This window comes from Megalops cyprinoides, chromosome 8, assembly GCF_013368585.1.
Source record: "Megalops cyprinoides isolate fMegCyp1 chromosome 8, fMegCyp1.pri, whole genome shotgun sequence".
NCBI lineage: Eukaryota > Metazoa > Chordata > Actinopteri > Elopiformes > Megalopidae > Megalops > Megalops cyprinoides.
This window is the reverse complement of record NC_050590.1, coordinates 3,599,244-3,671,332: the sequence shown is the minus strand read 5'-3', so window position 1 is coordinate 3,671,332 and position 72,089 is coordinate 3,599,244. Positions and strand designations below refer to the sequence as shown.

Here is a 72,089-nt window from a genome sequence, read left to right as displayed (position 1 = left end):
CTACAGCCCAAATGATATTTCTTTTTTCTCCTCTGTTGTTGGAACATATTCTTCCTAATGTTATAACTCATAACTGGGGTATTGTGTTGGGCTCAATATGCCTGCCTGTCTGTCTGTCTGTCTGTCTGTCCACATTGAAGGGACTCACTAATGACATTTTACCAGTAGGTTTAATCAGGGCCAAATGAAAATAGTGAGGGTCTACAATCTGTGATAACATTTATTATTAGGGTCATCTCATCAATCAAAAAAATGTGTTGCTTTCAAATCTTGATCAATCAGGTTTTTGACATTAAAAGCAAATGAAAGGAGTCTTAGCGAGAGGAGACTTAGGGGTGATCTAATAGAGCTTTTTAAATTTATAAAAGGACTCAATAAGGTTAACTATAATAGATTTTTTAGGGTTCAGTCTGTAGAACAAGAGGACATAAATGGAAACTAGTTAAGAGTAAGTTCCGCACTGATATAAGGAGGTACTATTTTACACAAAGAGTTATCAATACATGGAATAGGTTGCCAGGTCAGGTAGTTGAGGCAGAGACCCTCGCCGTGTTCAAGTCCAGACTTGATGCAGTATTGGATACTCTCTAATTGTAGTGGCGAGCTTAATTGGACCGCATGGCCTCTTATGTTCTTATGAAAGACTGATGTTTGTGGGATGTAAAAATGACTTGAGCAGCAATGTGTGGATGGAGGCTGAAAATACAGGTGGGAAAAGCATAGTGCACATCTGTAGACAAGGCCTCTATAGATGATACCACTTTAGTTAGGCTGAAAGGGAGGAATCAAGTGCTGTGAAAAGGTTCTGCACACAAACACAGAAGTGAGAGAGAGTTAATTTATGCTCTTTAACTTTTTCCTACCTACAGTTTTGCACTTTTGTGGCAGCTGGCAATCTGAGTTAGTAACTCAGAACATTTTAATGCCTGCTTCATATTGGTAAAGTAATTGAGTGATTGAATGATTGACTTAGTTGAGCCGTTAAAGTAACAGCATCCAGTCCCTTTTAAATACTGGAAGTGACGGGATTTCTGTACATACCACCAAGGCCCTCTCCCCACAAGTTACTCATGCTAACACTCTCTCCTGGCTGGGGTTGATTCTAAGTGCCCAGATTTCAGTCACGAATAAAGACCGAGGCCTATAGATTCTCAAAGAGCTCAGTGGAGTATGGATAGTCCTTTCAACATGAATACAGAGCCACTGTAGGAAATATACAGGAAACAGTGTTGTGCTTTTGCCTATGAACTTGTGTTCGTTTACCTCAGCAGAGCATGTTATCGAGGATGATTCCAAACTCTTTTGCCTCTGTTTTTAACCAAATATTGATCCTGACGTGAAAAAAAAATTCTTATTTTAAGGTATTCAGGCTTTAGGGCCTACTCCTCCACACCCGCAAGCTCCGTCCACATAAAGCCCCGGTCATGTGACCATCCTGCTCTGTCTTGAAATCCTTTTAACTGAATAAAAGCTCTGCCTTTATCTCTCTCTCTCCCGTCTCCTCCCCCCGGGGCAGGTCTGGAGTCCCTGCGGGATAGTGCCCACTCCACGCCGGTGCGCTCCGTCTCCCATGGCGACTCCTTCCTGCCGCGTTCCCGCAGCATGATGCCGGACGGCGCTGAGGGGTCGTCGGTCATCGCAGACGAGGCCTACAGCCCCGCTGACAGCGTGCTGCCCACCCCGGTGGCCGAGCGCAGCCTGGAGCTGGCCGTCTCTCGCCAGAGCAACGGCGCCCCCTGCAGCATCGAGGAGGAGAAGGAGTCGGAGGCGGGGACTCCCTCGGCCGGAGACGGGGCGGAGGTGGGGGCGGACGGCAGGGAGGGCGGGGCCTCGGCGTCCGGCGGAGCGGAACAGGTGAATAAGTTTGTTTTAAGTGTCCTCCGCCTGCTCCTTGTGACCATTGGACTCCTCTTTGTCTTGCTCCTCCTCCTCATCATTCTTACCGAGTCTGAGCTTGACGTTGCTTTTTTACGTGACATCCGTCAGACCCCCGAGTTTGAGCAGTTCCATTACGAATACTTTTGTCCCCTCAGGCGATGGTTTGCCTGCAAGTTCTGCTGGCTGGGCGGTCCGCTCGTTAACAAGTGAAACTGAGGGAGGGGGCCGCACGCGTGGGCCACGCCCGCCCCTCCCTCCCTCTTCCCCCACCCCGTGTTGGGGATACGAGAAGACGATAACGCAAGCGAGCGATGGAGGGCAGCCCCATCCCAACATGAACCCAGCTTCTCTCATGACCCCCCCACCCCCCCCACCCCGCTGCCTCATGCCATGGACTGCTCCAGGACACCCCTCCCTCTAGTTTCCCCTCTTCCTGTCTTTTCAGTTTTCCCCCCTTTTTTATTATTATTTTTTAATACAACCCGAAGACTTTTTCCCCTATTTTTTGTTGTTGTTGTCTGGAATTTTGTATCATTTCAAGTTTTTTTTTCTACAAAAAGTAAACCACACAGAAAAAAAACAACATAAAACAGACATCAAGGAGAAGAAAAGGAGTACACAGCTCCTCTTGAGGGGGGTTCATCCAGGGGATGGCTTACTACCAGAGAGGAAAAAAAAAGATGCCTTTATTTTCTACCAACTCATTTTTACATACATTGTATTTTAAGTAGAATTAAGAATGTGATGTAATCAGATCAGACAGATGCGAAGGCTTTGAGGTGGAGTAGACAAGAGGGGAAGCTGTTTACCGACAGGTGGGCAGTTAGTGGCCATGCTTATGACAGAACAGACAGAGTGGCAGTGCATCAGTGTTACGTCATTGCATCGGCATTGTGATGTCACCAGTCTGACTGCGCTGTGAGTTGGGCATTGTGACATCACCAGTCTGACTGCACTGTGAGTTGTGATGTCACTAGTCAGACTTTACTGTGACTTAGTAGCTTAATCTGCGCTGTGTCCCTTTTTTCGGGCTGCCCTTAGTATTACTGCACTCACTGAGCTGACATTCGGTAAAGACTCACGCGTGTGCGGCGTGTGAACAGTGCAAGGTGTTGCCAGGAAGCTGAAAGTCGGCCATTTTGGCAAGAGTTGCCTTCTGTAATGCAGGTGTTCCACAGCCCAGGGAGAGGAGTGGGTTTCGCTGTGTCGGCTTGAAATGTTTCACCTATAATTTAACTGAAATTCCGTTATGTGCTTATGTGGTAGTAAGGTGTGCTGTAGAATTGTTTTAAATTTTAAAAAAGAGTTTCATGAAAAATCTAACTAGATCCAATGGTGTTCTGTTATGTGACCTAGCAATGTTAGTAACTGGTAGAGATGCTCATAGACAACCTCCTGAAAACATTTGCTAGCACCCATAGGTCCTGTCTAGTTAGATGTGCAATATGATAAAGGCACATTTTTAAACAATAGATATCACAAGCCATTTTTTAATGTGAACATTTTTGTTTGTTTTATTGTATGCAAGTAACATGTCCTGATTTATTTTTATTTTAAGTACAACACAAGATGAAGGAAGAAATTGACTTATGTACTCGTATGTACTCATTGTACATACAAATAATAATATGGGGTTTTGATTCCATATCAGCAAAGCTTTTAAGTTTGTAATTGTGGAGATAATCCTATTACTAATCATTAGTATGACAGTAGTAATGCTATACTTTTGTACAAAGTAGTTTATTTCCTAATATATTGAGTTTTTTCATGTATATTTTAACAGAATTGAAATGTTATTTTGTTATCAGAGAATTAAATTATAATTTTTTTTTTTAGCTCTGTGGATACGGTGAGGCCTAGCGAGAAGGGAAAGACTCTGAAACAGGGTTTCCCATAATCCCGTTTCCCATAATCCCCCTCTGTCACTGAGGCTGTGTCAGCAGCTGGCCTTCCTCTCATTTTCGCATTCTGAGATTGACAGGTCTACCAAAGATTCCGCTGTAATCGGGGGGGGGGGGGGGGGGGGGGGGGGGGGGGGGGGACAACTGGTTACAGAACTTTAATGACGCCCAGGCAGTGAAAGAATGCTGCAGTAACTACAGTGTAACATGCACTGTCCTGTTTTCCTGTGTTTGGCCACTAGCGTGCGGGTTGAAGCTGCAGAGTGGCTTTCAGCATAGGGGTGAGAGAGGTGTCCCACACAGTCGTGTCTGTCTAGCTGTTTGCAGCAATAATTTTGCTGTTACCGCTAGCAGACTGCATAAAACCCTGTTTTAGGGTTTTTTTTTATTTATTTTTTTGCTCACCCTGAGATACGAGGTATGTGATTTTCGCAGGTATGCATGTACAGCGGAAGAATTGCCCTCAGAGTGTGAAAATTTATTTTTGAAAAGGTGGAAGATGATGTTGAATGGAGTTATCATGGCACAAGGAGTGTAACGAGAGATCGCCCTGTCGTGGGTGAGAGAGCAGGGGACTTGTAGGAGGGTGGTAGGGTCCACATGTTTTGTGATTTGAGAGTGAGGCTTCATGAATCCCAAAACTGTGGAGAAGGAATTGTATGTAATGAGTGACTTGCTGACTTGAACCAGTCATACGATTTTGCAACGGAGAGGAAAATAATTTGATTGGTTCTTCACAGTCTGTGATTGACAGTGTTGATTAGGTCCTCATATCAAGGGGTTCCATCAGCTCTCACTGTCCCGTCACTCATGCAGACCTGCCACAGGTAATTCTTCTCACCAGATGGTATAGCCTGTTTTAAGGAATAAATACCCTTACAGACATCAGATGCAGAGCGCAGAATAAAGGGGATTTTAATATGGGAGCCTAAATGACCATGTAACACTTGCAAAAACAGCATGTGATCTTCTGCTGTGAAAACCCCACGCTCCCAGTGAGTCTGTCTGATTGTGGGAGCCAGTCTGTCCTGACTAAAGGTGCTCATCAATCAGAACATCTTCCCAACAAGCCTTGATTATGCTTAAACTCAGCTTAATGTGGTTAAAGCCCCATGGTTAATCCCAACCCAAATTTGTCCAGCTGCCCTTCTGGTCCTGTGTCCTTGTTTTCTGATTGGACAGTGCCCTACTTCCCAATATCCATATCATTTAGAGGTGTTTGCTGTTGCTTTGTGGACAGTAGTGGGTCGGGGACATCGGCATTGTGATGTCACCAGTCTGACTGCGCTGCGAGTTGTGCATTGTGACATCACCGGTCTGACTGCGCTGTGAGTTGTGATGTCACTAGTCAGACTTTACTGTGACTTAGTAGCTTAATCTGCGCTGTGTCTGTGTAAATCACTGTTTGGGATGATTCAGAGAAAAACAGGCTGACTTTAAGAGTAGGACGCACACACTATATGGAGGGAATGGGATCTTTCAGACCATTGTGCATGCTAATGTTCCTGCAGATGGTTCTGCATGCCTTTGTTTTTTTTTTAGTATATGCTGAGAATTCACATGAACAAGATTGATTATTGGCAGTCTGAATGTCATTATGCTCTCTTAATGAAAACTAAATCCTATGAATATATATTTCAAGATGGCGATGTTGCAAATTGAGGGTGTTTTTTTTATTCATATTTATTTATTTTTATAAAATTACGATATAACTGTGATCTCTACAGAAAACAACTTAAGACAAGCTGCTTCTAATCGGATGGTGAGGAAAATGATTGGATCTAAATTAGAGGAAAAAAAATAAAATGAACAAATGAACAAAAAGAAACCATGACAGCATTATAGTGACAGTGGTGAACATTTCTACAAATTTTAACAGCACCATGTAGCTCCAGTGGTTTTTCCACAGATATAGCAACAAGGCAGCATATTCAAAGAGCAATAAGCAATAAAAATTGTAACAAAAATGTTGGGTAGCCATAAAGGATTGGCTCGTTACTGTGTTGGTGTGTCGATTATGAAGTGTCAAGAGTACTAAGAACTTTATACAGTGTTCTTATTCTGTCAGTCATGTATTCTCTTATCTCTTTGTAACAAAAGGACTGAGTTCAATGGAGCTGGTCAATTGTTCTTGTTAATTTTTAATTACATTTGCTGTTTTATTGTTTGTTTGTTGTTATTATTTATATTTATTTATTAGCACTTTGACATTACTGTTCCTGAGGACTGGCATTTTGCAGAAATTGCATGCAAGTCATGCCGTTTTCTGCAGGGCGGCAGGTGGAAGCTGTTGGTGTCGAAGGGCCTTGTCCTGGTTAGGGACCGGGGCAGCTCTATGCTGTAGTTACCTTGGCACAGGGTCAAAGGCAAGCTTAAAAAAAAAGAGCTCAGCTTGTAGGTGATTAGACTACCCTTTAAAATGCAAACCCTAAACACTGTTGTTCCTCGCCTAGCTGTGTGCTTTCTGTGTAAACACAGAGTGTAAGGTGACTGCAGACACGCCGCAGGCTCCAGGGGGGGCGTTGTCCACTCTCGTTTTTGTCGTCTCCCCTGAAACAGCAGACGGACTCATAGACGCTGCTGTTTCAGGCTGATCCTGGGTAAAACAGCAGCGGTGGTTGAGAGGTTTTATTCGGACGTCACTGCCCACCGGTGACTGTATGTCAGTCTGTGTATCTACTGGTGTGGTATTTTTGAAACGATTCCACAGAGATGAGTAGCTAGTTTGCATACAGTGAAAACAAGGCTGTCTCTCAGTCGGATCAATTCCATGCAATTTTTAATAACGCCATTTTACCGCATCAACCTGAAACAGATATGACCGAGACCGCTAAAACTGCTTAACGGGTGATTCAGTGAGAGCCCACAGTTCAGCATGTATTCAAAAATGTCTGGCCCTGCATGCTGTTACCTTTGGGTGAAAAAGGCCAAGAACATCAAAGAATGATAGCTACAGGAACTGGGGTTCAAGGAAAACCTCAGATATCTGGAGAGGGAAGGGGAAACAGTCTGGGTCCTGTGTAGAACCCACAGGGAGTCCAGATGTTAAGTTACTCCAGTTTATGGTATACAGTATATTATTTGACACTGTTACTAACCGGATTGTTGGATCTGTATTGAAATGTTTGTTAATTAACAAAAAATTAAGACAAATCCATGTTTATATTTTTGAAGAAGAGCCTTAAGAATCCTGCTTAAAATAAGGTATTTCACTGATCCTGTATTATTAATTACCCTTGCTTTAAACGTGTGAGTGAATGCAACGCTATATATAGAGTCATTATTTACACAGAACTCACACAGTATCTTCAGACAAAAAAAAATGATCACAGGAGACACAGAAAGTGTCAAATATCCTGTTAATGAAAATACACATCCCTTCCCCATAAAGCTGATTGGGCAGAGCTGCCTACCCACAGCAAAAACCTACAGGCCCTCCATGCACATGTGTGTGTGCATCTGTGTGTGTGTGCGTGCGCGTGTTTGTGCGAATGTGTGTGTGTGTGTGTGTGTGTGTGTGTATAACAGTCTCTCCCTCAGTCTCCAGGTTCCAGTCACAGGGTAGTGCTCGTTATCCCAGCAGGCCTGAGCAGCAAACAAAAGGAGAATATGGGTGAAAAGCAGGCACTGTCGTATACCACACAAAATCCCACAGCCAGCCTGTGGCTGTTGCTCGTCTTTATCCACAAGGTGGCGCCCTGTTAAATGACTTCAGCTGTAGCAAGGTGATGAAAACTTTTTTTTTTTTTTTTACCTTTAAAAAGCATTAATTACACAGATAATTCTGAATTAACAGGCGGGTTGCCAGCGTTAGTTCTTTCCATCTGTTCTGAAGGAGTTGAAATGAAGTAGTTTCTATTTTGGGCTCTTCTTTAAAATACTGTGCTTCTAACTTTTATAGCTCTTTCCTCTCTCTCTCTCTCACACGCACACACACGCTCTCCCACACCGCCATCATCATGCATACGGACATGTGTGTGTCCATGCAAGTGAGTGACCGTAGGCGTGTCTCTGTATTCCTGTTAGTCTGACTCATGGGACTGCATCTTTTTAAACCTGGGATTGGAGATTGCCCTTAATTTATTTAATATATAAATAAATATCTATATACAAATGTGTGTGCCAAATGCTGTTCCTGCTCTGTCTAACACGTCCTGAAACCATCTTTGTACTGTAGGAATCCTACCCTGTGAAACAGTATAAGATATTGTTTCCTTCTGATAGTCCCTTGTATCTGGTGCCATGAAAATATTAAAACTTGAAATAAACATTGAAAAAAATGTTTGAAAGGAGGCTTGGTTGTATGTTTTTGATGTGGTTGTGGTTCTACCTTTCACTCTGACTTGCAAATAGAAGGGATCTGAAACTGAGGTATCCGTATGCTTCACTATGATGCCACCTGGAGGCCATTTACCCATTCATTGCAAGTTACACCAAAGAATTTACATCCCATGGTGTTAACAGGTATAAAAATAAACACACAGACCACTTGCACTGGCTCCAACAGAGAGATCACACAGATGCACAAACGCAAAAACATCATGCACACAATTACACTGGGCAACTATTCATACTGAGGTAAACTCAAAATAATAATGCTGAGTTAAAAAAATGACCATATAAATGGGCACTAAGTAAAAAAAAATGCATGCAACGCTAGCTACCCTGAGTAAGGCCGTCTCACAGGAAAATGTAATGTCACGGCTGCTTTGAGTTGGTGCTCAGATTGTCAGGAGGGAAGACTTCATCTAAATGAATCAAGCTTTTATTTTCAAAAACAAACAATATTCCAATCCGATTTAATGCAATAAAATTATACTGCACTCAAGTTAAGATGCAGCAGTCTGTTGGTTAAAATCAGAGCAACATGTTGCACAGATCTGAAAGACCCTTTCCTGTATTACACACGAAACATCCCTGCTGTTAACACCTTGATTCCAGGCGAATGGAAATTTTGCAACGTTGCAACCAACGAAGAAACACTCCTATTGATCAATCTCCCTTTTTCCTAGTAAAGTCAAAATCTGTAATTTGATATGATTTATGACATACATATACACAGTTACCCCCTTGCAGACCAGAAACCACCATAAACTTCTGTGACATTTCTGACTCCAAGCCTCAATGACGTCATTGGACCGATACCACCCTTAAACTCCCTGAGAGTGTAACAAAAGTGATGGATCTCTGAACGTACGTATGATCAGAGGCCTTTGACAAGAGAAAGAAGGACCACCGGTCCTGTACCAGAGAGCACGGGTGACTGGCTTCCCCCAATGCAGAGACAGCACACGTGACTCAGTCACAACAAGGAAGCTCGTGCTCGGTACTGCATTACCACACGGAATGACTTCACAAGTCACAAATTTAAATCACAAATCACATCAAATTATAGACTCTGCCCAGAGTTCCCTTTTAAAATTCACTGTCCCGGCTGGGGTCTCTCAGCTCACATCGGCGGGAGAGGATAGGAAGAACAGGCCGCCAGTCCACACATGTTCTTCCCTCGCTCGATGAGGAAGTACCTGAGGTAAAGAAGAAAGGGCCAATGCTGATGATATTCTTTCACTGTCACAGGCTGCAAAATTCTGTCAAAATGTTCTGCAATAGTGGAAAAACTGGTGAAGGTGCCTCACAGGAAAACTAAAATTAAACAGGAAGTGGGTCTGTCTACTTCCTGCGCATCTGCTTCTCTTTTCTAAACAGCAAACAGGAGAATGGGAAAAATTGCTAAAATCATATTTCTGATTTTTGTCTTTGTAAAATGCAAAGCCATGCTTATCAGCTTTTTCTGAAGCTTTTTGAAGATTAAAATAAAATAGTTTTTTTTTTTTTTTTACTGATTTTGCCTTGTTTCCATATTTTTTACCGTCAGCGACAAAAATTCAGTTATATACAAATATGAGCTGTTTTCTCATTTTGCTGTTTTCTGCTGAAAGAAGAGAAACGGATAGGCAGAATGCACACATGCCGAAATGGCACAGCTGCATGCAGTTAACCAGGATGTGACACATAACAGCTCACCCTTCTTTTCCCCATTTTGCTCCCCATGAGTTCTTCACTATCCAGTAGGGGGTGCCGTTCTCTTCCCCGTACCCCACGGCAAGGACTGCATGGTTCACTTTGTCTGTAGTGTTGTGGCACTTGGTGCTGAAGGGAAAGCAAAGCCAGCCAATGAGAAGAGCACACCGCCTCATCGAAGGCAAAGCCAGCCAATGAGAAGAGCACACTGCCTCATCGAAGGCAAAGCCAGCCAATGAGAAGAGCACACTGCCTCATCGAAGGCAAAGCCAGCCAATGAGAAGAGCACACTGCCTCATCGAAGGCAAAGCCAGCCAATGAGAAAAGTGCTAATGCATTGCAATCAGATGCAGTCAAATAGCTAAAGCCGTGTGCGCTAATGTACATGAACCAGGGTTCCCAGTCAGATCAGATTTATAATTCGCTCTCTTTTTAATGACGTCTTAAGAATGCAAGATTCTCAAGCCATATTTTTATTGCAATATTCCCATGACACTGGGCTATAATGGACTGCATTAATGTTTTAAGCTTTACTTCTGAAGTATTGTGAGTCTGCATAGACTCTTGGTCTCTTTAGTCTCTTTTGTTAGTCACGGTGGACTTAAGTACAAGACATTAAACTAGCCAATCTGTCTGCAATATCAGCCCAGTGACATAACTAATAAATGGCAAATGAAATTAAGTTAGTGAGACAGTACGAACGACAATGAACATTGTTCTTGATTTGTGCTTTTTTAACATTTTCTTTCAGCACAGTAGGAAATTAGACAACTTTCTGGGACTACAATACATTTAAGGAACTTGAAGGACTGCGGCTACCCTGACTGCTTGTTTTGCTTGGTACTGTATGTATGTAAACTCTTTAACTCAAAGTGAGTAACAGGCCAGTAAATCGAACAGGGAAAATGGTGAATGGTGGCTATCAGGGAGTTCATTTTTTATGCTTTTCCCCCTTTATGCAGCCCTGTTTTGGAAGTGGCAGTTGTACATTAAGGTTGTCTCAGCACTGCAACCTCCCCGGTTGCGCAGCAGAGCTGGGACTAGATAAATGCCATCCTCCATGAATCACTTGCAAGCATCCCATTGCATTTTGTCGGAGTGGTCCTCTGATGTCGTCTAAACAGCCTGCAGGCACCCGGTGAGTTGCAGGATGGCTTATGGTGGTGAGATGAGCACTTTGGCTGAGCTACTCTCCCCTATCCCTGGTGGAACAAAGCCAATTTGTTCCACCACTGTGTGTTCTCGGTCATCTTTGCCTGATGACAATTGAGACTGAAACCAGGCTGTAGAGCTCAGCTTGTACTCAGGGGAGGGCCTTAACCATTGAGCTACTTGAGAACCCCTACACAGGGAGTTCTGGTCCCTGTTTAAATAGCTGAAACTACAGGCTTCCGTTTTACGGAACATTCAGCGCAACAATGCAGGAATGGAACACAGAATACAGTTCTGCCGTGTTGGCTTCTTTGTCCCTGGGCCTGTCTCTAGGGGCAACAAAGCTGTCCGTCACATTTTTTGTGATGTCACAGTAAGGACCACCCTGCCCCTCCCCTACCCACCCACCGCTTATTCATACCTGCTGTACACTCCGTCCTTGTAGTGCATGAAGTCAGATGTCACCTGGTATGCAAAGCTGACAGGGTTGAGTCTGGCCACTGCATCCACCATGCCCATTTCATCATACTGTCCATGTGGAAGGAGAGAGTGCCCTACGTCAGCGCTTGGCATACACTGCCCACTGGAAAACACTCTGTCCCTCTGTGCTGCTCAGCATCGAGGACGGGTTTACACCCACTCACCATTGTTATGTTGACGACATCCTTCACGAATGCAGCAGCCAGGTCTGGCTGGAATTTGCAGGTTCCATCCTGTAAGCAGGTACGAAAGAAAGACCAATTGAATCACCAGCATCACCACCTTCATAATCCCCCCTGACATTATCATTACCAACCTGACCATCATAATCATAAACATCATAATCATCTCTACCATCACAATCAAAATTATCATCATCGGCATAATCCCAATCAATATTATCATATCATGATATTGGTAGTAGCTGCTCTTCCTTATTTAGTATTTGTACAAATTGCCTGGATATACCCGGACAGACACATATAATAGCATTATTGCTATTGTTCTTATTATTATGAACACAGTGTTCTTACTCGGCCAGTGTACGGGTACCCATCCTCTGTTGCAAGTCCGTTGCTGTACTTTATGTACTCAAAGGCCTGACTGGGAAGTCCTCTGCCAACAAAAAAAAAAAAAAAGGGAAAGCGGGTTGACTAACTTCAGTTAGACCACGTACAGTCACATGACCGCGTGCATCACTCACCCTTGGCAGCCGTGGTTATTGAAGGCCTCGGCACAGTCCACCAGCTGCTGCTCTGACTTAAAAATAGAGAGATATGCAGGATGGATGCAGTGAGCTGGGCAGAAGCAGCTCTGACCTGCACTGACTGCTTTACCAGCTCAACCATTTTGTCACTACTGTTAGTGCAAAGACCGAGGGAGATTTCTGTATACAATACAAGTTCAACAAAAAAAACTACCACAAATATAAGTATTTACATAACCAGATGCCCAGAACATGCCCAGAAAGACCAGAAATTGAATTTGTATTTCTTTCTGTATATTAGTTATTTTTGAAAAGTAATCTGTTAACACCATGCTTGGTAAAATTAGCACTGTGTAGTAAGCATGTTGACAGAAAATGAGAGGTGAATCATGAGAACTAAGAATTATAAGAATTTCACACTGCACGTACACTGAGCATAGCAATATTACTGTAGAGCAGTTTGCTAAAAGATACTAGTAATTTGCAAATGAGAAATACATAAGCGATTTGATATAATAACCAGCCGTAGAAAATTGACTCACCAGGAGGATGAGTTTCCCTGTAGCTATGGCAGTGACGGACTCCAAACAGCCTGTGGTGGAGAAGGTCCAGCAGCTTCCACAGTGACCCTGACACCAACAGATCATCATCCACACCTCATACAGTGCCATGCATGTTCACTTGCATCATTTCACAGACAATCCTACCCAGAGAGACTTATGAATTAGACAACATGCGGTGTGCATCGTAATGAACACAAAAATCAATAGTGGTAAATGAATATTCAAGCAACACACTCAAAGAATTACAAATACATTTACATTTTTACCACATTGGTTTAAAGTGCTAAGAGACTCATTCACTGGAACATTATGGTAAATTATCAAAGAATACCCTAAGCATTATGGTATATTATCATAGAATACCCTAAGCATTATGGTATATTATCATAGAATACCCTAAGCATTATGGTAAATTATCAAAGAATACCCTAAGCATTATGGTAAATTATCATAGAATACCCTAAGCATTATGGTAAATTATCATAGAATACCCTAAGCATTATGGTAAATTGTCATAGAATACCCTAAGCATTATGGTAAATTATCATAGAATACCCTAAGCATTATGGTATATTATCATAGAATACCCTAAGCATTATGGTAAATTATCATAGAATACCCTAAGCATTATGGCCAATTATCATAGAATACCCTAAGCATTATGGTATATTATCATAGAATACCCTAAGCATTATGGTATATTATCATAGAATACCCTAAGCATTATGGCCAATTATCATAGAATACCCTAAGCATTATGGTAAATTATCAAAGAATACCCTAAGCATTATGGTAAATTATCATAGAATACCCTAAGCATTATGGTATATTATCATAGAATACCCTAAGCATTATGGTAAATTATCATAGAATACCCTAAGCATTATGGTATATTATCATAGAATACCCTAAGCATTATGGTAAATTATCAAAGAATACCCTAAGCATTATGGTAAATTATCATAGAATATCCTAAGCATTATGGTATATTATCATAGAATACCCTAAGCATTATGGTAAATTATCATAGAATACCCTAAGCATTATGGTATTTTATCAGAGAATACCCTAACTGTAACCCAAACTCTAAATCGAACTCGAATCCAAACCACACATGCTCTGACTCCCATCTTCTTTGCGTTTTCGATCTGCAGTAACTCACACAGTTACTGTGCAGGTGGACAAAACTGTCGCATCTGCTAAAGCTGCACGAGACGTCACCTGCGTACCCCTGCTGATGCTGTTGGACTTGCGTACCTGGTACTTTACCGGCGTGACATAGTCTCCCTTCTGTCTCCAGTCCACAGAATCAGGGTACAGCCCGCTGGCACTCACATGACTCCCCTTTGTAGCAGAACAGTTCTAACAGAGACAGCCAGTCACCTTACTTGACTTTTATTGATCATACAGATAATGCCAAACTACTTCTGCATACAGAATTAATCACATACTGTACACAAACTTGCGTTCTCAACATTTTATTGCCTACAAGCAAAGTCTCTATGGTGACTCTAGTTTTAGGCTGTCAGGGAAAAATCACCTTAGTAATAAGTTCCTATATATGGGGCGACAGTGTAGCACAGTGGTAAGGATCAGGGCTTGTAACTGAAAGGTTGCTGGTTCGATTCCTCACTGTACCCTTGGGCAACTTACAACTGCCTCAGTGAATGTCAAGCTGTATAAGTGGATAACATGTAAAAATTACCTTTGTAAGTTGCTCTAGATAAGGGTGTCTGCTAAATGCTGATAATGTAATATATAATGACATATAGTCTTGAATGTGAATGCTCAATGCACGTTTCATTTTAGAGGAAGCATTATACAGAGGTCAGAACTCAGACTGCTGTAACCTTAATACTAAACAGTCAAATCACAACTAAGTAATAGGGACTGAAAAGGCACATGAACAAATGGAGCAAAAACCACATCAAATCATCGCTGCAGTACCTGAGGCTCGGTCATAAGGAAAGACTTCTTGAATTCAGCAAAGGTCATGTCAGAGAACTGGTTCAGACCCACTGGAGGGCAGGAAGAGAGACATATCACACATCTACAGCCATTCTATTAACAGTGTGAATGACACTCCCTTAAAATAACATACAGCTAAGTTACTATCCTAATGTACTGTACTTGTAAATGTGTGTTTCCCTGCATTGTGACAGTCGATCCTCTTCTTATTCTCCGTGAATATCTGCAGTCTGTGGTAGTACTCCTCAAGGTCGTAGACCCTGTTATACTGTTATAAAGAATAAATAAAATAATTATTGAATGAATTAATAAAGTAATAAAATCTTTTTATTAGACCTAGCAGTGTACAGTAAATTTGTTTTATGTTCAAATGAAACCGAAGACATACATAAGCATCCATAGCAAATGCTTGGAGTTACTGCACCAGCCATCATATACTGCTCATTTCGGATATCAGACACACACTGAAAAATGCCTGAAAACTGCCAATATAAAGCAATCCAGGCCGTACTTATAATATGTAATTTAAATTGATTAAATGTGTAATATCTATCCATATTCAAAGATTCAAAGGTTATTCGTGAATTTGTAGAAGTTAAGACTTAAGACTTGATATATAATATACACTCGCATTTTTCAACAGGACTCATTTAAACCCAACCCAAATTAACCCATGCAAACTACAAAAGGATTTAGCAATCAGTCGCAAACCTTATTAGCGTTTCAGAAAGTGCAGAATAAAAACTTTGCAGAGAAAATAACGTCAACTCATCCAATTAAAACATGACACGTATGTTTAGATATTTTATGCATTACATATATGCATGTCAAGCCGAACTTGTTTTTAACTGAACCAACAGCAAAGCAAGTTGTTCAGCATAACAAGGAGAATGTGCAAATTCCTGCGATGTTTAAAAAGCACTTAACTTAACCATAACTATGGACACCTAAAATAAAGCCTAAGGTTCTTTACCTGAGACATCCATGACTTGAATTCATATTCCTCTGAAACAAAACAAACAATGCATGGTAAGAGCTTTTACGTTCAGACTAGTTTCTTCTGGTGTGGCTGAACCCACCACAGTAGTCCGAATGGCAAACAGCACACTGGCATGATCTTTGAGTGTAACTTCAAGATCTCAAGACGGACAACGCCAAGACATACACGCGTACGTTTCAGCAAAAGTTTCCTATATACCTAGCTACCTCAAACATCCTTCTAAAAGACACGCATGGTAAAATGGTTGGAAGGGACATGTAGCTAGCTCAAGACAGTTAGTCATTGCGAACTGCATGGTCATGATGTGCAAGAATCATACAATAACCAAAACAAAGTGTAGACATCTTGCAAATTTCCTCAAGGCGCGGTTATATAAATGTTCGTAAATGTAAACTGAAGGCGACCAGCCAACAACAGCACAGATCTGAACACAACCAAGTTACCTTCAGACGAAAATACAGGAGAGCAATGAGCAGAGTACAGAGCAGCCAACAGAAACAGCATTGCAGCCGTGACCGCCATACTGTTCGCCCGGTCTGCGCTGAGAACAAGGCGACGAATGCGCACACGTCACGTGACGCAAAGTATCTGCACGGCTCTACCGGGTGCTAGGTCAGTTATCTAAGCAATTTGTTTTCCCGAAGTGTTGCTCTAAATGACTAATTCTTATGACCCACAAAGATAATTCAGTGTTTACAAGTTACTAAAATGTGAATATAATACATATATTCAAAATGTGAATATAATACTGTTGGTTTCACATATTTATATAAATCTAATGCTAACGCTAATATCACCAAGGAGGATACCTTGATACTGACTCTAGCTACAGTATTATTGTCTGTTTCAAAATTAGCTGGTAGTAACTTCTTTCTTTGGCGTTAGAACATTCAGATGAATTGGCTCTTTCATGTGGTTAAAATGAACAGATGTAGCTATAAGCTAAATATGTTGATATCTAGGCAATCCAAGCAGGACAGACCAATGGTGAGAATTTTTTGTGTCCTCAGTTGAGGTTAGAAGGTACAAAAGTCAGTGTGTGCAATGAGTCAGACCTTGGTGCCATTGTGGTTATTTCTGTGGGACCCACCAAGAAGAGCTTACTTTTGGGTTGGTGTAGGGATGGGGTACAGTCTCACACCTATGATAGGTGATACATTCATTGCTTTACGCATCATACTGCATAATACTTTTCCTGTTGTTCCACTGGAATGGCATTGAAGCTGTACAAGCTGAACATCAGTGACTAGTGTTCTTCTCTTAGAAGGACGTCGGAAAATCTGGGGGATTTCCTGGACTTTTACTTGGTCCTCCTGGTCCTTCACTCTTGACTCTATGGCCCCACATAAGGATGGCTATGTTGGCAAACTAGCTCTCTCAGGTCTGGCCATCTAATCAGCATCCCTACAGCTGATTGGCTGTGCTGGCCCTTGCATTCCCTATACTCCATGTTTCCCCAGGCCATTAGTGTAAGAGAAAGTAGTTCTCAGTTACCCTCACTGGTTAAACAAACATAAAAACACAAACAGTAACCACTGAACACAAAATGGTCATTTTATGTTTCATACTATCTTTGTATTGTTTAAAAATATCACCTCTCATCTAATGAACCTTTATCTTTTCTCTGTATTTTTACTGAATAATCCAAATGGATGTAGTCATTTCAATAAAGAAAATTGAAAGGTTTTTGACTGAATTATTCATGTACTGTATGTAACAGTGTACCGGGAGTGGAAACAGGGACCCTCAATCAGATTATATAAAACTACTCTTGTTAGAGTGCCATAGTACACTAGATTATATGTGGATGCAATGAAAGCAGAGTTCTTGTCATTTAACTTTCTTATATTTTATATATCCTTAAACATCAGTAGTGCTCAAACTGCACTGCATTATTCTTTTTTTTGGGAGAAACCCTTTTCTACTACCGTCTGGTTATGTGTCAAATTTGGTGCCAAGCAGAAAGTCTCTGCTATCTATATCTATAACGGCTATGTGTAATTCTGATGGAATCCGTCACACAAAAAAACTCAAAGACAACATTCCCCCTGAGATAGAATAGATTTATTAGCAAGAGGTAATCAGGAAACATTACATTTTTATACAAAACTGGAAATATATCTCAAGCTGTGGAAATAAACTTAAGGATTGAAAGATAATTCTCATACCACTGGGTATTGCTCACAGCAAAATGTTTGTATGTCAACATATGAATTATTTATAGTGTCTGTGCATGTATTAAGTGTGTGCAGTATGTATGTATAACTGTATATAGAGAGATATTTGTTCTGTAAAGATTCTTGTTGTTATAGTGGCGCATGCTTGCCAAGGGGGGGCGGTGACTGTGTTTTTCTATACTGTACATAGTAAAAATACCTATAAATATTCACAGAATAAGCACTACATTACTATATTCCTGCTAAAAGAGTGATTATAGACAGGATTACAGTATATGCAAAACACTTTCAGGTTGTTTTCTACTTCTAAATTATGGTTCTAAATATCACAAATTATTTAGCATTTTAGGTTTGTAAGCATATCCGGATATGATGCTGTAAAGACAGTGTCCTTTACACAGTTCCACATTAAGAAATATTTATACACACACACACACACACACACACACACACACACACACACACACACACACATATATATATATATATATATATATATATATATATATATATGTATATATATGTGTATATGTGTAAGGGCTGCATTTACAAAATGTACAGCAAACACTTCTAACAAGTGAGCTGGCAAAAGTGTATTAAATATGTCATATTTGCTAGAAGTTGCAGTATTCCCTTTTTTCTCTAAGACTTTTAAGCCACGTTACAAAAATACCTTTGCAGCGCTGAAATACTCATTCACATTTTGCAGTAATATTCTTTTAATAACAATCCATTTCACAATGTGCCACAGTCACTGTAGCAAGAAGAGGAAAAACAGGCCACCTTCCCCCCTGTGAAGAGGCCAAACTCCCACTGATGGAGTAATAAATTAAGGCCTTTCATACTTAAATTCATAAACTTCAGCCCCTTTGTACTTCCTGTGCCTTTTCTCCCTTCGTATCAAAGTTGAGACAAAGCAAAGCACATGAGGTTTCCAACAATGCAGACAAAGTTACAAGAGCCAGTGCATTACTGTCTGAACATCTCTCGAAGGTATAGATTCACTCTAGAAATATTTAGCACGTTATTGCAAATACAAGAAATTGTCACCCGGTAATCAACTTTTTTTTAATTAAAATAATTCTCTTGTTTTGAATCAATGCAGAGGTGTCAAACTGAACTCCTGAAGTGCAGTGCTTGTGTGCTGTTTGTCCCTCAGCCCTTTCAATGACTTCTTAGATTATCCTTTTCTCTTTTAATATTGTTGTGTACGGCAACATATCTTAGGATTTATCTTGATCTATACTCAAGGAATATTATTAGTTTGTCTTTGATGTATTTTAGGAAATGTACTGGCATAAATGTATTCCACCAAGTTAACTAATAGGACCACTAGGCAGAGTGATTGCCTGGAATAAAACAAACACGCACCCAGACTTTGACACCCTGGCATTTAGGGTTGGCACACTTGACAGCCAATAAGGAGGAGAAAACTCTTTCTCACATAGAGGACCAAACAGCTGTTTGATGACTAAACTGATTCATAATTACCATTCATTATCATGACATCAGCTGTGCAAAACTCAAACTATGGAACACAAAATGGGAATGTCCAACACTGATCAGCATTTTGTGTATTATAACACTCCTCTAAAGTTCTTCCAAATACAAAACCAACAAAGGAGAGATGGCAGAACAATCAAAATAATCCCACAATGCATCTGTCTGATCTGTGTCTTGTCCTTCTTTAACCCTTAATATATTGCATCATAGTATTTCTGCAAATGCAAACCTGTTAGTTGCATTCTGTTTAAAATTTATATAGATTGCTTGTGCAGGTAATAAGAGACACACATAGAGAGTTTATTCACTTACAGTATGTGCAAGATTTACATATCACTTAATACGTGTGTTTTTATACACTTATTATCCAATTGTGCATCTGAGTTTTATTGTAAATGTGTGGCATGAGTACCTGTTCTTTATTTTTCTGCACTAGTATTTTGTGTCTAAACGTTGTGATATGTCACCATTTAAGAAGAAAATGATTGCTGTGCTGATGTTGCTGCCTACTTATCTCTCCTTTGCTGCACTAAATCTTCAAGGCTGTCCTTCATTTCACCAAAGCATTTTTTTTCCATTACATTATTGGCATTTAGCAGGCGCTCTTATCCAGAGCAACTTACATCGGTTACAGTTTTTTTTTGTAACAATGTTATCCATTTATACAGCTGGATATTTATGGAGGCAATTGTGGGTTAAGTACCTTGCCCAAGGATACAGCAGGAGTACCCCACCAGGCAACTGAACCGCGAACCTTTTGGTTACAAGTCCTGCTTCTTAACCACTATGCTACACTGCTACCCCACTTTTTCCAATGGTGACAGATATTTGGAAAATTGCAGATAAATGAAATAGCCAAAGAGGCTTATCCTAATCACATATCCACAATCCAGTTAAAATGAATGCATACTGCTGGTGTCAAATGAAAAGTTGATCAAGGATAATGCCTTTAGCCTTACACATGCTGAAAGGTCCCAAAATTTTCACTTAAATTAACATAAGGCTTCACAACTCCAAATACAAAAACAATCGTAACCAACCTGTCAGTGGCAGGCATGAGCAGGAAATGAGGAAGGTAGAGAACTTTAAACTGATGTGCAGTGTCCTGAACCTGCTTGCTTAGAACAGACACTGGAAAATGTTCTCAATTTATAATTAATATATATATGTTTTTTTTGCTGAGATCAAATATGACCTCGTGTAAACAGCACAAAGGTAATGCTGCCACATTGAATACAATACTTCATAAAGGAATCGTGGGCTCCCGAGTAGCTCAGTGACTGAGAAGCCCACTTGAACACAAGCTGAGCCGTATGGCCCAGCTTCAATCCCAGCTCTGTCACTTGCTGACTGAGACTGGAAGCCCCACAATGTGGTAAAACAAAGTGGATAGGGGTGGGTCAGTCGGCTAGGGTTTCCTCATCTCACAGCTCTCGGGCACCCTGAGATTTGTCAGGGGCCTGTGAGTTGCTTGGATGATTTCAGCAAAGGAGCACCTGTACCTCAACGAGCACCAACTCTGCTATAGAGCACTTTGCACTGTGCAGAGTAAATAGCACCCACTGGCTGCATGCAAGTGTGTCAGAGAACTGCATTTGTTGTGCCTTTAAGGGTGACTGAACAAATGCAATGGTTGTCACACTGCAACAGACCTAATATACATTTGGCAATTCAAAATTAAGGCTCCATAAAAAAGGGACAAAAAGGATAAAACAATCTGAAAACCATGAAAAACTATTAAAAAATCAACTCAGGACAGTTATCAGTTTAAAAGCAAATTCTCTCCCTCCTTCAATTGAAGCTGAACAGCCACCACTTACCTGTGCAAACAAGAGATTTTAATCCACATCATCTAGACTTGGGCAGCAAACCTTTTTGAGCACTATGCCATCTGCAAGTGAAGTGAAGTATCCCTGACCTGATCTGGGTTCAGTTATATTTCTCCACTCCTGGATTATCTTCAACTTGGGCACGTCCATTCAAGAGATTGTTGGCACAAGTATTCGTAGAATTAGGTATTATTGTTTATATATTTGATTCCTTTTTTTACATTGCTACATCAGTTGCATTAACTCATAAAAAAATAAAGAAATATGATGTTTCTCCCCATAAATAAGAGTGATTATGCTATCACTGAGTCTTACTAGAAGTGCAGGATTTCACTCTATGTAAAGAACTTGATCTGGAAAATAATTTTGAAACAAAATTTAATGGCGAAGTATCCAAACACACCTTAGCCTGCGATGACTCGCTGCAAGGCCAAGATTCCGGCGGGAACCGCCACAGATGGTGCCTTGCCGGTCAACTTTAAAGTTTTTTTATTGTAGTAGAAAATAAATTTGATTGACTGCAGACAAAACAACAATAGATAACAAATAAGCTGTATCCCCCCCCCCCACACAAAAATCTGTGTCAATACATAAAAAAGCTGTATAGGCTTCTAGTTAACGTCAAATAACAAGGATACACTAGTCCTGTCAGAAACACATAATAGAAGGATATGCCTAACATGGTCTAACACAAATAATAGATTATGTACATATAAAGGAGTATCTGTATAGTCTGGATGCTTTGGGGAAAAGGACCATCCTCTTTAGCTAGGCATCTTGGGTTCAATTCTGAGAGATGCTTCATACATGCTTTCTTCATCCAACACTGAGCTATAGTCCAGCAAGTATTGAGCAGCCTAGAAAACAGCAGGAATATATATGTTTTTCATTTTTGTCATACTCTCTCAGGAGTGTTATTAAATGTTATTATTAGTTGTGTATGTCCTTTTTTCACACCTTTAAATCGTATGATGACATGAGGTTTTTATTCAGTTGAATTTTGGAGCCACATAAATCAAATATTCATTCTTATAATATAACATATTTGAGAACATTAGTCTTAGATGTTTGATATGGTAAATTATGCCACACTGAGGACATTTTCTTACAAAATAATATCAATGAATATTCCCTGTGAGAAGCAGCTGTGATAACACATCACGTCTTTAATGAGATTTGAGGAAAAATGGCTACCTTTGGCTGGTAGTCGATCTTATAAGCTGTCTGCTGGAACTGCCTGATCTCTCTGATGATGTGAGAAATCTGTGGATGAGTCAGAAAAGTGAAGAATTACAAACAAGCAGGAAATGACTGCTAATTTCACATGAAGGAGTGTGCACAAGCACAGCTGATTGAAACATAGTGAACCATAAATCTCACATTCACATTTACTGACAGTGGAGACCGGCTTACCATCCTCATCTTGGAAAAGTTGACCAGGTTGTCCTCAGTGTAGTTGGGCGTCCCCTCCTCGATGAAGGCCAGGTCGGTCAGGTACATCCCCAGGTAAGGAACACAGGGCGGGTCACAGCTGACGAAAAAGAGATGTACACAGTGGGATTTAGAGAGTGGCGTTATGTAAAGTGGCATTATTTAGAGACTCAGTAATTTGGGTGTCTTCTCATCAAGCACAACCAAAGAGAATTCAGTGTGCAAACAAACTTGTTTTTGCCTGCCAGATTATAGCGAATGAAATGCTTACTTCTTCAAAGCCTCCCTCAGGTTCTTAAACCTTCCCTCGGACGACACCAACTTCTGCAGCTTGTCTATCACCGTTTTTGTCTATGAGACAGAATTCAGACTTTGATTACAAACATGCCTTTGACAATATAGCCACTACATCAGCAATAATAAGGACTGTCAGGCAGGACTCAATGTCGTGTTTCTGCTGTTATTAGTAGAAGTACTCATTCAAAATAGCAAGGCATCTTTACTGACAGAGGATATTCAAGTTTTCAACTACTCAGTTAAAATGATGTCTCTTTTCTCACAGAGGGTTCTGATTCAAGTGTGTCTTGGGTATTATTACATAAGAGTAGATGATTTGACTGTGCACTTATGAATATGTAATAATGTGAAACATAGTTAACTGTAATATAGTGATATAGTGCGATATAGTTAACTGTTATAATCGATTTATGAATGCAGCCTGGCATTGAGGCCTGGGAGACGAGGCTCCGCCCACCTGCTTGGAGACCTTCATCCACGTCTTCTTGAGGCGGAAGATGGAGCTGCGGTTCAGGGAGGAGGTGATCTCCAGCACGGCGTTGTAGTTATGGAGACAGCGGCAGATGTCCGCCACCGCCACCCACTTCTCCATCACCACCACCCGCGTGTTCACATCCTCACAGCGCAGCATCTCTGTGGCGATCAGGTTACTGATCTTTTGGGGGGGGGGGGGGGGGGGGGGGGTTCATTGGATTAATTCAAGATTCACTCATTAATTCATTCATTCATAAAAGATTCACTAGCTAAATAGTTAGAAGTGAACATCGACAACCGTATCCCTGTGACTGGGTGTTCACAGTGCAACAGCTTAATGCATTCATAGCCTGCACTCCGGTACACTTTATCTCATGCTCAATAGCTGTATATAACACAGTGCAAGAGTTGTGTATAAATAATAGTTGTAGAGATCCACAGCCTGCACTCACGTACACTTGAACATGTATGTATCCTGCACTACTGTTGTTGTTTGTTTTATCACTACCGTTGGTTGGTATTTGTTGTTGTCAGGTTGTATGAAAGCACTATGAGAGACACATGGAATTGGTGTCAGATTCCTTGTATGATTCTTGTATGATTCTGATTCTTCCGGTTCTGATACATTCTCTGTTTTATTTTAGCAGCTAGATATGAATTGTGTCACGGCTGTCTATCAGGTGAAAGTAGGCCTAGTGGACACTGGATGTGCCAACAGAAGACTGCAGGCTCACATCTTCAGTGGAGCCCTGCTGTTGTGGCCTTGACCAGGGTATGTACCCTGAACTGATTAAGTAATTATTCATATATATTCACGGGTAATATGTAAGCTTTTGGAAGTAAATGAAACTTCCAAAAAAACCCAGTTCTTCATGAATCAAAGAGCTCACAACAAGTGAGCAATCTGCCAAACTTAGGTAACAACAGTCTCCTGTCTGTAATGCTTTGCTGTTGTGAAGTGGCTGGATCACTGGATCAGTCTGTGATCTACCACATTCCCAGTTATGTAGGTGTATTGTGTGTCTGGGTCATGGAGCAGGGATACGTACATCGTTAAAATGCTTGGTCGTTCTCATAATGTAGGGAGTCTTCTCATTTTTGTCGTTCTTCATCCAGCCCTGGCCAAAGAATTCCCTGGGGAAACAGGTGGTCACAAGGTATTTTTCATTGGCTCATTATTTTCACCTGTGTAACAGTGCTGCTCGGCATCTCTCATTCACAGGCCAGAGAAGGACATACATCAGGGATACATCTGTCAGTCAGGCAGTCTGTCTGTCTGTCTGTCTGCCTAACCTCACTCTCCCTCCCTCCCACACTCATTTTTAAGGCCTGTGTTTGACCCTTTCTCAATTTGCAGGCACACGTCTGCCTGTCTGTCCGCCTGCCTGTCTGGCTCATGACCTCCCAATAGGAAAGCACTCTCTCCCAACACTCACTCGTAAGTGATCTGCCTAGTTCTCTTGTCTCACACAGTCATACTTAAGGGATGGGTCTACCTGTCCGTTGGTCTCACACTCACTCGTAAGGGATGACTTTGAACACCAGGTGGTCCAGCAAGGTCAGCTGCTCTGCGATCTCCAGGGCGGAGTGGCACTCAAATGGCTCTGCCTTCTCCCCCTCGGCCTGTCCAATACACAGTCAGCACACACAGATTGACACACCCCCAATGCTACACAGACTCCACCCCCTCCATTACTGAAACAGAAAGAACAGATGGGGGGGTATCTTCTATTTTGCAGGGACAGCCCTTTCATTTTTAACTGTGCATGGTGAAAAAGCTCCTCCTGAATGCAGGTGAAGGCCTTCATTACAGAGGAATATATGGTTAAAAGCTTATCATGATGCTGAACTTGATCATACGCTGAGAGATTTTCATGCCAATTTTGCATTTGCCACCAAAGACTGCAATACCAACAAAACACCCCAATACCTTACTGGAAATATCCGCATGTGTATTTTATAAATGCATGCCTTAACCCTTTCGCATGTGACTTATTTTATGCTATGTAGCACGCGTGTTACGTTACATGGTTCATTATGTTTTCATTAGCATTAATACGCTTCTCATAGTTTTCACTGCCACATTTTCTTTACTTTGTAACGTTTTCCTCAAAGCTAACGTTAGCTAGAACTTTTCCAGTCTAGTGTTCTAATCACACTGGTTTGATTTGGTCAAAGGTGGTAAGGTGATAAGGTGCTGGGAAGCAAAGATATTGATCCTGGGCAATTGTATGCGCATGTTCTGGTATGCTGAATGTACAGATTCACTCACCAGCTGTGTCACTTCCTCCATGGTCATCTGGCTGTCACCTGGGTCTTCTTGAGTCAGAGTCCTGAGGAGACAAACCAGGTAATGCCACACCTGTACCATCAGGGAGTCAAACCAACACACAGCGTCATACCTGTACCTTCAGAGAGTCACACACAGTGTCACACCTGTACCTTCAGGTAGTCACACCAACACCGAGCGTCACACCTGTACCTTCAGGGAGTCACACCAACACACAGCGTCACACCTGTACCTTCAGAGAGTCACACCAACACACAGTGTCACTCCTGTACCTTCAGGGAGTCACACATACACACAGCGTCACACCTATACCTTCAGGGAGTCACACCAACAGACAGTGTCACTCCTGTACCTTCAGAGAGTCACACCAACACACAGTGTCACTCCTGTACCTTCAGGGAGTCACACATACACACAGCGTCACACCTATACCTTCAGGGAGTCACACCAACACACAGTGTCACTCCTGTACCTTCAGGGAGTCACACACAGCGTCACACCTGTACCTTCAGAGAGTCACAACAACACACAGCGTCACACCTGTACCTTCAGAGAGTCACACCAACACACAGTGTCACACCTGTACCTTCAGGGAGTCACACCAACACCGAGCATCACACCTGTACCTTCAGAGAGTCACACATACACACAGCGTCACACCTGTACCTTCAGGGAGTCACACACAGTGTCACACCTGTACCTTCAGAGAGTCACACCAACACCGAGCATCACACCTGTACCTTCAGAGAGTCACACATACACACAGCGTCACACCTGTACCTTCAGGGAGTCACACACAGTGTCACACCTGTACCTTCAGCAAGTAACACACAGTGCCACACCTGTACCTTCAGAGAGTCACACCAACACACAGCGTCACACCTGTACCTTCAGGGAGACACACCAACACACAGCGTCACACCTGTACCTTCAGAGAGTCACACATACACACAGTGTCACTCCTGTACCTTCAGGGAGTCACACCAACACACAGTGTCACACCTGTACCTTCAGAGAGTCACACACAGTGTCACACCTGTACCTTCAGAGAGTCACACACAGTGTCACACCTGTACCTTCAGGGAGTCACACATACACACAGTGACACACCTGTACCTTCAGGGAGTCACACATACACACAGTGTCACACCTGTAACTTCAGGGAGTCACACCAACACACAGTGTCACACCTGTACCTTCAGAGAGTCACACCAACACACAGTGTCACACCTGTACCTTCAGGGAGTCACACACAGTGTCACACCTGTACTTTCAGGGAGTCACACCAACACACAGTGTCACACCTGTACCTTCAGGGAGTCACACACAGCATCACACCTGTACTTTCAGGGAGTCACACACAGCATCGCACCTGTACCTTCAGGGAGTCACACAAATACACAGTGCCACACCTGTACCTTCAGAGAGTCACAGCGTCACACCTGTTACTTCAGGGAGTCACACACAGCGTCACACCTGTACCTTCAGGGAGTCACACACAGCGTCACACCTGTACCTTCAGGGAGTCACACCAACACACAGTGTCACACTTGTACCTTCAGGGAGTCACACCAACACACAGTGTCACACCTGTGCCTTCAGGGAGTCACACACAGCGTCACACCTGTACTTTCAGGGAGTCACACCAACACATAGCATCACACCTGTACCTTCAGAGAGTCACACCAACACATAGTGTCACACCTGTACCTTCAGGGAGACACACCAACACACAGAGTCACACCTGTACCTTCAGAGAGTCACACCAACACACAGAGTCACACCTGTACCTTCAGGGAGTCACACCAACACACAGCGTCACACCTGTACCTTCACAAGTTCACACCAACACACAGCGTCACACCTGTACCTTCAGGGAGTCACACCAACACACAGAGTCACACCTGTACCTTCACAAGTTCACACCAACACACAGCGTCACACCTGTACCTTCAGGGAGTCACAATAACACACAGAGTCACACCTGTACCTTCACAAGTTCACACCAACACACAGCGTCACACCTGTAACTTCAGAGAGTCACACACAGTGTCACACCTGTACCTCCAGGGAGTCACACACAGTGTCACACCTGTACCTTCAGAGAGTCACATCAACACACAGAGTCACACCTGTACCTTCACAAGTTCACACCAACACACAGCGTCACACCTGTAACTTCAGAGAGTCACACACAGCGTCACACCTGTAACTTCAGAGAGTCACACACAGCGTCACACCTGTACCTTCAGAGAGTCACACACAGTGTCACATCTGTACCTCCAGGGAGTCACACACAGTGTCACTCCTGTACCTTCAGGTAGTCACACCAACACACAGTGTCACACCTGTACCTTCAGGTAGTCACACCAACACACAGTGTCACACCTGTACCTTCAGAGAGTCACACATACACACAGCGTCACACCTGTACCTTCAGGGAGTCACACCAACACACAGTGTCACACCTGTACCTTCAGAGAGTCACACACAGTGTCACACCTGTACCTTCAGAGAGTCACACCAACACACAGTGTCACATCTGTACCTTCAGAGAGTCACACCAACACAGTGTCACACCTGTACCTTCAGAGAGTCACACCAACACACAGTGTCACTCCTGTACCTTCAGGTAGTCACACCAACACACAGTGTCACACGTGTACCTTCAGAGAGTCACACACAGTGTCACACCTGTACCTTCAGCAAGTAACACACAGTGTCACACCTGTACCTTCAGAGAGTCACACACAGTGTCACACCTGTACCTTCAGCAAGTAACACACAGTGTCACACCTGTACCTTCAGAGAGTCACACACAGCGTCACACCTGTACCTTCAGGGAGTCACACCAACACACAGTGTCACACCTGTACCTTCAGAGAGTCACACAGAGTGTCACACCTGTACCGTCAGGGAGACAGAGTGTCACACCTGTACCGTCAGGGAGACACAGTGTCACACCTGACCCTTCAGAGAGTCACACCAACACCGAGCGTCACACCTGTACCTTCAGAGAGTCACACCAACACACAGCGTCACACCTGTACCTTCAGAGAGTCACACCAACACACAGTGTCACATCTGTACCTTCAGGGAGTCACACATACACAAAGCGTCACACCTGTACCTTCAGAGAGTCACACATACACAAAGCGTCACACCTGTACCTTCAGAGAGTCACACATACACAATGTGTCACACCTGTACCTTCAGGGAGTCACACCAACACACAGCGTCACACCTGTACCTTCAGAGAGTCACACACAGTGTCACACCTGTACCTTCAGAGAGTAACACACAGCGTCACACCTGTACCTTCAGAGAGTCACACACAGCGTCACACCTGTACCTTCAGGGAGTCACACCAACACACAGCGTCACACCTGTACCTTCAGAGAGTCACACACAGCGTCACACCTGTACCTTCAGAGAGTAACACACAGCGTCACACCTGTACCTTCAGAGAGTCACACACAGCGTCACACCTGTACCTTCAGAGAGTAACACACAGCGTCACCCCTGTACCTCCAGGTTACAACAGGCTACAACTCTGAAGGGCTAGTTGTAGTTATACTATAGGTTTAAAGGTGTAGTTAGGACACAGCTCTGAAGGTGTAGTTAGACTATAGCTTTAAAGTTATAGTTAGAAGACAGCTCTGAAGGTATAGTTAGAATATAGTTTTAAAGGTGTACTTGGGACACAGTTCTGAAGTTGTAGTTAGACTATAGCTTTAAAGGTATAGTTAGGACACAGCTCTGAATGTGTAGGTAGCCTATAGCTTTAAAGGAGTAGTTAGGACACAGCTCTGAAAGTGTAGTTTGGTGTCCGCTCTACCTGATAATGTTGGCAGCTGCTTTCCTTTCCTGAGTCAGGAGTTCAGGATCGTGGATCACCTCCTCTAGGAAACTGATGACCTTCACCTTCAGGTCAGTGCTGCTCTCAAAGTCCTGGGGTCAACGGACAGAACGACAGACCCTCAACAGCAGGACTGCAATGTGGGCAACCACAGACAGGGAAACGAGCACATGCACACAGATGCCCAGGAGGGGGCGCTGTACCTGAGAGTGCTTGGACACCCAGTGGCGCAGGACGTTGAGAACTCGATTGGTTGCCGCCCTCCTGATGATGAACTCTTTGTCTCCGTTCCTCTGGTCCGTGGGAAACCCTGCGAACAGCACAGACACATGCTCTGGGATTCACACATACCCTGTACTGTCAGTAAAATTCAACAAGCCTGCCTCTGAAATGCCAGTGAAAACCAAATCTTTCATGATTGGATACATGGCAACAGTGTGGTATACTGATCAGCTGAACTTACAACCACATCGTTTTCAAACCTCGGGTCAGAAGCTACTGTGGGCCTTGGGCACAGTACTCAACTGAAACTATTTGAGTACATTTCCAGCTGCCTAAATGGATGTGTCATAAGGATCATGTACAGTACTGGGCACTATGTATATCCTAACTGCTACGCATGTAAATTCTGTAAATCTGTATGCTTTCTTCAGTGTTTTCCAAATGTATTACAATTGTTTCATTGTATCCCTTGATTTTTAGCCATTCTCATATTAGTCTTGTTATATACAGTATGTGATTACTTAATTTTGTTATTAATATCATTTTGATAATGTATAACTAACATCACTGTCCCTGTGGCATTTAATTCATATTCTGGCCTTCTACAGAGCCTTGGAAAATTGGCTTCTCAAGGAGAGTGTATTAGTATTGTTACTGTATTAATATAAAGATAAGCCAAAAGTCCACAAAATAAAAGCTCAAAGTGGGCCTTCAAACCATGGGCTTTGCAGAAAGAAGAGCTTGGGGGATATCTTATAAGATTTCTGCCAATGAAGGCAGGGATTCTGTCTCAGTTTGTCAAAGGATTTGTTAAACTGCTCTCTCTTTCTCTCTCTCTCCCCCTCTGCCTCACTCTCCCCCCCTCCCTTTCTCTCTCTCTCTCTCTCTCTCTCTCTCTCTCTCAAACTGAAATTTAAACCAAGACAAGCTTTACTGGCATGACCACACAGATGTACAGCATTGACAAAGCAATTTTAACATAAATCTGCAAACAAAGTGATGTATTTCAATGTAGTTTTACCTATCTCTGTGTCTTATCTCTCTTTCCCTCGCCTCCCTCCCTCTCTCTTCCTCCTCTCATTACCTCTCTCGATCTCTCTTTTGCCTCTTTCTCCCTCCCCCTCTCTTTCTTTCTCTCTCTCTCCCTCTCTTTTTCTCTCTCCCTCTATCTCTCTCTCCGGTCCGCTTCCCCCCCCCCTCTCCCTCCCTCTCTCTCTCCCTCCCCCCTCCCTCTCTCTCCCTTCCCCCCCTCCCTCTCTCTCTCCCTCTCTTTTTCTCTCTCCCTCTCTCTCTCTCTCTCTCCCTCCCTCCCTTTCTCTCTCCCTCTCTCCCTCTCTCTCTCCCTCCCTCTCCTTCTCTCTCGCCCTCCCCCCCCCCACATTTCTCTCTCTCTCCTCTCCTTCTGAGCGTGCTCCCTGGCAGACTCACCTGTGCCAGCCAGGGACATGCGGCGGTACTTCTCCTTTGTGGGCGTGCCCTCGTTGGCGCCGGCCGTGGCGATGGCAAAGGCGGAGGCGGCGGACAGGGCGCTGCGGTTATTGTCCAGCTCCCGGCAGGAGGACACCACCATGCCGTTATTGTAGGAGAAGAGGGAGAACTCTGGGGAGCAAGACGGTGGGGGGGGGGGGGGGGGGGGGGGCACCTGTGAGAACGCTCAGCTCAGGTGAGGCTGACCATGGAGATGACGTCATACCAGAACGTCTGCATTAAAGAACTTCCCACCGTCATCTCCCATGCGTGATTACTATCAAAATGAGCTGAAGTGATATGAAAAGAACGAGGAGATGGAAGCAATGTGCATACCGAATGGTTTTACAATTTATAGGGTTTTCTATTGGAAACATTTTGGCATGTTGTTTCCAAGCGACGTATCCCAAGTATATAACCCATTCTGCGTCTTAATATGAAATGAATAAAGTTTCATCCCTTAACCACCCATGTGATAACAAAATGCAGAAAGGTCTGCTTACAAACAAAAACAATTTGTTGCATACATGAAGTTTTCTTTATGACAACATTTATTTCACCCAAATGCTTGACAGAAATTAATGTGTCAGAAAAAATTTTGCAGTGACAACATAACTGAAACAGAACTATCTTACAGTGTCAAAAAATGTGTTTGTATCTACAGTGTTTTACTGGACTGTTGCTAAAGCATTTACCTCCCAGTATAATGAAAGGATTTTGAGGAAATTAGCAACTATCTATTTTGATATTAAACTCACTTTGATAGAGAATATTCTCCAACTTTATTTTTATTTTTAAAATATACATCCTACAGCATCCAGCAGAGGGCAGAATGAGACCAATCAAGAAACATGGCTGGTTTTTTCTGCCTCCTGTTCCAGTCTTTCAGGTCACCAGCCAGACGTTACCTGAAGCTACAAAGTTGTGCCTCAAAGTAGGTATTTAACAACAAAGAATTGCCTCTGCAAATTAGAACAGTTCCCCTCTAATTGAAGTTCCCTTCAGCACCATGTTGATTTTCACCACGCTTGCATTTTAGCATGTTAGCATTGCATGTCAGGCCCAGGAGAGGAGCTGGTGATGCAGCACAGGATGTGGTGGTTAGCCATGCCAAACTCGGAGACAGCCTGCCCCACGGCAATGACTGTGCTCACACACGCCTGCCACCGGGGGTGGCAGAGAGGCACACAGATGGTTGCTAAGGTACAAGCTTTCCCGCCACCTACTCACACACGGATCCGCCGGTGCTGCCAGCAAACCGCATGTCTCTGCGGAGCGCGGGGAGATCCTCCTGAATCGATCTCCACACCAAGAGACACGCCGCAACAGAGACACAACTCACCATCCCCACCCTCACTCAGAGAGACCACACACCAACCACACCCTACCCTCACACACCAACCACACCCTACCCTCACACACCAAGCACACCCTACCCTCACAGAGAGACCACACACTAACTACACCCTACCCTCACACAGAGAGACCACACCCTACCCTCACACAGAGAGACCACACCCTACCCTAACAGAGAGACCACACACTAACCACACCCTACCCTCACACACACCAACCACACCCTACCCTCACACACCAAGCACACCCTACCCTCACAGAGAGACCACACACTAACTACACCCTACCCTCACACAGAGAGACCACACCCTACCCTCACACAGAGAGACCACACCCTACCCTAACAGAGAGACCACACACTAACCACACCCTACCCTCACACACACCAACCACACCCTACCCTCACACACCAAGCACACCCTACCCTCACAGAGAGACCACACACTAACTACACCCTACCCTCACACAGAGAGACCACACCCTACCCTCACACAGAGAGACCACACCCTACCCTAACAGAGAGACCACACACTAACCACACCCTACCCTCACACAGAGAGACCACACCCTACCCTAACAGAGAGACCACACACTAACCACACCCTACCCTCACAGAGATACCACACACTAACCACACCCTACCCTCACACACCAACCACACCCTACCCGCACACACCAACCACACTCTACCCTCAGGGAGACCACACACTAAGCACACCCTACCCGCACACACCAACCACACTCTACCCTCAGGGAGACCACACACTAAGCACACCCTACCCGCACACACCAACCACACTCTACCCTCACTCAGAGAGACCACACACCAACCACACCCTACCCTCACACAGAGAGACCACACACCAACCACACCCTACCCTCACAGAGATACCACACACTAACCACACCCTACCCTCACACACACCAACCATACCCTACCCTCACACACCAACCACACCCTACCCTCACACAGAGAGACCACACACCAACCATACCCTACCCTCACACACCAACCACACCCTACCCTCACACAGAGAGACCACACACCAACCATAATCTACTCTCATACGGAGAGACCACACACTAACCACACCCTACCATCACACAGAGACCACACACCAACCACACCCTACCCTCACACACTAACCATAGCCTACTATCCATACCCTAACTATAGACCCGCTTTTCCCAGATAATGAAACAAAATAATTGATCAGATTAAAATCCACCATCATTGCCATTATTTCTGACAGACACCCACCCTGAGATGAAAATGAGTGAATGTCTGTGCTGTTTGACCATTCATAACTCAGCTTTTTGGCTGCTGAGAGATGAGCAGGTGTCAGGCCAGCATGAGGGGAGGTGTTTTTTTTCCCCACACTGATGCCAGTAAAACTCTGTGACACCCTCGCCCTCTGAGACAAGGCCTACCTGAGGAGTTTTTGCATTTGAGGTTTTTTGGGGTGGTGGGGGACTTGGTGGGGGATGTTTCTGTCTCGGCTTCGTCACTCTGGACCTGGTCGTCACACTCCTCTGTCTCGGAGATGTCTGAGTGAGAGCACAGAGAGATGGTAATGCCTTCACATACGTGTATATTCACATTTCAGTCAGTCACATGTCAGTTAGCCAAAGTGCCTAACAAAACAGAAACAGTAAGTACATCTGATCACAATATTTAATACACTACTCAACGATATGACAGGTTATTACTTTATTTATTAGCTAACATTTTGCCTGCATATGCCACTAGGAAGGTATAACCCCTGTGCAAGTTTTGAAGTAAATGTCAGTTCTTCAGATTCTGGTCTCTGGCTGTGCTGATGATTCTCTGACAGCTGTCACTCAGACCGGATACCAGGGTGCCTGCTACCATTAGCCTCTGAGGCTGACGCATTAGCCTATCAGGAGAAACAAACCCAGAGCATGCTGGAATTGCACCACAAAATAAAACTTCAACCTTTGAATACTGTCCCAGACTTTATGCTGGAATGTAGATTGGGTACTTATTAGAATCAATTTTTTGAAAACCAAATCTATCACAAAACACAAAAAAGGACATCCAATTAAGAGAAGTCCCACCCCCGCTGATAAACTCGTTAATGATGTAATGGTAAGTCGCTGTCTTGTGGTTTGATGCACTGCACTGCTATGGTTTGCTAATAGATGGCCAGCTAATTATCCAGCATGGTAACATGACATTACATTACATTATGTCATTTATCAGATGCTCTTACCCACAGTGTCTTCCAAATAAGTGCATCACTATACTAAGAGTAGTTATCGAGAAGTATTACAAGAGGTCAGTAAGATGCAACAAGATGAGTTAAGTGCTAAACTAGTGTAGAGGTTTTTTTATAGAGAATAGAGATAGGATAGATAGGATAGATAGAGGTAGAGAGGAAGGTAGACTAGAGATACAACTTAAAAAGATGAGTTTTCACCTTTCTCTTGAAGCCACCCTGTCTGTTGTACGAATCTCAGCAGGAAGCTGATTCCACCAGTGTGGTGCCAGTACTGAGAAGAGGTGGGGCTGAGAGATGCTGTCCTTGTATTTCAGGACACAGAGGTGACCCGAGGTAGCAGAGCGCAGTGCTCTTACTGCCTTGACACCCAGCTAGTTATCCAGCATGCTAACACACTCTAAACTAGTATTCCACACGCTAACAGATAGCCAGCTAGTTATCCAGAGGGTTAATAGATGCCCAGCTAGTTATTCAGCATGCTAACAGACACTCATAGCTCGGCGCTCACCTTGCTTGCAGAGCGAGGATTCCTCCACCCTGTCTGTCTTGCCGTCGGCCTCGTCGGAGATCCTGTTGGCCGCGGTGCTAGACACGTAGAGCTTGTTGATATCCAGCGTGGTCTTGCTGAAGGGGGACATGGTGGAGTACATGGCCGCGTAGCCGTTGGGGGAGCAGCCGAGAGCGGCCAGGTCCAGGGCCTTGCCCCCCGTGATGATGGGGATGTTGAGGGACAGCTTGCGTCGGCGGTTCGGGGACGAGGACTTGGTGATGGAGAGGGGAGGTGGGGATGAGAACTTGCGGCTGGCGCGGGGTGACTTTGGGGGCTCCCCATAGAGGAGTTTGTTGTTCTGGCTGCTGGCGAAGAACAGCTCCAGGGATCTGGGTGGAGGGAGGAACAGCGAGCTTTACCCTCTTTGCCTTTGGAATATAACCATTCTCTTTGGCTTTTCACAAAAAAAAAACAACTATTAAACCTATTCAAGGAAAAGCTTGTCTCTGTGTAGCTTCGCCTCAAAAAGTGTACAATATGATCTGTCTGAAAAGACAGAATGAGGTGACAGGAACATGATAAAAAAAAAGGTAGAACTAGTCACAAGAGTTGACACAGCAGAAACTGCGCACTTTTGTTTAACGTTGCAGAGAGAGAGCAGCCCCCTCATGAGTGCCCAGAAATAGCCCATCTGGCGCCAGTTGCGGGTGGCAGCCGAACGGAGGTGGCCGGGGACCGATGGGCTCCGCATGGAGTTGGCGGGTGGGAACATCCAGAGTTGCAGAAAGCGCCAGAATAAATATTTAATGCCACAGATTCTCTGCGGATGGCTGGAAGGAGAAAGAGGGCGGGGTCCCTGTGAAACGGCGGCTGGTTGCCGTGCCAACGGTCACCGTGATGGAGGCGGTGGTGGTGGTGGTGGTGGTGGAGGGGTCTTGGTGAGAGGCCTGGTCAGATGGGAGCCAGGACCAAAGGAGACTGTGGCTTTCTCCGTGGCGTACAGACAGGAGCACACCGCTATGAGCACCCCCCACCCCCGCTACCACCCTGTCTTCAACCTCTCCTCAACTTCCCTGTCACATGTCACTCACAGGTAATGTAATGAAGGTAAGACAGAGTGAGAGGGTGCCCCACATGTCCACCTGTTCAAAAAAGTACCCTTTTTCCACACACCAGCTCATTTTACCCCTTTCCCACTGTAGAGCTGAAACCAGGGAAGCTCATTATACCCTTTCCCATTGTAGAGCTGGAACCAGGCTGGCTCATTATACCCTTTCCCACTGTAGGGCTGGACCCAGGCTGGCTCACTATACCCTTTCCCACTGTAGAGCTGAAACCAGGGAAGCTCATTATACCCTTTCCCATTGTAGAGCTGGAACCAGGCTGGCTCATTATACCCTTTCCCACTGTAGGGCTGGACCCAGGCTGGCTCATTATACCCCTTTCCCACTGTAGAGCTGAAACCAGGGAAGCTCATTATACCCTTTCCCATTGTAGAGCTGGAACCAGGCTGGCTCATTATACCCTTTCCCACTGTAGAGCTGGAACCAGACCGGCTCATTATACCCTTTCCCACTGTAGAGCTGGAACCAGACCGGCTCATTTTCTCCCTTTTCTACTGTAGAGCTGGAACCAGGCTGGCTCATTATACCCTTTCCCATTGTAGAGCTGGAACCAGGCCGGCTCATTATACCCTTTCCCACTGTAGAGCTGGAACCAGACCGGCTCATTTTCTCCCTTTTCTACTGTAGAGCTGGAACCAGGCTGGCTCATTATACCCTTTCCCACTGTAGAGCTGGAACCAGGCCGGCTCATTATACCCCTTTCCCACTGGAGAGCTGGAACCAGCCTGGCTCATTATACCCCTTTCCCACTGTAGGCAGGTAACAATGGTGGTCGTCCTCAGACAAAGATGACTCCAAAACCATTCATCTTTAGGTATGTATCACAATAAGAGTCAAAACTCTCATGGTTAAAAATGGCTAAATAATAAAACAAGAACTTGGAGGTATAAGGCTCGATTAGACAGGTATGAGAGACTAAGTAACATAAGAAAACTTGTGAAAATTAAGATCTTACAAATGTGTGTGCTTTGTTTTTTTTAGCAGAACTCATGCTGCATGTGGGGCGGACTCACCGGGCCGGGATGGCGCTGATGGGCTTCTTGTAGATGGTGATGAGTTTGTCCAGCACCACGTCAGCGCTGGTGAACACCCTGTAGGAGTGCAGGAAGGTGTTGAGGAAGTCGATGGACAGGAAGCGGAGGTCGGTCAGCCGTTCCAGCAGCCGCTCCACGCTGGCGTAGCGGATCTGCAGCACTTTGCACGAGTTCATCATCTTGCTGAAGCGGATGTCCACGTCGTCGCAGTACAGGCTGGTGTCCGACCTGCTCACGGGACACACACCAAATATGTGCAGGTGTCATCAGATCATGCCGAAGAACAATGGCCAAAGGGGCAAATTATTCTTTCCTGTGGCTCATTGCTTTTCTTGCTAAATGAAGTGTTTCAGCACAGAGTACAACACAGTGCTTTACAGTGTAAAGTGAACTCACGTCATACATTTCATGGGCGAACATGTTTATACTATTACACACACACACACACACACACACACACATTTACACATGTATGCACACACATACACACACACACACACACACACACACACACACACATACACACACACACATATGCACACAGACACACACACAGGCACACACACATGCGTCAACAGGTTAATGCTGTTAATGCCATGGTGGTGTCAGGAGTGGACTCACTTGATCATCTGTGGCACTGTGACTTTGGAGTTCTCTTCAAAGGCATTCATCATCAGGCCATTACAGCGGATGTTATCAATACACTGTGAGAGAGAGAGAGGGAGAGAGAGAGAGAGAGAGAGAGAGAAAGAGAGAGAGAGGAAGAGAGAGGGAGAGAGAGAGGGAGAGTGAGAAAGAGAGAGAGGTAGAGATAGAGAGAGAGAGAGAGAGAGAGAGAGAGGCAGAGAGAGAGAGAGGTAGAGAGAGAGTGGGAGAGAGAGAGAGAGGGAGGCAGAGAGGGAGAAAGAGAGAGAATGAGGGAGAGAGGGAGAGAAAAGAGAGGGAGGGAGAGAGAGAGGGAGGCAGAGAGAGGGAGAGATGGAATGAGAGAGAGGGAGGGAGAGAGAGAGGGAGGCAGAGAGAGGGAGAAAAGAGAGAGAATGAGGGAGGGAGAGAGAGATGGAGTGAGAGAGAGGGAGGGAGAGAGGGAGAGAGAGACAGAAGAAGAGGGAGAGAGAGAGAGCAGGAACAAGGGGGACAGAGTGAAATAGAGGGAGAGGAAGTGGCAGATGAGTACAGAACAGGCCAGATGGGAAGAATTCGGCATCCAGGAACACTGCGTCACTGCCACCGCGTGAGGAGCACAGCTCGCTGACCCACCTGGCTGATGTCACTCGTCCAGGCAGATTTCTCCTGCCGCGAGGATGCCACCAGGATGATGGTGAAGGACGGGCTGTCTTTCGGTTCCACCACAACCTTGAAGTCCAGGTGTTCCATGTCCTGCCCACTCTTCTCTGGTTTGGCTTTGGTAAGGAAAAAACAGGAACAGGGGTAGATTAAACAACTGCACCTTTTTTTAATCAACTTTATGTGCTTATTTTTTTTTTTTTTTTTATTACATGAGCAAGTAGATGTAACTGTCTTACGTGAAGCTGATTAACTGCCCCGCTAAAATCAGCCAAAAGTTAAAAAAGAAAAAATTAAGTTAAATAAAAATTAAAAAGTAAAATGCATGGTACACACGTTCGTCCTCTGTGCCCTCCGGCTCCTCCAGCAGCGTGGAGTCGATGAGCGAGACCACCCCGTTCTGGGACAAACACAGGTGAAGCAAAACACATTTAAACCCTGACACTCTCACAGCTTACTACACAGTGCATAATTATGGTCAATTACAGAATGCTGCATATTTACGTTACTGTAAATTATGACAATGTTACCCTTCAATCTCATAAACATGCTATAACATATCTTTTAACAGGCTAATTTGCCATAAGATTCAGTGATCCAATCAGACTTTGGGTAAGGTTTATCTCAACATCTCAGTAACATTTTGCCTTTGAATAATATCTCGTGCTTTAGCAGAAATACAGCACTTAATTCCCAGCCGCATGTTAATTATGTGTGAGAACAGATGCGTGGAGACTGTGTGTGCGTGTGTGCATGTGTGTGTGTGTGTGCGCGCGCTTATGTGTGTAAACTTCTTTATGTATGTGCATATGTGTGTATCTGTGAGTGCTTATGTGATTGCAATTTTATGTGTGGGTGCTGGTGTGTGTGTGTGTGCGTGTGTGCGTGTGTACATGTGTAAATGTGTGTGTGTGTGTGTGTGTGTGTGTGTGTGTACATGTGTAAGCCTCAGCGGTTGGGTCCCACCTTGGTGAGGTGCAGTTTGCCGCCAGAGCCTCTGGTGCAGATGATCAGGTGCTTAGAGAAGAGGAAACACTGTCTCTCTCCCTCCTTCTTCAGGGACAGGGAGCCCAGCCGGCCACGTGTAATCTTGCCCTTCTCACTCATCGGGACCTGGATGAGAGACCCTGCGGGGGGTGGGACACAGCAGCACACAGTCAGAGGCCGTGTGTGTGTGCATGCGTGTGTGCATGTGCGTGTGTGCATACCTGTGTGCATGCGTGTGTGCGTGCATGCGTGCATGTATGTGTGCATGTGTGTGTGTGTGTGTGTGTGTGTGTGTTTGTGTGTGTGCACGTGTGGGCATATTTGTGTGTGTGTCTGTACATAAGTGTATGTGCGTGTGTGTGTGTGTGTGTGTGTGTGTGTGTGTGTGTGTGTGTGTGAGAGACTGTGTGTGTGTGTGTGTGTGAGACTGTGTCTGTGCGTGTGTGTGAGACTGTGTCTGTGTGTGTGCCTGCATATGCATTGTGTGTTAGAGAGAGTCCCTGTTTCAGAGTCACAGCAAGCATGAGGGGGTGATGACCTGTGAGTCACAATGACAGCTCAAAGTCAGCTCTGTGTAGTACAGTGCATGTGTGAGAGTCACAGGAAATATGAGAGTCACAGTGCCACGAGTTGAGTGCCCTCTGGTTATCTTGGCCAGTTTGAAAGAGGGCTGATGGAGTTTAGTGGTTTCTCCGCTTTTCTACTCTTTGTTGTCTACAGGGCTGCCATAGCTCCCACACTGAGTAATGGTGACATTCACATCCTTGACTTAAACTCACTTTTGGGCTGCCTAGTAACTGTCTAATTACAAAATTTCAAAATCAGACAGTCAGGCCACTTTTCAGTGCACGCTGTTTTTCAGAGGCAGGTAATATTAGGCCTTTAGTTAATTCTCCCCCCGGTGGTGGTGGATGATAACTGACCCGTATGGAGGGGAGGAGGGATAACAAAAGGATCTGTGAGGCTGTCTTTATCTGTCAGCTCCGCCTCTCCTTCCGAGGAGAGGATCCACAAGGTATAGGACGGTGATGGTTGGTCATCAAATTGCATGTTCCACCAAGATCACTATGCTCTGCAACCATGGGGCAAGCGACTGTCCCATACCCACTACTCTGAGCCTTAATGCTTATCTGTGCGGGTCCCTCAGTGGTGGGAATGAACTCCCCATGTAGATCTCTTGCCAGCTTCCAATGCAGACTTTAGACCCACCTCTTTCAGACTGCATCTCCGTTCCGCCTCAATCCCCATCCCCTAGCACCTGCTACTTGTATTACTGTTTATTTAACGTGTAACATGGCGATGTGATTTGAATTCTGTGATCTAGTCACTGATGTATGGGAGTGTACCTAGCTTCCCTTTCTTCACTTGTGGTAGGGCTTGAATAGCGTTATGCTCACACTGGTCTGTGAGTGTTGTCAGCCTGGTCTGACACTTCTGCTCATTCAACTTGAATGGATACACTTCTGTTCTCTTGTGCTGGAAGTCGCTCTGGATAAGGGCATCTGATAAGTTTACATTTACATTTATTCGTTTGGCAGATGCTTTTATCCAAAGCGATTTACAAGTGAGGTAGAGTACAACCCAAGCAAAAAACCATATGGAGTCAACAATATTAGAAGCGCTGCATGACCAGGTTTCAGTGGTTGGCCAGATGAGGTACAAGCTAGCTGCTAGAGATAACGAGTGCGTTAAACCATTAGATTACATTTTTTATAGTTTAATAGGAGACAGTTTGAGACATGAGACGTTCCTTTAGGGGGTAGTGTTTCAGGTGCTCAGGTGAGAGCAGAGGAGCTGTGTCTTCAGGTATTTGTTGAAGACAGAGAGGGACTCGGCAGAACAGATTAAGTGTGGAAGTTCATTCTACCATTGGGTGACAATGGTGGAGAATGTTCTGGATAGTGATTTTGCATTGTGATGCAATGGGACCACCAGACACCGTTCGGTAGCAGAGCATAATGGCTGGGAGGGAACATAGGCTTGTAGTAGTATGAGTGCAATGTATTGCAATGGAGGTGGGATTACCTTGTCTGACGAAGGTCTGGCTGGTGTCCAGCAGAACTTCACATCCCTCCACGATCATGCGCTCAATGGCCAGGTTCTTCCTGATATTCTCTGTCTCGCTGACCTCATCATGCATGATCCTGTGCGAAGAAAGTCAGCACTTCATCTCAGCGATGTGAGGAGACTGAAGACTCTTCTTTACACTGACAGTAAATGAACTACTGTGAAAAGCATTTCTCTACTCAGGAGAACAAAAATGACACATGGGCATTCAGGTGTGTTGAGATATTTGCAAATTTAGCCTTTTTTGTGTTTTAGGAAAAGTGCAACATTCACTGTGACAGCAGATATGCTAGGCATCTTTGCAAAGAGACGGATAGTGTAGGTAAGGTGAGGTCTACCTGGACAGCTCCTCCAGCTTCGACTTGGCGTAGTCCAGGCTGTTTCTCTCCACGTGCTCGTGGGGGGTGTGGGCGAGGAGCTCATGGAGGGTCAGAATGTAGCGGGGGATCTGCACGGGGACATGGAGATGAATGAGACAAGAGGGCTCCTGAAATACACAGCCTCCCCCCACCCACTCCAGCCCCCCCCCCCCCCCCCTCCACCACGCTCCTTAAAGTGGTTGTAACGCAGAGGGGACACCCACACAGGAGCTCAAGATGCAGGCTGGATGGGGACGGTCTCTTAGACTCATCAGCACCAATTTATCACCTCCGCTGCATGGCTCTGAGCAGGCCCCAACGGACCCGCTGAAACTGCACACCTTGCCAAAAAGAAAAAAAAAAAGACCCTCGCAGAGGAGCAAGTCTGCGCACCACTGCTATAAGTGGTTATTAAAAAAAGAGATAATGGGAGAACTTCAGCAGCGAGGGTGAGACATAAATCTCTGCAATGAGAGTAAAGTGTAATTGTAGGGAGTCAGGGAGACTGTGGGTACCCAGGGGGCTTTTAAGTCTCCACCCCCCCCCCCCCCCCCCCAAAGCCTTTTATGTTTTGTTCATTTCCGTGGGTGACTCATTTAAGTGTTGCTTTTCTCATTGCTTGCATATCATGAGCTCTATGACTGCACTTAAGTTTGTGAGTCAAACCTGAGGAAGACTGACAGGGTGGATCGAGTTGTTCCAGGGGTCTCAGTCACAGCAGTGTGAGAGCCGAGAGAGAGAGAGAGAGATGGGGGCGTGTGTGTGTGTGTGCTCACCTGGAACATGGGGTAGGTGAGAAAGGTCTCCAGGGTCCGCTCTTCGCAATCTGGCTTGGCCTCGTACTGCTTCAGCAGCTTGTCGAAGTCCCGGTTCTGCTTACAGTGGGCCAAGATCTGCAGGCTGTACTGATGGTTGCGCACAAACTCCTGGTAGATGTTCAACATCGGCAACAGGATGTCGAAGAGGTCGGCTACAGTTGGAGGAGCAATTCACATTAGCCACCAAAAGAGGGCACTCTAAAGGACCAACACAGGTGTGTAATCACTATATACAACAAGATGCATAATTTTACTTCTGAATTTCCTTGTCCTACACTCATTGACAACAAGACTGATGAAATCTACACAGCAAGGAAAACACTTTAATGGTAATGAATTATTGAGTATCTAAATTAAATCTGTAGGACACAATAATTTATTGCTGCTCAACAGCTTGATTGGTTCTATATAATGACTGGTCCTCTCTGATCTGGCAGCTTTACTGAACTCCATGAGTCCTGTCATCCTATGGAACAGGGACCCCGCATCAATACAGTGCCCCCTGCTGGCCGCAGCCAGGAGGGGGTAGACAGATTGAATGCTCTCACCCAGCACTAAGGTTGGCCAGCTTGCGATCCTTGCTTTTAGCCCCTGGTAGAATATCTGATGCAGGAACATGATGGTCTCACTGCAGAACAAGCACAGAGCACATTCTCCATGAGTACATTTCCATAAAGGAAAAATACCTCTCTGAGCTGTACCATATAAATAACCAAATATGTGCGCGTGCATGTGTGTCCTACAAGCTCATGCACACAGCTGTGTGTATGTATTTCAACAAGCATGTGTGTGTATGTGGGTGTGTGTCTGCCAGCATGTGCAAATATTTGTGTGTGTCTGCAAGTGTATGTGTGTGTGCGTGTGCATGTTTGAGTACATGTGTGTGTTCAAGCGAGAGAGACTATCTCTAGTCTACCTTCCTCTCTATCTATCTCTATCTATCCTATCTATCCCTATTTTAAAAAAAAAGCACTAGCTTAGCACTTAACTTAGTATCGTACTGAGCTCTTGTAATACTTTGTGATAACGACTCTTAGCGTAGCAATGCTCTGGGTAAGAGCGTCTACTAAATGAAGTAATGTAATGTAATGTAATGTAAGAGACACACACACACATGTGTGCGTCTGCATGAGTGATTTGGAGGGCATGCTGCACTCTGTCGTACCTGTTGAGGAATATGCTGCTGACGTCGTCGTGGGTGATGGGGGGCTTCTTGGAGCTGGCGGCCATGCGCAGCGGCCGCAGAAAGTTGTTGACTAGGATGTGCAGCTGCTGCACGTACTCGGCCTCCGCCTCCAGCATGCTGAACACCACCTGGTTGCGTTTGCGCATGCTCTCCGCGTGCGGCGAGCGGATGTAGTCCTGGATGATGGTCTTCCACTTCCTGCGGCACATCCAGCCTCTCAAGAAGCTCTGCACCTGGCAGAGGACGGGGCAGAGGGTTTCAGCACACACGCCCAACACACCCCAAGCACACAAAGCGCACACAACCAACCATGTTCCTCCATTCAGAGTCTCGTATGGAGCTTGAGGATAAACTTCAATACATTCACGCACACACACACACACACACTCACACACACACACGCACACACACACGCACACACACACACACACACACACACACACATACACACACACACACACACACATACACACAGACACACATACACACACACACACACACACACTCACACACACACACACACACACACACACACACACACACGCACACACACACACACACACGCACAAAGAGCAAGGATGTCCTCTATTGCAGCTGGAGGGGCCATGATGAACAAGCACTTCTACATCCAAATTCAGCACTGCATGAAAGCCATGGGCTTCTCTCAGGCCCTGTCTACTGGGTGCTTGAAGCAACTGAAATGCTACTGTAGCAGTAACCTGTACCATTTTTCATATATCTGGTATTCAGGGCACTAACCCCCAACCTTTCAGTATCAGGGCACACACAGAGAGCCTTGGATGAGTCCGCTTACTTTCTTGATCTTCTTGATTTCCGAGTCATCGTCGTTGGGCGCCACCGTTGGGTTGGACTGGATCTTCTCGTTGTCTTTCAGCAGCCCGGCAATCTGGAGCAAACACCCAAGACAGCAGCCAAGTCAACGCTTTCTGACTCCTCGCCACCAGACCGACCCGCTGACTGCGCGAAAATGAGTTCAGTGCTCGTCAAGAGCCGCCGGCAGCAAAGCGTGGTGTTACTATTAGCGCTATCCGTTAATTTGGCTGACGCAGTTACATCAGGGGTGATGCACGGTGAGGGCCACAATCATGTGCCATACAGCACGCTGACAACCGAAAGAGGGACGCAGAACAACCGGGATTAATGCGCCGGGGTGTGGGGGGGGGGGGGGTGTTATGAAAGAGCGGGGATCAGCCCGTCACAATATGAGTGTAAGTGTCTCCGTTTGCTTTGTATTGACTGAAAGAGTTCATTATCATGCTTCGAAGGAGGCTGCAACAGGTACAATAGCGCCCACCTCATGCATATTCATCACAGCATTTCATTTCCAGCCTCACATTTGCACATTAAAGTGAAATGACTATTTGATCTGCTTTATAAAGAATACAGCACGGGGGTAAGGAGATAAGAAGTGTGGCTCATAGCAGACACCATTAGACCTCAGTCCCTGTGCCTGACCAAAGACAGCTGTCTGTAACAGGCCCTGCTTATTCTCAAAATTCCAATTAAGAGTGTCTGAATTCAAACCTCATTCACGGACGACAGGGCCTTTGAACGCACCTTCATAGTTGCATATCTGCTCAAACCTGCCGGACTGTGTTGTAGCAGGCTGAAAATTCTGGAACAGAACTCTGCTTGTGCAATCAGCTGGGCTTCCTGCTCCAGTGTCAGGAAATACTGGGAAGACATACTGAGCGGTCATTAAAGTTGAATCAAATAAAATTACCTCTGATTTTAGGCGTTCGATTTCTATTTCCCCATCCTCTATCTGTTGTCGAAGTTGCTTAGCAACCGTTTTCTCTGTCTCCACAATCTGGAGGAGATGGAGATACTTCTGCATAAGGGTCTCGTGCTCGGTGGCCAGGTTCCTGTAACTGAACACATATGCATACATGCAGGCATGAGACACACACACACTTTTTAATATCTTAGATTTTTAATATCAACATGCTGTCAGCGTACTTTCTCACTGTTACAACCAAAACCACCAGAACATTGTTACTCTATTGGTCAACGCAGCTACCCTAATATTGATCACTGATAAATACTGCCAAATGCTTACAGCACTGACTAACATCATAGCTATCACAGATCTGACCAACAGTCCAACACTATTAGAAATCTGACCACTTCTACACTATTACAGTACTGACCTACATTCTCACTATCACAGAACTAACTGGCCCTGCCACACTGTTACAGTGCTGACTGGCCCTGCCACGCTGTTACAATAGTGACTGGCCCTGCCGCGCTGTTACAGCCCTGACTGGCCCTGCCACGCCTTTACAGTAGTGACTGGCCCTGCCACGCCGTTACAGCACTGACTGGCCCTGCCACACTGTTACAGCGCTGACTGGCCCTGCCACGCCGTTACAGCCCTGACTGGCCCTGCCACGCCTTTACAGTAGTGACTGGCCCTGCCACGCCGTTACAGCGCTGACTGGCCCTGCCACGCCGTTACAGCACTGACTGGCCCTGCCACGCCGTTACAGCACTGACTGGCCCTGCCACGCTGTTACAGCGCTGACTGGCCCCGCCACGCCGTTACAGCGCTGACTGGCCTGTTATAGTGCTGGCTGGCCCTGCCACGCTGTTATAGCGCTGACTAGCCCTGCCACGCTGTTATAGCGCTGACTGGCCCTGCCACGCTGTTACAGTGCTGACTGGCCCTGCCACGCCTTTACAGTAGTGACTGGCCCTGCCACGCCGTTACAGCACTGACTGGCCCTGCCACGCTGTTACAGCGCTGACTGGCCCTGCCACGCTGTTATAGCACTTACTGGCCCTGCCACACGGTTACAGCACTGACTGGCCCTGCCACGCTGTTACAGCACTGACAGGCCCTGCCACACGGTTACAGCACTTACTGGCCCTGCCACACGGTTACAGCACTGACTGGCCCTGCCACGCTGTTACAGCGCTGACAGGCCCTGCCACAAGGTTACAGCACTTACTGGCCCTGCCACACGGTTACAGCACTGACTGGCCCTGCCACGCTGTACTGACCATGAACTCAAGCAGAGCAGAGGATGCATTCTTTAACAGGGAAATGTACAGTGCACGTTGACACTTCCTGTAGGGTAAGCAGGCTTTCCTCCAGATGGTCCAAACCACTTTCATTCTTTCTCTGGTTAGCTGGACCTAGTGGACTGCAGCCGTGTAAGCCCACAACTAAGTAACTCTTAACCAGAAGGTTGCCAGTTTGAATCTCAGGTGTGCAAGCTGCTGTTGCACCCTGTCCAGCTCTGTGAATGGATGGCCCGCAAATGGAAACTTATGTATGTTGCCACTTCATAAGGGCATCTGATAAGCAAACAAATAATGACATATTTAATGTCATATTTAATACTGAACACAGTTCCTCATAACATGATTATCTACACATCGAATTCACTGTTTTTATCATTTTAAACTTTTGCTGATTTGGGATAAAAATATTCATATGCCCAGATTTAGAAATGCTCCAGGGGGTCGTGTGGTGCACAACCAGTGTAGATCCATGCGCAATGCCCTGCATCACATTAACAGACAAACATCCTCTCTGTGAGCACATTTCATCCATTTATTCCACTCAGAAACTGCCTTAATTAAACAGTTTCTAGCTTTTTTCTTTTAATTTGAACTAAATAAGTTCTGGTGCTTTCTTACTGCTGCAGTGGACTTCTAAAATGAAGCCTAACGCTCTCCCTGCCGCAACAGCGAAGATATGGGGGGAGTTATTCTTGTCTAAATTTGCGTCATTTATGACAGAATGTAATGGCTGCAGATCCACAAGCACCACACACACCCCCTCTGAGCCTCACAGTTCTGTGTGTATGTATGTGTGGATACGCACCCACACATAAATATGTGTGTGTGTGTGTGAGCATGTGTTTCTTATGTGTGTACCCTTTTTGTGTGTATTTGTGTGTTTGTGTATCACTTGAGACATGTCTGAAGTTGTGCGTCTTTGTATACAGTATCTTGGAAGAAAATATGACTGGAGATGTACATGGTGGTGTGGGGACTGCGTGCCTGAGTGCAGGTGTGTATGGTGGTGTGGGGTCTGTGTATCTGAGTGCAGGTGTGTGTGGTGATGTGGGGTCTGTGTACCTGAGTGCAGGTGTGTATGGTGGTGTGGGGTCTGTGTACCTGAGTGCAGGTGTGTATGGTGGTGTGGGGTCTGTGTACCTGAGTGCAGGTGTGTATGGTGGTGTGGGGTCTGCGTACCTGAGTGCAGGTGTGTATGGTGGTGTGGGGTCTGTGTACCTGAGTGCAGGTGTGTATGGTGGTGTGGGGTCTGCGTACCTGAGTGCAGGTGTGTATGGTGGTGTGGGGTCTGTGTACCTGAGTGCAGGTGTGTATGGTGGTGTGGGGTCTGCGTATCTGAGTGCAGGTGTGTATGGTGGTGTGGGGTCTGTGTACCTGAGTGCATGTGTGTGTGGTGATGTGGGGTCTGTGTACCTGAGTGCAGGTGTGTATGGTGGTGTGGGGTCTGTGTATCTGAGTGCAGGTGTGTATGGTGGTGTGGGGTCTGTGTATCTGAGTGCAGATGTGTATGGTGGTGTGGGGTCTGTGTATCTGAGTGCAGGTGTGTGTGGTGGTGTGGGGTCTGTGTATCTGAGTGCAGGTGTGTGTGGTGATGTGGGGTCTGTGTATCTGAGTGCAGGTGTGTATGGTGGTGTGGGGTCTGCGTATCTGAGTGCAGGTGTGTATGGTGGTGTGGGGTCTGTGTACCTGAGTGCAGGTGTGTATGGTGGTGTGGGGTCTGTGTATCTGAGTGCAGGTGTGTATGGTGGTGTGGGGTCTGTGTACCTGAGTGCAGGTGTGTATGGTGGTGTGGGGTCTGCGTGCCTGAGTGCAGGTGTGTATGGTGGTGTGGGGTCTGTGTACCTGAGTGCAGGTGTGTATGGTGGTGTGGGGTCTGCGTGCCTGAGTGCAGGTGTGTATGGTGGTGTGGGGTCTGTGTACCTGAGTGCAGGTGTGTATGGTGGTGTGGGGTCTGCGTGCCTGAGTGCAGGTGTGTATGGTGGTGTGGGGTCTGCGTACCTGAGTGCAGGTGTGTATGGTGGTGTGGGGTCTGCGTACCTGAGTGCAGGTGTGTGTGGTGGTGTGGGGTCTGTGTACCTGAGTGCAGGTGTGTGTGGTGGTGTGGGGTCTGTGTATCTGAGTGCAGGTGTGTATGGTGGTGTGGGGTCTGCGTACCTGAGTGCAGGTGTGTGTGGTGGTGTGGGGTCTGTGTACCTGAGTGCATGTGTGTGTGGTGATGTGGGGTCTGTGTACCTGAGTGCAGGTGTGTATGGTGGTGTGGGGTCTGCGTACCTGAGTGCAGGTGTGTATGGTGGTGTGGGGTCTGCGTACCTGAGTGCAGGTGTGTGTGGTGGTGTGGGGTCTGTGTACCTGAGTGCAGGTGTGTATGGTGGTGTGGGGTCTGCGTGCCTGAGTGCAGGTGTGTATGGTGGTGTGGGGTCTGCGTACCTGAGTGCAGGTGTGTGTGGTGGTGTGGGGTCTGTGTATCTGAGTGCAGGTGTGTATGGTGGTGTGGGGTCTGTGTATCTGAGTGCAGATGTGTATGGTGGTGTGGGGTCTGTGTATCTGAGTGCAGGTGTGTGTGGTGATGTGGGGTCTGTGTATCTGAGTGCAGGTGTGTGTGGTGATGTGGGGTCTGTGTACCTGAGTGCAGGTGTGTATGGTGGTGTGGGGTCTGCGTACCTGAGTGCAGGTGTGTATGGTGGTGTGGGGTCTGTGTATCTGAGTGCAGGTGTGTATGGTGGTGTGGGGTCTGTGTACCTGAGTGCAGGTGTGTATGGTGGTGTGGGGTCTGCGTACCTGAGTGCAGGTGTGTATGGTGGTGTGGGGTCTGCGTACCTGAGTGCAGGTGTGTATGGTGGTGTGGGGTCTGTGTACCTGAGTGCAGGTGTGTATGGTGGTGTGGGGTCTGCGTACCTGAGTGCAGGTGTGTGTGGTGGTGTGGGGTCTGTGTACCTGAGTGCAGGTGTGTATGGTGGTGTGGGGTCTGCGTACCTGAGTGCAGGTGTGTGTGGTGAGGACTGACTGTGCCAGAACAGGCCATTAAACAAACAGGCAGGGAGACAAACAGCATGACTGAGTCAAATCCTGTGTTGAATCATCAGTGTTTTCCAGGCACTGTGACTGGGCACATGATCGTACTACTGTGGTGTAGATTGGCACTGAAGGTGTTCCACTGCTCACTTCATGAACTAAAAGTTGGAAGTGATGAACTTGTCTAAGTATTTTTTGTGTCTGAAACTTATTTTGACAGGTGAAGCAATATATTTGGGCATATAATTATAACATTTCAACATCAATGCCCAAAAGAGGCATAAATCTCCACAGTCCTTTTCTTTGAATGCAATATATTCAGGAACAGGACCAAAGATCTGTAATGTTTCAAAAGAGTCAATGATTTCAATAGTGAATTAGCCCGACCTGGAGTATCAGGTCCACTGACACGGCAGCTGTCTTTGAGAAAGGACGCTGCCTTCATCTTTCAGTGGGGGCAGGTTCATTTACCAGAGCCTTTACAACTGAGAGTGTCACTCTTAACCGGTACAGATGACTTTAACTTCCCAAAGACCCCTAAAATAATAACATAAAATACATAAGACCTGGGTTATTACTGGTAATGAGCAGGAGCACTCTCACTGCTTTAACATCACAAAGGTGTGAACTGCTGTCAGATCATCTCTTCTTCACCGTGTCTTGTCATTAATGATGCTCACGAAGTGGTGTGTGAGATTGTCTACGGGAAGGCAGTGTGGCATAACAGAAAGAGCTCATAACTGAGGTAGGTTATGAGGTTCGATTCCCTGGGCAAGGTACCCTTGGGCAAGGTTCTTAATCCAGTACTGCCTCAGTAAACATCCAGCTGTGTAAATGGAAAATGTGTAAAGCTGTAGCCTTTGTAAGTGGCTCTGGATATGAGCGTCTGCTAAATGAAAATAATGTCATGAGGACCACTCCCTGTCTCTGCGGAATCATATCACAGAGGTGTCTGCGGGTGGAAAGTGGAGTCGAACATGTTTCTTGAGTGGACCATGAAGAAGAACACATTCCACAAGACAATCATAAAGTGGACCGCAAAGAAGAATGTGGTCCTTGTGTAGAACCAAGTGGAATGTGTTTTGTGAGGGGACTACACGGTAGAATGTGTTATTCCAGTGGACAGTAAAGGGAAACTCATTCCTTGAGTAAATCAAAAAGAGGAACATGTTTCTTGAGCTGACCATGCTGAGGAACATGTTCCTTGAGTACACTGTACTGCCTACAAAGGCAAACGGCAGTAACTACAATTTTTGTGAAAACTGATTTATTGCCTGGAATCGCCTCTACAGAACCTGATCTATGTTGCATATGAGTTTCCTGATGTGATTTCACCCACACGCCAACCAAAAAACAGGGGAGTCACTTTGGCAGTATGCGCAAAAAAAAAAAAAAAAAAACTCTTGATGTCTTTTTTTTTTTGGTATCACTGGTGTGGCAGTTACCGCCTTTTGCCACGGTAAGGTAGCGTAAAGTGAAACGTGTTTCTCGAGAACACAGCACTTACATTATTACATTATTTAGTCAGAACCTGTCCCCTAACCAGCAGACGCAGCGCTGAGATTGTGCAGGGGCCTGCCAGACTTGCAGTCGGGCACAGAGACAGTAGGTCTTCCCTTTACCTGGCGTGTGTTATTGCCGCCACCCAGTCGTCACAGTCTTTCACGTCCTCTGAACGCAGCTCCAGGGCCTTCTGGTTGTCGTGGTTGAAGCTGACGGTGAAGTAGTACTGGGAACACACAGAGAGAGGATTTATCAAAGGTGAGACTGCGGTTGCCTGGAGACACCATACATCCAGCCATTCATTCAGCACGATCCCAGTAACCCGCTCACCACAGGCAGGCGGACTTGCATTAAGAGACACCAAGGGTAATTCTGACAGTAAACACATTTACGAGCATATTTATCTGGCTCCAAAGTACAGTCATTGCTTTTCTAGTTTTCAAGGTCCTTTGACTAGCATGTACAGCATATGAAATCAAAAATGTTCCCTAGATTTCAATTTCAAATAATTATTGGAAGTTTCAAGTAAACTAGTGGGAGATTACAATCAGAAAAGTAACAGTATGGTAAAACTTGAATAAATTTCATTTATTAAAAATTCCAATTCATCATTCCACTGTTTTCATTAAAATGAGGTGGCACACACTACAAAAACAGTCCTTAAGGTGAATTCTCTGGGCATTTTGATTGGTGTACTCCTCCTAATTGGGTGTGCTCTGAATTCTTTTGAGTATTCCGATTGGTGCTTGTCTTCTCTGATGGCTTCTATAGACATTTTGATTGGTGCATTTTTTCCTTACCAAGTGTGTTTTCCGTACCAACCTGCAACATATCTCATACAAAGAAAAAACAAACCATTCAGCAAGCTACCTCCAAAGATTGTTGTTTTAGACACGCTCTGCACAAACACTCCCTAAAGACTATCTGTCAATATTATGCACTGCAACATTCAACATTCAGCACTACATTTAGCTTATCGACTGAAACAGAAAATGAAAAGAGAAAACGCAGAGATCTCCTGGAGCAGACATCAGTGGGCTGTACACAGTCCCCTGTCTCCTCCCCCATTGGCTGTAAAAGGCCTCCTCCAGCACATGATGGGTTCTCCTTCCGAGAGGGGAGGCGGTGGGACATACAGGCAAGAGACGGAAGCACATTGCATAACTACACGCTACCTGTTACCTAGCAACTCCTCTCTGTGCTGGTGGTCGGGCTTCCTCCTGCCTGCTCCATCTTGCAGCTGTCTCCACCAACCCCCCCGCTCTGAACCCCATGCCGGCACCCCCACCCAGCAGGTCCTTGTGTGCTCTCACATGTTTGAGCTGCTTCCTGCTTCCTCATAGCGACGAGCGCCAGGGAATGCCACCTTGTTCCATCATGAACACGTACACACCTCCATGGGGGCTGTGTATGATAAGCTGCATGGGAGGTTTGTGTAAGGTACAGTTAGACTGAAATCAGTATGTAGATCTATCAGTGGGAGTGCAGGTCGTAGTGTTTTGCTTTTTAATTCAGAGGCCAAATATGTGCAGGTGTCATCAGATCATGCAGAAGAACAATGGCCAAAGAGGCAAATTATTCTTTCCTGTGGCTCATTGCTTTTCTTGCTAAATGAAGTGTTTCAGCACAGAGTACAACACAAAAAAAACCCTTACAGTGTAGAGTGAGCTCACTTCATACATTTCATAGGCGAACATGTTTACGCTATTACACACACACACATTTACATATGTACACACGCACACACACGCGCACGCACGCAGGCACGTGCACACACACACACATACACACACACAGACATAGCAGACCCCTCTCATGGGATGGAGTAGCAGCTATGGAGTGGAGGGCCATCGAAGGGCTTTCCAATAAATAGGTCACTGAGGAGCCCTGGGAGCAGCCAGGGCAGTCAAACCTCATTATTTCATCAGCAAAATCCTATTGCATGTGTGTGTGTGTTGTGTGTGTGCGTATGTCCATGTGCCTGTATGTGTGTGTGTGTGTGTGTGTGTGTGTGTGTGTGTGTGTGTGTGTGTGTGTGTGAGTGTACGTGTGTGTGTTTCTGTGTGTGTGCATATGTCCATGTGCCTGTATGTGTGTGTGTGTGTGTGTGTGTGTGTGTGTGTGTGTGTGAGTGTACGTGTGTGTGTCTGTGTGTGTGTGTGTGTGTGTGTGTGTGTGTGTGTGTGTGTGTGTGTGTGCGTGTATGTGCATGTGCCTGTATGTGTCTGTGTATGTATGAATGTACGTGTGTGTGTGTATTTGCATTGGGGGCGCCATCTGAGAGTGTGTGTACTGTTGTCTCCTGCTCTCCGTCACAGGGGAACCTGCTATGGAGGCACAGGTGGTTATCTCAGGTACGAATGAAACACTGGAGGGAGAAAAATGACAGCATCCGTGTGTGTTATATTTAACCTGTGATGGAAAAGTGTGGGTGCAGAAGTCCCTCTACAGAGACAAACAAATACCTTTTGCAATCAGAGGGCTTGAGCCCTTCTCACTGGAATCTCCAATGAGGAATGCCCCACAGGCACCCATGAAACCTAGTGGGAAATCATGGTCAAATGAAGAAGCTCACGGACTCCCTAAAGTCTACTGTCACATGCGTAACTCCTAAAAACTGGAAAGCTGTAAAGCAGATTCCTAACATGCACAAATCAAAAGTACCAAACCATTTCCATTAAAAAAAGAAAGTTAAAAAACTTGCCATATTCATCCAGTGATGTATTACTGCCAGGCAACTTTAAGTTTGCTTCAGAATTTGATTGAATATTGAATCCACGGATAACATTACTGTAATATAGTGGCATATTAATCCTGGAGGGTTTGTGTTCTTTACTTAAAAGAGCACATTTCTTTGAGATGACATTGCAGTTTTTATTAAATCCAGGCATGACTTTTAACCAATTTTAATATCATTTCAAATGCCAAGAATTAGGAACATATGAATCTGAGATATGAAGAGGCGCACCGTCTGAGTACTTAGGTTTCAGGTTTTCATCTTTTGTGTCATTCGTTTGCCATTTTCACTTCTAAGCTCCTGTAGGGCAAGTGTTGCTGTGTGTGTGTGTGTGTGTGTGTGTGTTTGAGAGGGGGTTTGGGGGTTGGGTGCTTTAACACCATAGACTGAAACATAGCTACTCCTTTGTGATTGAAAGGCAAAACAGGAAATTACAATACAATATGCAGAATTTATCTGCTAGATTAAGATCCAACAGATAAAAAAAATCAATTAGTCCTTCCCTCAGTTTGCCCTAATTTCGCTTCATTTCCTTCCCCCTTGCTCAACCATATTTGACACTGTAATGGTATAAATCATGTAACAAGGGAAATGACCAGAAAGCATATCTACTGTATAATGGGTGGGGAGAGAGCGAATTACACATGTACAGGTTAAAGGAACACGTTGTCTGTAGTTTTATTTTCCTACCCAACATTTCCAGGCCTTTGCAAAAAGGTCACAGGAGGCCCTGCGTAGACCTCAGTATAAACGATTTATCTGCTCTCTGCTCACACGCACAGGAGTCTGCATCTGGGTGAAAAATGTCACTTGTCTGGTGTACACTGGCAACGCTGGGTGAGAACCTGTCGTAATCTTTGCCGCGCAGACGGGTCCCTCGCCCATAAACACATCTACCGTCATTATTCACTGCTCAATATATTTCCACCTTTGTCTTCATCTGAATTCATCCTCCCGTAAAAAAAAAGGAAATCCTTTTCCACCGGCAGCCGCATGTTTGCCGGTCCTTCCCGTCTCTCATCTCTGTATAAGGGAAAGGTGATTGACCTGTTTAAACAGCTCCTTAACACTAGGCTTTATGTCCTGGGCTTATCGCTGAGTCACGTGGAATCAGACGTGTCAAATCGCTGCGTTTATGCATTTTACCTGGGCCATAATGCTACTATATGACACTCCGCACCCAACCAAAGGGTGATGTGACACGCTGAAATAGATCCATGTGTTTTAAGTACCGTGACCATCCAACGTAAGGTGAACTGGGTAGATGCAATGACGCGTGGCTGCCAATCAGTTTGAGAGGAACTGCCACTAATGTAAGAAATGTAATTCCTGTGCTCATTGTACCCAGTGGTGTATGCATTCTATCTGATTACATGGCGAGAGACTAGAGATGGTGGCAGATGGTGTGGCATTATTCAGAGCATAAATTTTAATCAGAGTAAAATAATTCACAAAATTAGTACTGTATGTCTATGTGACATGTATGACATTTGCCATATCTCAACATCCAGTAGCCACATCTCAATATCTCCCATATCTCATGGAAGTTTTATAGGGCTTTACCCGACTCAGAATTTTGTCAGTCAAATCGGATTTGGCTGTTCAATATGAAGATTCAACTATTCGTTCCTTTTTTTCCATAAAGACTATCTGGCAATCAGAAAATCCACTGGCATGAGTTTCAGTGATGATTTCGACCACATTATCATAGTCAAATGCAACAGAGTCATGGGAACATATTTTTGAGCATTTAACCCTTTCACGCGTACGGTCACACCGGTGTGATTAGCTGTTTAGCGCGTATGCTAAAACCGGTGTGATTAGAAAACTAGATTGGAAAAATTCTAGCTAATTTTAGCTTTGAGGAAACAGCAATTTAACATTAAAAATATAGCAAATGCTAACTGAAAACTATGAGAAGCTTAATAACGCTAATGAAAACATAACCAACCATGTAATGCAACATGCGGGCTACATAGCATAAAAAATAAGTTATGTGCAAAAGGGTTAAATTAGCCTTGTAAATAGACTTATTGCCTATGTTAGGCTATATGTATAGTAAATCTGCATGAATGGCCGCCTAGCTATGCAACTTACCCATTTCAAGTGGTTTGCCATGTTCAATGTTGATGAATGATAAGCAAATTTTTGCATACAGAGTTTGCATTTAACTTTGTTAGGTTTGTCCTTCAAAAGTTCGAAATACCGCCATACTTTAGACTTCTTCTGAGACATGGTTATAGCTAGCCTAGTTTACCAACCACTCCACCTCAGGTTTCAGCTTCTCTCATCAGTTAACCACCAGCGCATGTTGTCACGTGGATTTTTTTTAGCAAGCGCGCCAGCTAGCCCTGCTAGAATATAAAATATATTTATGATTCCTTATAATTCCTCATTGAAATGTTATCCCTGTGCATTTTTTGTAAGCTTCTATCTGTTTATACTATCATTGTAATGCACACTGACTGACCAAAAAAAAAAAAAAAAACCCATTGCTCGACTTGAAGAATCTCAGTCGACAGTCTCAGTCTCTGACAGATGGGGCAGCCCTAGAATTTTCAGATATTTTTTTATAGCACTGGCTTAGGAAAAACAGGATGGGGTAGATTTATGTCAAAGAGAAACACAATTCTTTCAATCTTTTTAACTGTATCTCTGATAAACCTGGAAAATTTGGACATTATTTACTAGATACTCACATAAAGGGTCATATGTGGCCAGGTTAAGACAGACATCCCTACCCAGTGTCATTATCTTAGGATAAGCAGCAAGATCCTTCCTTCGACGCTCCATTCTCTGTGCGGTTCTGCAGTTCTTTATCTGTGTTCCCTTCCCCACTTCCCTACACGCTCTCCTCTCCACTAGAATGGCTCCTGAGAGGAGATTTTCGTACTGTGGCTCTGAGAGGAAATGGACCACGCTTCTGTTCCGCTTCTCTGAAAGAGCACACAAGGCACCCTGCATCAACACTTAGCTGCCCAAGCAAACTTCCTGTAGCTTTAGCATTGATAGCATTTTAGGGGGTTGCTTTCCTTAAGCAAATGCGCTTTCCATGAAAATCCTGATTAGGGGAAAGAGAGGCGAGTATCTGTTCACACAGGAGGCAGCAGCTGCTCATGTATGTATTCGAGTCTGTCTGCATGTATTTATTTTTACCTCAGACTGGTTGTCATTGAATCTGTCAACACAGAAGCTCCATACACTTGAATTAGAACCCCCAGACGGTACTGAATACAACAAAATATACAAAAGCTTACTTGCTTCATCATTACATGAATGTCTTGAAACACAGCTGTTGTTTGGCTCTGTTGTCCCCCCCCCACACACACACCCCCGCCGGTCCAAACAAGCAATGACCCCTTCAAGGTACTGCAAGGGAACAAATTTAGAACAAATTTGACCTAAATCGCATTTGCGTTAATAAACGAGGCACGAGGCGTAGCCTAATCGCACATTCATTGTCCCTGCCATGTTACTTCTTCAGATGCAAATAGGGGTTGCCATAGTAACTCCAGGCTCAAACGTAGTTATTTTTAAATAGGGAATAAATACATTTAAAAAGTAGAACACTCAGTCCCTGAATGAGGGGGGAGATATATATATATATATATATATATATATATATATATATATATCTCACACACACACACACACACCGACACCATCTTTTCTGTTTTAGGAAAGAAAACACCTGCTGGAGAGGCATCTGTTGGCTTTGTGTCCTGTTCTTTCCCTTGTCTCCAGGCCTGTCATAGGTACTGATCACAGAGTCTGCAGACATAGACCTGTGTCACAGGCAAGGTGCTCAATGACTCATGCATCATGCCCATCTCTCACAGACTGATTACATTCTGCTCATGATGGACATACTCACACATATACACTCACTCACACACACAGACACACACACTCACATGCACACACATGCACACTCATACACACACATATACACACACTCACACACACATATACACACATGCACACACTCTCTCTCTCTCACACACACACGCATACATGCACACACACACACACACACACACACACGCATACACACACACACACACACGCACACGCACACGCGCACACACACACACACACACACACACACGCACACGCACACACTCAATACTGTTACAGTGTGTTACAGAGTGTTACAATACTGCACTGCAGCTTCTAATTGTCTGGATTTCTGGCAAGGATTTGAGGAAGCGGCCCTAGGAAACAGCGGAGTCCCTTGTGATACAGTGGCTCCTCCTAGGCAACGGCAACATCAACAATTTAACACTAAGGGGCGAAGAAGGCAGCGAAAGCGGCATTCACAGCAATTGAACAATGCACGCTTGGTTATTGATTTTTTTTTTTGTTTTTCTCTCACATTTACAACGTATCAGAGACTATCACCACGTTGACGTTCTGTTTGGCAGTGGATAATACACATCAGAGACTACACACGGCACTCCTTCCTGGTTCAGCTGAGGAGTTCCTGCAGAGACCATTAGACAGGAGCCTGTCAGCTTTCCAATCCTTCTGTCCTCCATGCTTCCACATCTAAGAAGTTCCAGTTATAAATAGGAGATGCTGGCTCAGTCTGTGATGCGTGCTTGCTGTTGTGGTTGCTGGCGTGTCTGCTATTGATCCACTGTCTTTGGCCATGCCACCATGAATATTCATATCCAGACAGCAAATCAGAACAGATTTATCTTCAACAGTGGTTGAATTTTCAAAATTTAGCACAACGCAGTTGATATTGTCAGCAGCGTAGCATAGTGGTAAGGCCCTGGGTTGTAACTGAAAGGTTGCTGGTTCAAATCCCTGCTGGGACACTGCTGTTGTACCCTTGGACAGGGTAGTTAACCCAGAATTGCCTTGGTAAATATGCCTCTGTAAAAACTGTAACCTATGTAAGTCTCTCTGGATAAGAGTATCTGCTAAACAATGTAATGTAACATATGTTGAACACGAGAAGTTGTGGTGATTGGAATTCTGGTGACATAGTGCAGGGGGTATAACTTCTGGATGTGTTGAGTCTACATTTTAATTAAATTGTTAATGTCCAATGAAATTTAATTGTGGCAGATGAATTTGCAGCTGGATTTCAAGGCTGAATCATAAGAATGTGAATCATAAATCATCAGTAAATGTTAATCATCTGGTTATCCAGTGGCATTTCTCAAGAGTTAGAAAAACAAAACATTTTATTCCACTGAACAGTGTTTTTGCAATCAAGCTGAATTTACAGAATGTACAGCCAGCTGCTCTATATTAATTATAAACAGTCTATGATTTACATTGATGGACTGCTAATACTGAAAAAATCATGGCAACAGAAGTCTTGTGTTAAAATGGTCTTTCAGATGTTTTTTTTTCTTTCTTGAATTTAAGTTATTTCCATCACGCTGACATTGGTACCTCTGTGCAGTCCCCCAGAAGAGGACACAATTTTTTTAAAAAAGGGCACTGTTAAAACCCACTTTCAGATTTTTGTGTAGCTGCATCAACATCGTTAACATTACGACCCTAGCGTGATTTCCAGAGGCCACCACTTCTGCCGTTTCCATGGTTTCATGTTTGTTATTAATATTATTATTATTATTATTAATAATAATCATTTTTTATTTATTTTTTTTTAACATGCACTTCGTTCTGGAATGAGCCATGGTGCTAGAATGAAAAAAGACAACAGTGGAGTGTATCCCTGTTTAAACTCTTCCACTCTATTGGTAAGTATGTAATTATATGACACTGCATACAGTGTGGACTCTCTCACCTACACTTCACTTGCTCACCTGGGACACAGGCTCAGTGTAAAATATTGAGCCTACCCTCTCAGCTGCTACTTATACTGGGTCTTTGATGTAATTTTCTCTCCTTGGCTGCTATGTCGAATTGCCCCAGAGCTCCGCTTCTCACAGTTAAGTGCGACACCCTTTTTGGCATGCTGAACTTCCATCCCACAAGAAAGAGAGCATGCAGTAAGAGTGCGTTCAGCCTTTCTTCGTATTGGCACATGCTGGGAGTAATACCCATTTTAAAACCTTATAATACTCAAACCACGTCAAAGCATGTCCACACCGGGGGTCTATGATTCTGAACATTAACATTAAAATACAATAACTCAAGAGCACTGGGAAATGTAAACACAACAAACAAGAGAAGGTGAAAAGGTCACAGCGAGGACAAGGAGTAAAATAGATCACTGGCCGACCCTGACCCCACCTGGGACACCTGGTCCAGGCGTGCACACAGGTGACCACAGAGAGGAGCACACATGCAGACCACTTTAGCACAAAGAAGGAGTCGCTGTCCGACAACCACTAACTGAAAAAAAAGACACAGACATGTACACAAGCACGCACGCAGGCACGCACACACACACACACACACTTACTTTGAAGCACATTATGTTCTCACAGAGCAGTGTCACACATCAACAACGTGGGGAATGCACTGACCAGCCGAAGGACTCCGAAACTCACTGCAGCCCATGTTGAAATGAATCTGTTGGAGCAGGCCACATCAGACGCTGTCATTTCAGATGTTATCCATCGGTTCCTTTTTGCAAAGTGATTTTGACTTGCTTTCAGTCTTGCTATTATTGTCTTGGTCTTCGGTTGCATTTGTCAATACGGAAGCACTTCTGAAAGAATACCAGGGTGCAGCACTCCCCCGGGGTGGATTTACATATAGTAACAAGCTCTCCCTTCACACACAGTTCTCCTTCTGTGGGACTGGATGGCACAAACTGACATCAGTTTTGTCCTGAATCCAGCACAATAGCACATAAAGTAAGAATTTTAAGCTGAATAATGTATTTGATGATGTAATACCTATTAATTTCATGTGAGCTTATTCTTCAATCAATGGAGCTGAAAAGTAATATCTGACATCACTACCTGGACAAGAGACTTACACAAATTACAAACAAGTGTGACGCAGTAAAAACTATTTAACTAAATAACCTAATATTTATAAGAGAAACAAAATATAATTGAACGTGTGCCCTAAATGCAGTTCATAAGTAAAAAGCAGTTAAAAATAATCACACAGGAATAATCAACTTACCCTGTTTCTGCTTTGAACACTATTTTTACCATACCATACAGACTGCATACAAATAACTCAAACTCTCTCACACACACAGAGTAATTGTTACAAAATACAGAGATCATTGGTGTGGGGGGGGGGGGTAGAGGGAGGGAGTGGGGGTGGGAATGCTGGAGTTTCTATTCCATTTATCAATTAGAAGAGGGGATCTATCAATGAGAGGATGAAGAGTTTCTGACTCTCTTTTAATTAGAATGCTGACAGCCCTCCAGCCCACACGCTGCCAGCTGATTGGCTGGGATATCTCCTCCATCCTTGGCCTCGCTGGCCAAACAATCCCCCCCTCCCCCCATCCCCACCCCTCCACACTCTCTCAGCCTGCCACCTGCCACCCTGAAACACAGGAAGAGAGGGAAGCGGGCTAGTGTGCCCACCACCACCCTGCAACCAATCGCAGCCTACTCTCACCCACCCGCTCAGCGCTGGGCTGTGCAACAGGTGAGGGGCAGACCGAAGCCTCCCCCCCCCCCCCCCCCCCAACACACGACACACACAACAAACACAACACACACACGCACACACACACAAACACACATGCACACACACACACGCACACACAAATGCATACTCACATACAAAAACGCACATGCAAACACACACACACACAAACACACATGCACACACACGCATACACACACACACACACACAAACACACATGCTCACATACACACAAATGCACACTCACACACAAAAATGCACACGCACACACACATTCACACAGAAACACACACACACACACACTCCTGGTGTACACACACATGTGTCTGAGACATGCTTACACTCTCACACTCAGATTTGCCCGATGGCTGCCTGCACACCCAGGACAGTCCTACAGACAGGTCTGTGTCCCCCGTGCAGGCTCCTACCTGTTACAGGAATCACCCCTGACTGAAAAAAGGCTCCCTTTTTAGTCATTAATGAAAGCAAGGTACTTGTTATGTTACTGCTTGATCTCCTACCCATATGAAAGATTTTCTCTTGTTCCTTTACAAATGCACCGACTTTAGTGTGCTCTCAGAGTGGAATACTCTTTCTAATGAGAGCCGTTTCCTTGCATTTCATTTAAGTGTAGTTCCCCTGAAAGAAAGAAAAAAAAACCTAATGCAAGCTCAAGGGTTCCATTGCCATTACTGTGCGGGTTGCTACACGTATAGAGCAAACCTGAAAGCTCTGAGCCTTGAATCGCCTCAGCAGGCTTCCTTAATCCAGTGTAACTGCCAGTGTGTCCCGAATGTACCACGCGTGCGGCGGCTTTCATGTTTTAGAGGGAGACTGGAACTGTACAGCGGCAGACACCGCTGAACCCCACTGTACCGGAGCGGGCGCGTCTGTTCACAGCAAAGACCTCGTCTCGCGCTGAATCACAGCTGCACAGTTTGTGCGGCTAAAAAAGCACGAACGTTAAGGGAACCTCAGCGTGCTCTCAAACAAAACCTGCGCTGTTTCTTCTCTCCGTGCAAAAACGGTCAATACAAATATGGAGTGCTGTCCGAGCGGGAGGTCCTGGGTGCCCCGTCCGTCTGTCGATCCTCGAGTGCAGAATTTATTTATACTTATATATGAGTTTTATAGAGCTTCTTGTTTTTATAGACTCACAACACCTGTTCAGTTTTGAAGACTGCAGATTGACAGATTGCAGATACCCATTTACCATACTAACTTTGCAGGGGGAAAAGGTAAAAAAACTGCTTTTCAGGCTAACGGTTTATATCAAAGTAAGCTATACAGTACCTGATTGTACCATGTATATAAAGATGCATAAATGAAACTGTATAACAATAAAAGAGAAAATAAAAGTTTACTTCAAATTTACATAAATGTAGGCTATATGACTTCTAACAACGTTTTTAAATGGAATAGCCGTTACACAAACTGCATCTTATCAATTTGCAGATTGAATTTCTATATCTCGAAGTTTTCTCACATCGAGGTGAGATTATTATTTTCTTCTTTCTTCATGGCATAGGTAATGACTTGCATTTTTATAGTGTCTTTCATCCAAAAGAATCTAAAACCCCCTTTATTGGAAATGTAACAAATTTCAATGGCAAATTATTATTTTTGTTCATCAGAACAATATGCATGTAAACAAAAAATAATAGAATTTAGCCACTTGTGATTAAAAATTACGGGCAGACGCGGTTGCCGAGGTAAGATGCTATTAATATCAGCACGCTGAATTAAATCAATACGTCAAACAGACAATGGCACTACACCTGTGGTCCGCAAGATGGCGAAGTCGACGTTTTACAAGCCGTTCTATTTAGCGCAGTTTGTCCCTCGCAGGAAATGAGAAAACAATCTCTCGAAACATTGCAACTTGGCAGTTAATGAGCAAAGTAATGTTGTGTTTTAGACAAATTATCCATCCAAAACCTAGATTACTGACTTGGGCATTTTCATCAGGGCCTTTGCAGGTCTGAAAATACGTGTTATGTATTTAAAGGATATCTACAGAAACGTCCACCGAATGTATTGAAATTCGTTTTAAAATCAGTATAACGATTTTGAAAAGGGATGTCAATGACTCTTTGTTAATGAGCATATTTGTAACATTAAATTAAGTGCCACGTTGCGATTAATCAATCCATCGAATGCTTACATTACATAACGATATACTGTACACTGTGAATCTGCACGGCGGTGTAATTTCACAGTCCTGATGCAAGAATCGTCGAGGAAAACAGGAAAGTAGACCTTGTACAGATTTCAATTTTCCATTAAAACCACGCGGAATGCTCATCAGAACTATGTGGACTTATAAGCACTCTAGTTACATCTCAAAACGAAGTCGTGTCTGTAACCCGTTTCAATACGTTTTTCCGCTGAGCTGGCTGCATTCTCGCTACATTTCATGTACCAGGTGATACGCGCTTTTGACTCTCCGGCAGTGGATATTTCAAGTGGAATATTCGTTTGTCAGCGTTTACCATCTTCCGTCTATTACCAAGCGCCCCCCGCCCAAAAAGGTACCCTGTAAACTTACACTCAATTTAAAAAGGAAACTTCGACAAGACACCTCATTTCATTTTAGGACCTACCTGTTTTTCCAAACATTCCTTAGCCGACAGAGAGGGCTTTGGTGACGGTGCCCTGTCACAAACGCAACCTTCCAACAGGTATAATCCCGAAGGCCGAGAGCTGGACTCGTTTTCGAAATAAAACAGCATGTTCTGCAGCAAAGCGAACCACTTGGTGTGCCATTTTGTGTTGTCTGAGCTCTTTTTGCTCAAACAGCCTCGCCTCGTGCCGTCCTTCTTTGCCAAAAGACCCAGGTAGGTGACATGGCCATCATTGAGTCGAATTCCTTTCTGCATTTTTGTTATGAGGCCACCGGGGAAAACAGCTTGCTGGTTCCTTACATCTTCTCAGTGCCAGACCCCCAAACAGTCGTGCACTTTCTTGATCAGGAACGAACTAAAGCCCGCTATGCCCATTCGCTGCAGTCACGCTGCTGCCTTGGCGTAAAAAGAAGATACGGAAAAAGAAAAACACGACTTTACCATCTTAAATATAATCATGGAACCATTCTTAAGCTCGACATGCCATACTGGCAGCGAAAATGCATTCTAGTCAAATCTAAAGAGGACCTTTCTCCCGCGAGGAGAAATGTGCACTGAGTGGTTTGTCGCGCTCTCACGTGAAAGTATACAGACTCCAGAGCGCGCCGTGCTGTGGCAGTGCGGTCACGTGACTTGTCCTTGGGGGAATGAAACAAAATCACATTTCAGAACCTTGGACAGAGAAAGCAGAACCAGCACAAAGTGGTGTGTTGAAAACTAGGTAATTTTTTTTTAAATACGTTCATTTTTCTTGACAGTTAATTTCATTTTCATAAAATTATTTGTGGGAATTTTTATTTGAAATGATTTGTGGATATTAAAAAATACGCTTACTGGCAAGCAGCGAAAGTCGCTAAAATACTCTGAAGCTTTTCCCCCGAGAAAGCTTTTTTATATCACAATTGTAATTATTTTCCTTAGTGCTGTTATATTGTTTTTTTTTATCCAAGGGTGTGTTAGATTTGGTGATTTGTGTAGCTGTTAAATGACTTAATTATGTACAGAAGAACTGGCTCTGCTTGCCGAGGTGCGGTTGTGCCTCTGTTAACCGTCGTTATTAGTCAGCTTTCTTAGAACTTGGCGTAGTGTGGTAGGTTTTAGTCACTTGGTCTAGTGTTTAGTCACTGCGCCAATGAATTTGTGTAAGACATAGCTAATTTTGGATTTGTCCATAATTGGAAATAATCGCTCTGTTTTGCCCTGTTATGTGGTTGTAGCTACATTCAGTCAGCCTCTTTCCCCTATTGTACATAATCGCTGAACTAACTTTTCAATGCACCGACTTCAGTTTCATCTTTTTTGTCAGTTATATCAACAATGTCTGACTTCAGTTATTTTCGAACATACCCGTTCCTCCGAAACATAAACTGTACACAGTATATACTTTTTAAATAACTATGTACATAATTTTATTTCTTACTTATGTACGTATGGACCACGGACAAAGGTGTTTTATCAGCTTATTTGGTAGCGTTTGGGATATTGCCATGATTTATAACCAATCGTCCATATATATATGCAGAGTTAATAATAATCGAATGATTTAACGCACTCGTTATCTCTAGCAGCTAGCTTGTACCTCATCTGGCCAACCATTGAAACCTGGTCATGCTGCGCTTCTAATATTGTTGACTCCATATGGTTTTTTGCTTGGGTTGTACTCTGCCTCACTTGTAAATCGCTTTGGATGAAAGCATCTGCCAAATGAAGAAATGTAAATGTAATGTAGATGTATCTCATCGGAAATCTTAGAGCGCCGCATAAACTGGTTTCCAAAGCCAGAGACTGAAATTGGGTAAGAATTAATTCATTCTTTTTCGAATATTCACACTCTGTGCCGTGTTTTCAAAGTGTCAGTTTTTGCTAAAGTAGTCTATTGAGCTATTATAAATCACTCCGAATAGACCTTTACGGCTTTGCAACAGCGTGTGCGCTTTTCCAGTGGAGTGTACACTGAACTGAACAAGCCACCGCATACAGATCTTGACAATTTTTTTTTTCCTCAGCTTCAGGGGCTTTGATCGAACCATGCATCTCCTGGCTGGAACGTATTACTCAACTAATCACAACGTGATAAAATTTAAACAATGCTCCTTAATACAGCATACAGATATTGAAAATTGATAATGAATCCACAACGCGATTGTGAGGAAAATTATACCCCAAATTATAGCCCAAAATTAAAACACTTCAACCAATTATAACGTGCGCCTTTGGCGCAGGTGATGTATATAAATACAAGATAGAGATGCGACTGTATGCTATTATAAATATGCGCTATAAGGATTACAGTTTGATTGATGGATTGATTGAAAAGCCATCTGTCAGTCATGGGATTGTTCGGTCTGTAGCTAATTTTCAGTTGAATATGATCTATTATGTTACGGTATTAATCCGTGACAAATCATTTGAACAACAGGACAAACACGTAAGTGGTACCGCGTTAGTTCGGTCCTTCCGTTTTTCTCCCGTGTTCCGTTGCTGCCTGTGTACCCCTATTCTCAAGCCACTCCCCGTAAATGTGCCTCGCTGACCTGGAGCACAGTGAGATGTCACTGCTTGTGGAGAGCGTGAGCCCTCCTTGACTTTTCTTTTCAGAATAGATCCGATGGGAGACTGTGTAATTATCGAGAACCTTTGTACTGTAGACCTACACCCGAGAACGTCTGAACACAGGTACTCTTTTCCAAAGTGGAGCTGCAAAGAATATTTATTTTAAAACATATTGTGGATAGTTTATAATGTGCCCTGAATGAGTTCTTATCAATCAAATTAAATGGGTCAGGTTAGTTTGCATTAATTTTTCTTTTAGTAATTTTATTGAGATGGCAGAGAATCCAAAATAGAAAAAAAAAAACTGCAATATCCATGAATTGTGAATTTTGAGTGCACACATCCTATAAATAAGGCTTTGCAAGGTAAAATTGTCTACCCTACCAAGCACCGGCAGCAGAAGTCCACCGGTGAATATTCAGTGCGCACACAGCACACTTGTTATTCAGGGCTGCCCTTGTAGTCAGTGATAATGTAGCATTTGGTTTGTTACAGAGAAAAGTGCTAATTCCAGTAGAGTAAAAGAAAATCAATTTTCCCCTCCGTGCACCGGATGCCACGAGCTGGAGGCCCTCTGCCTGAAATCCTGCTCACAACACTCAGGCAGTAGCCTCCCTCGGAGTCTATTAATGCTAATATCCACTCAACCGTCGTTCCGGGACACCCCCCCCCCCCACACACACACACACACATACACACACCCAAGCAAGGAGGGCTTATCCGGCCCAATGACTCCTGACTGCACCATGAACATTTACAGAGGAGATCAGCTGTGCTACGTAGGCAAGCACCACACTGTAGCAAACATCGGGCCCTTTGCAACTGACTCTCTCTCTCTCTCTCTCTCTCTCTCTCTCTCTCTGGGTTGTTTAGTGTAGTCCCGGTATTTACAGGGTAATTACATTATTGTTATTTCATAATAATGTAATAGCAATTTGTAATCGTAATGTTGTAATGTTGTAATGTAATTGCAACATTTGTCATTCCAAATTGACTTACATAGGTTACATTTTTTATGTTATCCATCAACACAGCTGGATATTTACTGAGGCAGTTGTGGGTTAAGTACCTTGCCCTAGGGTACAACAGCAGTGCCCTAGCAGGGAATTGAACCGGCAACCCTTCGGTGAGAAGCCCCTGCTCCGTATCGCAATGCGGCTATTTTGATTATTTTTGATTATTTTGAAATTGTCTGCAGATTCTGGCCCTTTGTGGAGATCCACTGATCTGTAATTTACCAGGATGTCCATGTTGTGGAGACGAATGATTAAATAAACCATCCATATGGATATAGAAAAAAGTGGACCTGCCCTTGCACAAGCTGAGTTTGTGTGGCAGGGAAGTAAGCAAGTGATACAATTGGTTCAGAGGTTCTCTCCATCCAGCCAACCAAACAACTTTGGTTGTTTCTTGGTTGTTGAAGCAGACTGACCCTAACTTGTTTGTGTAAATTGCATTGGGCGGTGTAAACTAACACTACTGATGAGAAGAGTTAGAAAAATACGAACAGAATTTTTTCAGAGATTAAAAGTGAGAGATTACTGTCACAGTACTACAGTGTAGGAAATTAACCGGAAAAACTGAAGCACTCTGCTTTAAGTCTGTTGTCTTTGTGTTTAATTTCATCATAAAATTTTGCTAATGCAGCTCCAGTCAAAATTATTACAAAATGATCTAATATCACCTTTTTCTTTTTGTAAAAATACAGTGCAAAGTAGTGGAACCTTTTCATCACTGTCAGAAGCTATCAATGAATTATGGAAATGTCGATTATGGAAATTCATCAAACCGTTTTTATCCAGACAATGACAACATGATAAAGAATTACAATGTTGCCATTTTCTGAAATACACAATTTTAAGCAATGAATAAATAAATGCCTGTAGGTGATCTTTTCACAATAGAATCATTGCCATTTTCTACCTGTCTGACCCATGATTGTAATGATAAATAGGTGTTTCACATCTGTTCATTAGAGATAGTCGAATCATAGCTAAAACACGTTGCATGAAAGTTGATAATGGAAAGTGTATTGAAAAAGAGTAAATCTCATTGGAAGTATGCTTGTCATGAAATCATTAGATGGAAAAATAAAGATAAAGATTGAACTGTTGATATCGCGGGATATGTGATATACTATAGAGGCTGCTATTTCTTAGTGTTCATCCTCTGCTGCCAAATCTCATTTCAGCCATTTAGCATAGGCTGGCAACACTGCATCGATAATACCTCAAAGCCTTTTATGGGACTAAATGACGTCATCTTTTTGCTTTTGTTTTGAGTCTGATTACATAAAAGTTCCGTTCCCAGTTGTGTACTGGCAATGGTACCGTGAACATTCCTCAGTGACATTTCCTGTTTTTTTTTTCCCTTTCCTGTTTGTTTTTCTTTTGCTATTGCCGCCTCTGTATTTATCATCCATTCAGAGTCAAGGACATCATGTGCAGCATGCAGAAAAGATGGAGGACTCTCGCAGGTCTGTGAATAACTTCATACAATGTCCGTTGTTGTCCCCCCCCCAGCAAATGACATTTGTCCTTGAGAGGACTCCCGCTTCCCTGACGCCCACCTCCTGCTACACCAATGTTCTGGAGGAACTGAACAAGCTCGCGGGCATCCCCCCACCCCCCCTTGCCCGTGACCCCCCCGACCTTTCGTCCTCCGTGCGAGGCTCTCCTCTTTCATCTCACGCCACGAGGCACTTCCCCGTGCCACGTACCGCCAGGCAGCGGAGCGGAGCGATTCAAAATCATGGACTGAACTCTCAAAGTTTACACGTGAGGGCGTTTTTTTTTTTCATCATAAATGAGTGCCTTAATTGCTATTTTGAAACAAAACAAATGTCTCACTTTCTGGAAATCATCATTTAAATGAGATGACAACTTCAGACGAAGCAGACAGTGGGATTTAAGAAACGACATCAGAAGGAAATGTAAGGGAAAGTAAATGTAAAAATCTGCAAAAGCCTAGAAACAATGTGCTTGCACTGTTTCAGTTCCAAGAGCTGTGAGCTCTGCATATTGTGAAGGAGTTGAGAGTAACTTTCACACAAAGCTCTGTTCTGTGTGCATTCTCATGTCATTGGTGCAATATTTGCACTTTGGCTCCCATGTGTGAGCCGAAATATAATCACTCCTGTGAACAATTTCAACTTTGTGGTCTCCATCTCCAGCTGGGAATCAGAGGCTGGGATGTCAATTGGTTAGCCTCTCTAGCAGGTTGCCACTGCATCAGGGTTGAAACAGAGGGCCCCTGATTGGGTCATGTGATTCCCGCACACCTGTCAGCATATCCACCTCTGTGTGGAGCAGGTGGGAGTTTGGCGTGGAAGTGGATGTCCAAAAAGCAGAGACAGGGAGCGCATGGGATACACCCACTGGGAACACTGACTGCAGGAGGAATAACTACTGTAAAGTGCTCAGTACAACAGTTTCCACACCAACAAATCATGTTTAAACAATAAGGTTTGCGAGGAGGTTTTGGTATGTTTGATGGCCAGTTCCAGGTTCCTTATTTTCATCAAACAAGCTAGGCCGAGATAAGCAGTCCACTGCCCATGTGTGTCTCCTTGATTGTTTTTGCCTTGGATGTGCTCGTTTGTGACCTTGTTGAAATCTGTTCAGCAACACAAAAAAAGCCTATTTCTCCAGGTACTGAAATAACCCACAGGCTCTCCCAATTACCTGCAGCATAGGTTAGCGCCTCGCAATGATTTTCACGATAATCTATGCGGGGGCAAAAGACGAGAAGATTAAAGTCATATTTTTACTGCTGAAACTCTCTCATGTTGACATGTTGCTACTGTGCTGTTCTTTCTCACAGTGATTATTTGGCTTGGCAGTAAAACATGTGCTGGCATAGGCAATATGTCTCCCTGAGTACCCAATTTGTTTAAAAGGCACAGTCCTTAATCTGCTGTGATCAGTTCTCTGGCTACTTCTCAGAAAAGCTCACCTCATTACTTTAGCCAGTGCTGTCTCAGTCATAAATCCATCAGTGTGCAACAGCTATTTAAATACTCTTTTTAAATGTCTTTTTTCATCACGAGAGCTATTTATGGAATTGACATGCAACACACAGCCATACTAATTTAATGCTTACATAAGCCAACAAAGCCCTCCAACATTTACAGAGGATCCAGAAACGAAAATGATCTGATTCTCGTGCCAAAGTGAAATCTGTCCAAAATTTTTCACGAGCTGGAAGTGTTGCATCAGCGCTGTATCCTGATGTCCTACTTTGAGCGCATTCGCGAGGAAGGCGCGCGTGTGTGCGCACGCAAGCGCTGGGGAAAACACAGAGGCTATTGTTCCTCGCCGCTCGCCGTCTCCCCCTGCGCCCCCCGAGCAGACCGCCGGGGCGTAATTGGGGCTGCGTTATTGCCGCCGCGCAGCGGCATTGTGCGCTTGGCGCCTCCCTGGATCCCACGCGTCCCGAGCTCCGTGCCCTGCACGTGTCCGCGCCAGAGAGAGAGACACAACCAAGCCGTCTCTCTCTCTCTCTCTCTCGCCGTTTCCCGGGAATGAGCAGCCTGAATCAGCATTCTCTGCCCGGTCGCTACGGCAACCGCAGCTGAGGCGGCAGCGGCAGGGCTGGCCACGCGCCCCCCAGGGGGAGGAGCCGTATGGCAACCACGCCAGGGGGTCATCTGGCCCCCGCGGTGCGCTCTTGGGTCCCGAGATCACCTCCACGCTGACCTGCAGTTTGCTTAGCGTGAAAGCGTGACAAATGCTGTGGCTTTGAGCGACAGGCACTGATCACTGTCAGCGCGGCTTGGCTTCGGCACATTGGCGAGGGGTTTTGTGCGTGATGCACCTGCGTGAGGTAAACGCATGGTCATTGCGATTGCGGCATGTCCGATGGCCAGGTGAGCGTGAGGCGGGGCGGAGACACGGTGGTG

At 44.6% G+C, this 72,089-nt stretch overlaps 3 protein-coding genes across 3 annotated transcripts in view; 1 reads left to right on the top strand and 2 right to left on the bottom strand.

Annotated features, from left to right (window-relative positions):
- The window catches only part of LOC118782143 (FERM domain-containing protein 5-like), a 107,215-nt gene extending 104,978 nt beyond the window's left edge, over positions 1-2,237 (top strand). Inside the window, exon 15 of the mRNA XM_036535415.1 lies at positions 1,517-2,237. Within this exon, the coding sequence (XP_036391308.1) occupies positions 1,517-2,088 (572 nt within the window). The 3' untranslated portion in view covers positions 2,089-2,237. The remainder of the gene's footprint in view (positions 1-1,516) is intronic.
- A 6,303-nt stretch (positions 2,238-8,540) lies between these two features.
- Positions 8,541-16,209, bottom strand: LOC118782101 (pro-cathepsin H-like). Its single transcript, XM_036535356.1, has 12 exons — positions 16,113-16,209; positions 15,643-15,674; positions 14,832-14,937; positions 14,649-14,719; positions 13,959-14,063; positions 12,681-12,767; positions 12,136-12,191; positions 11,966-12,047; positions 11,597-11,665; positions 11,374-11,480; positions 9,804-9,929; positions 8,541-9,304 (listed from the first exon to the last, which is right to left on the bottom strand). Exons 1-12 carry the CDS (start codon positions 16,189-16,191, stop codon positions 9,229-9,231), a joined length of 996 nt encoding a protein of 331 aa, XP_036391249.1. The 5' UTR covers positions 16,192-16,209; the 3' UTR covers positions 8,541-9,228.
- A 4,928-nt stretch (positions 16,210-21,137) lies between these two features.
- Positions 21,138-64,891, bottom strand: LOC118782281 (ras-specific guanine nucleotide-releasing factor 1-like). Its single transcript, XM_036535589.1, has 27 exons — positions 64,616-64,891; positions 51,852-51,958; positions 45,914-46,061; positions 44,984-45,076; positions 44,149-44,402; positions 43,532-43,611; positions 42,942-43,135; positions 42,145-42,254; positions 41,765-41,883; positions 39,719-39,879; positions 39,089-39,152; positions 38,726-38,868; positions 38,087-38,169; positions 37,445-37,693; positions 35,326-35,696; positions 34,006-34,122; positions 31,180-31,350; positions 29,733-29,839; positions 29,509-29,621; positions 25,653-25,713; positions 24,900-25,003; positions 24,430-24,514; positions 23,364-23,561; positions 22,881-22,960; positions 22,592-22,709; positions 22,373-22,441; positions 21,138-22,035 (listed from the first exon to the last, which is right to left on the bottom strand). Exons 1-27 carry the CDS (start codon positions 64,889-64,891, stop codon positions 21,943-21,945), a joined length of 3,768 nt encoding a protein of 1,255 aa, XP_036391482.1. The 3' UTR covers positions 21,138-21,942.
- Between the last annotated feature and the right edge of the window lie 7,198 nt (positions 64,892-72,089).

Bases quoted from the DNA above. Each gene is read 5' to 3' on its own strand.
- LOC118782101 (XM_036535356.1), bottom strand. From the start codon at position 16,191: ATGGCGGTCACGGCTGCAATGCTGTTTCTGTTGGCTGCTCTGTACTCT. The intron at 14,064-14,648 runs GTACTGCAGCGA...TGTCTCTGTTAG, and splicing joins TCCTTATGACCGAGCCTCAG to AACTGTTCTGCTACAAAGGG. The intron at 12,192-12,680 runs GTGAGTCAATTT...TCTATTTTTAAG, and splicing joins CAGGGAAACTCATCCTCCTG to TCAGAGCAGCAGCTGGTGGA.
- LOC118782281 (XM_036535589.1), bottom strand. From the start codon at position 64,891: ATGCAGAAAGGAATTCGACTCAATGATGGCCATGTCACCTACCTGGGT. The intron at 46,062-51,851 runs GTAAAGGGAAGA...ATATGTGTTCAG, and splicing joins GCGGCAATAACACACGCCAG to TTACAGGAACCTGGCCACCG. The intron at 45,077-45,913 runs GTAATTTTATTT...TGTTTGCTCCAG, and splicing joins TCGAACGCCTAAAATCAGAG to ATTGCCGGGCTGCTGAAAGA.